The sequence below is a fragment of the Salminus brasiliensis genome, chromosome 25 (genome assembly GCF_030463535.1).
Source record: "Salminus brasiliensis chromosome 25, fSalBra1.hap2, whole genome shotgun sequence".
NCBI classification, from domain to species: Eukaryota; Metazoa; Chordata; class Actinopteri; order Characiformes; family Bryconidae; genus Salminus; species Salminus brasiliensis.
The window spans coordinates 21,852,704-21,924,792 of NC_132902.1; the positions used below are offsets into that span (position 1 = coordinate 21,852,704).

A 72,089-nucleotide genomic window follows, 5' to 3' on the forward strand; every position below is an offset into this window, starting at 1 on the left:
GTTAAGTCCAATCTAGTGAAGCACTGTTCTTCTCAGTGGACATACTAGGAAAATCTGACAGCAGCTAGAGTGAAAAGTTCTTCCCAGAGCCAACTCCATCTAACCCTGTTGGACTCTCTCACTGTCTCACTCTCTCTCTCTTTTACTCTCCCTCTCAGAGTAAAGAGAGAGAGGGAGGGAGGGTGTGTGTGTGTGTATGTGTGTGTGTGTGTGTGTGTGTGTGTGGGGGGGGGGGGGGTTGGGGGTGTAGGCAGGCAAACCCAGGCCTCGTGGGGCGGGTGGAGGTATAAAACTGCCTCTCCACTCCCAGTCCCCCCCGACTGTCCTCTGAACTCTGAGACAGCCTCCAGCAACATCACCATCATCACCAACCGCGAGCAGCACCACAACCCCATCCCTCACCCAAATGCAACGGCGCGGAGAATAAGCCAAGCCCGTAGGAGCAGCAGTCCTGAGTCCCACACTCACACTCGGTTCATACACTGTTCATGCCCAAACAGCGATGGAGGAGCAGCCAGGAGCACAGCACTCAGTCTGCAGGGCGTGCAAGCGGAGCAACAAGCAGAAAGCAACGGTACGAGTCGCGTGCAACTTTTATACGCCTTTGTTGGGGTTAGTTTGGTGAGAAACGTAATGGATTGTAATGGTTTGTAATGGTGATACTTCTGGTAGGGCTTGTCTGGATTGTTTGGTAGATTTTAATGAATGATACTAGTCTAGAGGACAAGGTTGGGTGATGCACGAGCTCTATAACTATTGTGGAAGGGCTTGTCTTTATGCAGTTACGCTTTACGTAGGCTAAAAAGGGGAACGTGCGTGCGCATATTTCTTTACTTTGCTAATGCATTTCCCTTAATTCATGCATTTGCACCGATTGCATGTGGAAATTGCTATATGGTAAAGTTAAAGTTAAATTAACGCTCATCTTTTCAGTATACAGCTTTCATGCATGCATCAGTTGCACGTTTTTTTTCTGGGAATTGGGTTTTCTTTGAGTTATACTTAGTTTTTTTTTAATGCACGTGCTTCTTTTTATCCCGTTTCTTATTCGGTTTGGAGATGACTTGCACCAGCTGCACCCGTGCACACAGTTAAGGGGTATTATAGATGGGGAATACTGGCTAAAAAGATAGATTTCTTGCTTGTATCAGTTGCACGTGGTTGTTGTAGTAAATCGTGGGTATGCAAAATCATGCATACTCCAATATGGCAACTTTGCAGAAGAAACCCATGAACTTTCAATGGAAGTCAGTGTAAAACGATAGTATCCATTCATTTTGGAGCTTTCCTATTGTCGATCAAATGTTGACTCAGACAAACTGTCAGACTCAGATTATGTCAAAAAACAGCAATATTTGATATACTGCCTTGGTTTGATTGACGTCCCGTGTCCTAAACGCCTCTGGAGCTGGTAGACTGTATACTGATCAGTGGGACCCTGTCTTCGCCTTTCTGCAGATGCCTTCGTCGGGTTGCGTTTGGCTCTTCGCGGTGGCAGTGGCACTGTGCTCATCTCAAGCCTCGGCGGAGACCCTGTGTGGAGGAGAGCTGGTGGACACCCTACAGTTTGTGTGTGAAGACAGAGGCTTTTATTTCAGTAAGTGTCAGTAGTAGTGCTGGGAGGACTGGGCATTCAAAACACAAAGCAATGGTTTCCACTGCATGAACAGGCTGAGCTTTAAAGAAGGTGTTCAGCCCAACAGCAAATGCACATGAAATGTAGTTGATTGGCCAGGACAGGTTTGGTTTTCTCAAGTTTGCCCCTTTAGTTTTGCTCTGGAGCTGTGAAGGTCAGATAGTGTTAGTCTCGGTCACCCAAAAAGATGTACTTGGTAGCCTTGAAGCTCCAGTGAGAAACTAAAGAAGCAAACTTTAGACCCCAAACAGTTCAGCATAAAATCTAATTCGCTAGGACAGGTTTGGTGTCTGAGGTTTGCCTCTTTAGTTCTGCACTGGAGCTGTGAAGCTCAGATAGTGTAAGTCTCTAAAGAAGCAAACTTTAGACTCCAGACAGTTCAGCACAAAATTATATCTAATGTAAATCATTTCTCTCATCACCTCCAGTATAGTTGATTGGCCAGGACAGGTTTGGTGTCTGAGGTTTGTTTCTTTAATTTTGCACTGGAGCCGTGAAGCTAGTGTAAGTCTGTACAAGTAACTTTCATTACTTGGTAGCCTTGAAGCTCCACTTAAAAAACTAAAGCAGAAAACTTGAGAAGAAAAGACCCCAAACAGTTCAGCCCAGAATCTAATGTACATACTTTACAAGCACTGGAGCTGTGAAGCTCATATAGTGTCTCTGTCTCTGTCACCCAAAAAGATGTACTTGGTAGCCTTGAAGCTCCAGTGAAAAACTAAAGAAGCAAACAGTCCCATCACCTCAGATACAGTGGATTAGCCAGGTCAGGTTTGCTTCTTTAATTTTGCACTGTAGCCATGAAACTAGTGTAAGTCTATGCCACCCAAATGTCCATTTCTTGGTAGCCTTGAAGCTCCAGTGAAAACTAAAAAAGCAAACTGCAGACTCCCGACAGTTCAGCACAAAATCTAATGTAAATAATTTCTCTCATCACCTCCAATATAGTTGATTGGCCAGGACAGGTTTGGTGTCTGAGGTTTGCTTCTTTAATTTTGCACTGGAGCCGTGAAACAAATGTAAGTGAAACTAGTGTCACAGAAAACGTCCATTACTTGTTAGCCTTGAAGCTCCTCTTAAAAACTAAAGAAGAAAACTTCAGACCCCAAACAGTTCAGCACAGAATCTAATCTACATACTTTATTTCTCATCGCCTGAAATGTACTTGATTGGCCAGGACAGGTTAGGTGTCTAAAGTTTGCTACTTTAGTTCTGCACTGGAGCTGTGAAGCTCAGATAGTGTAAGCCTTGATCGTCCAAAAAGATGTACTTGGTAGCCTTGAAGCTCCAGTGAGAAACTAAAGAAGCAAACCTTAGACACCAAACAGTTCAGCACAGAATCAGATTCCCCTCACCTCAGATATATTCAGTTGGCCAGGACAGGTTTGGTGCCTGAACTTAGTGCCTCTTTAGTTTTGCACTGGACCTGTGAAGCTCATATAATCAATGGCACACAATAGCACTCATATAGTCTATGGCACTCAATAGTTCCTTTGGTTGTTAGCCTTGTAGCTCCAATGAAAAAGTCCAAATCCAATCCAATGTACATAAATGTCCCCTCACCTCAAATACAGTGGATTGGCCAGGCCAGATTTGCTTCTTAAATTAGTGTAAGTGTAGTGTAAGTCTCTGTCACCCAAAACATCTATTACTCAGTAGCCTTGAAGCTCCAGTGAAAACTAAATAAGCAAAATTCGCCAAAACCTGTCATAAGGAATGTCCTTGCCAGTTGTCTATATTTGAGGTGAAGGGAAAGCATCTGTGTGCATTAGAAACAGTAAAACATTGTCTGTGTGTTATTGCACACGGTCTCTTCTGTGTAAAGTGAATTACATGGTATTTCAAGTCTAATTCTAGGTTTTTACTGTATCTCTCGCAATTCTGTGCAGCAGCAGTGGACTTCCCCCTCTGGTGCTTCTCCTGTTGTTCTTTGGCTTTTATCTCTGTTGAGCAGGCAAAGGGCAAGGTTACAAAAATCTGTTTAGTTAAGCTACATCAAATAGTTTTTCCTGTCTACCTAGACTTTCAGAAGAGTGTTTGAGGTTAATATGCATAATAATCTCGTACCTGTACTATCACAGCTGCTAACAGTGCTGTTCAGCTGCTAACAGTTCACAAAAACCAAATCTCACCAACCATCAGAGAGAGTTGGGAGAGTGAGTAAATCGAGTAGAGTGTTTGTGGTCCAGGGGAACCCCAGCGTTGATGCTTTTTCCCTCTCTCTCTCTCCCCCCCAGGCAGGCCGCCATACAGATCAAACAGCCGCCGTTCTCACAGAGGGATAGTGGATGAATGCTGCTTTCGGAGCTGTGATCTGAGTCTGCTGGAGCAGTATTGCGCAAAGCCCGCAAAGTCAGAGCGAGACGTCTCCGCCACTTCGCTGCAGGTCATTCCAGTGTTACAGACCCTTCACAAGGTGAGCACGGCAGCTTATCGCCCTCTGAACTACTGCCAGCCAGCCACTGCGATCCTACTGAAAAATAAACAGTACTCGGTAAAGGAGGAGGTTTCTAATGAGGTGGGGATACCTGATACAGTGCTAAGCTGAAGCTACAGCTGAAACAGCGGAGCAGCGTAGAAAACAACAGAGATAACCTAAAAAGAGCTGACCATTGTAAAGACAATGACAACACTGAGACAGACAGCTCCACAAACACATGGCTGTGGTAACACAACACCGGCCTATTGGACAGCTTTTGGAATGATGTCATGATTCAAAGCACCAAAACAAGTGCCGTGCCACATTCTGATGAGTGGCTACGCCATGTGGTCTTGGCATGAAAATATGTTAAGCGTTGGCAAGACAGTTGGCCAGCTGGCCAGGGCTTGAATTTCAAAACAACAAAAACAAATAACTCAACAGCAAAACAATCGGGCTACGCTCAAGAACGGTACATTCACACTGAGTAGGTGTGCGGAATCACGCTCTAGGTGCACCTACAGGTCAGTGTGGCCTGTGCACAGGAGAGCTATTCTTGCAGTTTTTCGGAGACTGTTGTTGGTCCATTATAGCCGGTAATAACTGGAATGTTGTGGCTGTACTGGTGGATGGAGCTGGGACAGAACAAAAAGCAGCTTATGTTCGAGACATGGGTCAGAACTCTGGCATCACTAAATGCTACATGCCACATTTGAGCTAGAGAGCGACTCCACTGAGTAACGGCCGGCCCGATTCTGCCGACCCTTGAAAACTTCACAGGCATGGTAGAGTAATCAGGTCTGTCAGAGGCATGTTCTCGAAAGTTCACAGAGAGGTCTTACAGTAAGTGACTTGGAACTTGGTAACTCAACCTGTTCTGTTCGTTTTGCTTTGCAGGATGGCCCAAGGAAGCCCCATAATGTGAGGTTCTCCAAATACGACGTCTGGCAACAGAAGGCCCAGAGGCTGAGGAGAGGGGTCCCGAACATCGTTAATGCCAGACAGTTCAGGAGGCAAGCTGAGAAGGCCCAAGCCCTTGAAGGAGCTGATTTCCACCGGCCCCTGATGACCGTGCCCCACAAGCCCCCCGCTATGCGTCGACGCACCAGCGAACCCACCATATTCGACTGAATGCCAAAGGCGCCCAGCCAGGCGTCAGAAAAAGGGATTATTAAGCCCCCCTGGCCTTCTTCAACAGAGGCATTCTTCATGAACCCTGCCATCCAAGCATCCTTTGCAAATACAGATATGAACGTTCTGTGTTGTCTCCCACCTAACCCAGCAGAAGAGATGTTTAGAGCCGAATGAAAGAAACGATGGATCAGGCGACTGGAGAGACGAATGACTCACAAACCGAGCGGACGTCCAGAACTGACACTTTATGAGTCGCGAAAGTCTTCATTCCACAAAATCCAACTCCCGAGACAAAGACTGACTCTGTCTCGTTTGCACCTGTGATTCAAAAGTTACATTACAGGGAACGTCTTTGTGTTATTGAAATTAGATTCCCTTATATGCACCTTTCAAACCAACCCCCTCTTTGGTGCAATAATGAAGAAAAAAAACATCGGCAGGTTGCACATTGCCACGGACAATGATAATGGCACTATTGTTGTTTTTTTCTATGAACTGCTCGATATGATAATTTAATGGTGCTACCTTTGGGAACGAACTCAAAGAAGAGATGGAAAGCAACTTACTCTTGTTGTTGTGTTAAACTTTCCGTTTTAGGAAAAACAAACAAACAAACAAGCAAACAAGACAATGTTAGAGAAGCGAATCAAGAGTAGCTTGATCGGGGATGAGCTTAAGCAACTCAAGCCGTGCTCCGCAGACCATAAAGTGGGCTCTGGGGATTGAAGTGAAGCCCTGCGGCTGTCTCGTCAGATAGCTTTTAGGTCTAGAGTGAGGAAAACATCAAGGAATACCATTGTTGAGGACATTTGCCACCAAGTCATGGTTTTTGGACTTTGAGCAAGAGCAGTTTTAAGATGCCACATACTTGTACCATAACATTCCAGTCTAAATCTTTGCCATTTTATCCATTCTATCCTGTCTTTACTACATATATACAGTACAAAATGGAACAATCATTTCAGCGGGAACAGCAATAAATGCCTTCTTGCATATCTTCAGTGTACAACAGTAGTATTCCAGTGCTTTTGCTTGAAATGAAATACTTGAATATGTATAATTAGTCTCCAGGGACATCATGTCATTGACCTTATGAGTAGTCTGTATGAGCAGTTTTCTTGCAGAATGAGCCGCCAAGCGTTTTTTCCTTGGTTCAGATACAAATAATGGCACTGTATAAAGGCATTATTTATTTTGATATAAGCATATGAAAAAAAATATATATGGTCCCAATGATGGCACACATCCATAACTGGCCGATTTGTGCTACACTATCGTTTTATTTGTACTGCTTATGTATGTAGATGCTTTGTACCAAAAACATCTTCCCTTTTTTTTTAAGTAAAGTCAATGGAAGCTTCAAAAGTGTCTTGGTCTTCTTTCTCGCAGACTCGCCTTGCAAATCCGTTCCGCCGTGTTCACGCAAACAAGAATTACCCTTGCGTTCATACTCGTAGCGGGGGGCTTTGTGCATTTTTGCTGCAATGCTGATCATTTTCAACAGGCATGGACCTGGCCTCCCTCAGGGGAGGGTAAAGGCTGAGAACAGTTGCTGTTCATCTTTTACAGACTTCATTTTCTCAAAGGGTCGAAAGGTCAGCTCAGAGGCATGCGGCATTCATATAATCTGTGTGCCTTGTGGAGGTTTGTTACTTGTACTCAAGTGCAAGTTAATGCTAAACGTGTGAAAAGCAGTTAAACGGTGAATTAACAACAGTGAAGAAGAACCAGGTCCTACAGAAAAGCTCAGTATCTTCCCATAAGTCCTAAATACAGGTGTGGAGTGAAGTGGCCTGTTCATTTTAATTTTTTACCTTGTTTAACCCCACCCCCCCCGGCTTTGGCAATTGTACGCGCCTAAACCTGCACTTACTGGTTGTCTTCATTCCTTATGAATACTTGAAAAGTCCGAATGCCAGATATTAATTTACTTGTGTTTTTGTCTCGCGGCTGTTTATACAAGACTTGGAGACGTTTTGATGTGAATTAAGGACAGGGCTGTTTTCTGAGGTTAGAAGAACTGTCAGCATTGTGGGGGGGAAAAAAAACAGAACCATACCTGAAGGCTCGGGATCAAAAGACAAGAAACAAGAAGACCTTTCTTAGTGCGGAGCATCCCTCACTGCAGGTTCTTTGGCCCTGTCTTTAATCTGCTTCGCTTTCTTCTCCTCCGCAAGTTGTTCTGTGGCGGTGACGTGTGTTCCTGTTTAAACGAGACTTATGATTTATGTCAATGTCTTAATGGCTTCTGTTTGCAGTTGCCAGAGCATGTTCTCTTCTGGTTCAAGCTTAGCTGTGCTCCTGACTGGAGAACGATGTTCTTGGTCGTGACAGCTGACCCCGGATCAGCCAGTCATTCGCTGCAGACTGCAGTTGAAACGATGGCGATTCTGAGCAGGAAGGAGTTAATAGAGAACAATTCATGCCCTGAAGTACGGATTCACACTGACACACTGTGCCTGTTAGTCGCTCTATTGTGAGAAGTGACGACTGCAACTACTGGTGCCCCACTGAGCGAGATATCTGTCACCCGATATGTGGGCAAGGACTGAAAACATGCTCATAAGCAAACAAGTAATGACTTGAATTGATACGCATGTTAGAGCTGAATGATACTGAGCAAAAGTCCCATTGCGATATTTCATCTTTTGTGATATTCGAAATGGAGCTAATTAACACTACAGTAGAAAATGGGTGGATTAAGAAGGGGGTTAAGTCAAGTAATGATTTGGCTATTTTAATACCCTAGATGTAGTTGATCAAACAAGATACTCAGGTCTGGCATCTAAATTCTGCATCGGAGCTGGAGCTAAAATGCTTCCAGGTCTTTAACATAGTGAGACAGACTTGTCGATGAGGTTTACGGAGCAGTATAACTGTATGTGAACTATAACTAGAACATTGAACATTAGATAACAGGTGTACCTCTTTCACAAATACCTCATACTGGCATATATTAGGCTTGTAATTACAGAACAACAGAACTCTCATCAATAAATTGCATCAATAATCTATACACGTCTAAATCCATATTCTACCCAACACTTCTTGCCTAAAATAGCTGCCCTAGTGTGTATCATCGTTATTGTTTTAATATAGCTCAAAGCAAGTTTCACTAAAAATCCAACAACGACCAGCTGCATTTGGCTGGTAGCTGGTTTTGAAGGTCCACCCTAGATGGCTCTTGACTGGTTGATTTGAATGATTTCATTTGAGTTTGATGGTTGATATGGTTTAGTCGTCCAGCAAAATCAACATAACCAAGCTGGTCAACCAAACTGACCAGTTTGATGACCAGCATGGTCATGTTGCAGATAAACCATCAAACCCAAACATACTGTGTCCTATGCTAGTCAAGAGCTAAGCTTGTCTAGCTCAATCAGCTTGAACAGCTTTAGTTGGCCAGGCTGGCTTTTTCAGGTAAGTCTGCATATGAAGACTGGATGCAGTTTGAGAGGGTTTAGCAAAGTTTTGGGCACATATTTATAGACAAGTATGCGTGATTACTGAGTTCGTTTTTGTTAGCATTGTTGGCCTCATTGCTCCAGCACCAAATCAAAACTAAAAAAGGCCAGATTTGGACAGCAAATTTGTTTCGGCGGGCTGACTCAATCTGAGTTAAGTTGAAAAAGTGTGTCAATTAGATTTTACACCAAACTATTTCTTTACAAATTATCCAAAAGTGTTTTTGCTTGTTTATTTTCAACAGAATTCCTAATGTTTTTATACTTTATTCACTAAAAACCCACAGTAATGTAGGTCAATTCATTGCAGTACCCATTTACGTACTGCAGGTATCCATACGGCTAAGGTGAATAACACAATACTGGTGAATAAACGATACAGACATGCACGAAAGATTGATGAAAGAGCATCAATATAGCCAGTCCAAGACTGTAGTGAGAAGTATTAGTCAGAAGAATTGGATCAGCACTCCTCACCATCTGGTGATGGGTCGTGACAAGATGTTGTCTACTAGCATCACTGTACTACTTCTTAGTGATTCAGCTCATCATGTCCAATGTGTTTATTATGTGTATGGGAAGGTGGATGATCCAGAAACTTCAGGGGATTGTAAAACAGGCATGAAGTGACAAAGTTTGGATAGTGGGAGTGATTGCAGGTGTGCCCAAATACATTCTGATGTTTTTGGGTGGTGGAAATGATGTATGGCATAGTGGCTAGTGTGGCCACAATGAGAAGCTTTATGGTGGGTGGTTGAGTTCAGAGTACATAGAGTATATTTATGATTTGACCCAATGGCAGCCTGCTTGTTTTCTTTTATCCCTGTTCCCTTATTTCTGCTCAGCTTCGACTTCTGGATCCAACATCCTATTAAATCACGTCTTGACAATGTTTGTTGTCCAGAGCTCTGTGGAAGGAAAAATAGTTCAGCCAAAAACCAACTTAACACACTTTTCCTGTTACCTCAGTTGATCAGTCAAGACAGTGAACTTGGAGCTATGAGGCTAATGCAGCTAACAAATAATGGAAGCTTACAGACATCAAGGAAGCATGTGGAGAACTGCTCGTCTAAATCTTCACACACTATCCCAGGTGGTATCACTTGGCATCAGGCCCCTGCAACTTATTCAGAATGCAGAGGCATGGGTCGTCTCCAACGTTTCTAAGCCTGCTGCGTCCCCCTTCACTGGCATCCTGTAGCTGCTGTCCACACTAGATTTAAAACCCTGACTCTGGCCTACAAAGGCAATAATGGACCAGCCTATCCATACTTGAAGGGCAATAGTCAAAAGCCGATCTGCACCACGAGCCCTTTGAGCTTCAAGTACGGCTCGGCTTGACCCGCCATCCCTTGAAATCCACAGAAGACAGGCGTCCAGGCTTTTTTCTGTCCTGCACAGAAGTAACTTCCTCTGGGTGTCCGAACGGCAGAGTCCAACGCTCGCTGTCTTCAAACCCAGACTGAAGACCCTCCTCTTCAGAGAATACTTGGGCGAAAAGTAGAGTACTATGGTCTCCATACTGACTTGTGTTTAGTAGTGTCTAAGCTTAGAGGGATCTTTGAATTATTAGTCTATTCAAACTATCTGAGGTTATTCTTGGGCAAATACCAAAGCACTTTGATCTGGATAAGAGCGTCTGCTAAATGCCTTAAATGTAAATGTAAATATTGTTCAGTAATGTAAGATACACTTGCTTACGTGGTTTCTGACTCTGTGAGACATTCTGTTACTTTATAAAGGGACAAAAGGAATGAAAATGTGTTTTGTGCTGGTGGAAGCTTTATGGTTTATGCTGGTCTGATGATGGTGTGGCGCTGGCTGACCAGCATACCAGTGTTTAAAACACAATGAATGCTGAATTATACTGGTCTAAGACTGGTGTGTTGCTGGTTGACCAGCATACCAGTGTTCTAAACACAGGAAGTGCTGGTTCCTACTGGTCTGGAGCTGGCGTTGTGGGGGTTGACCATCTTAAAAGACTTACAGCATACCAGTGTTCAAAACACAAAAAAAAGTTTGCTGTATGTGGGTGTTGTACTGGTTGACCAGCATACCAGTGTCCAAAACACAACAAATGCTGGTTTATGCTGGTCTGATGCTGGTTAACCAGTATATCAGTATGATGGTATGGTTCTTGTGTTGTGCTGGTTGACCTGCATACCAGCATTCACAAGACAACAATGCTGGTCAGATGATGGTTGATCTGAACACCAATGCTGGTCTGCTGGTCAACCAGTACAACACCCGCATACACCAAAATTTGTTGTGTTTTGAACACTGGTATGCTGGCCGACCAGCACAAACCAGCATTTATTGTGTTTTGGATACTGGTAGGCTGTGCCCATCTGTATAAACCAAAATATGTTTTGTTTTGAGCACAGATATGATGGTCAACCACCACAACGCCAGCTCCAGACCAGTAGAAACCAGCATGAACACTGGTATGCTGGTCAACCAACAGCACCCCAGCACATACCAGCATTTTTTGTATTTTGAACACTGGTATGCTGGTCAACCAGCACAACACCAGCACCATACCATCATACTGATATGCTGGTTAACCTGCACATACCAGCATTTCCTGTGTATTTTGAACATTGGTATGCTGGTCAACCAATACAACACTCACATATACCAAAATTAGTTGTGTTTTGAATATTGGTATGCTGGTCAGCCAGTACAACACCAGTACCAGACCAGCATAAACCAGCATTTCTGGTGTTTTGAACACTGCCATGCTGGTCAACCAGTACAACACCAGTACCAGACCACAGACCACACACACCAAAATTTGTTGTGTTCTGAGCACTGGTATACACCAGTATAAAATCAGCACACTGGTATGCTGGTCAACCAGCAGGATCCCGCATAACCCAGCATACCAGTGTTCAAAACACAACAGATGCTGGTTTGTGTGGGATGCTGCTGTTTGACCAGCATGCCAGTGTTCAAAACACAACCAATGCTGATTTTATACTGATCTGGACACAGAACACAACAAATTTTGGTTTACGCGGGTGTTGTACTGGTTGACCAGCATACCAGTGTTCAAAACACAAGAACAGCTGGTTTATGCTGGTCTGGTACTGGTGTTGTACTGGTTGACCAGCATGCCAGTGTTCAAAACACAAGAACTGCTGGTTTATGCTCGTCTGGTACTGGTGTTGTACTGGTTGACCAGCATGCCAGTGTTCAAAACACAAGAACTGCTGGTTTATGCTGGTCTGGTACTGGTGTTGTACTGGTTGACCAGCATGCCAGTGTTCAAAACACAAGAAATGCTGGTTTATGCTGGTCTGGTACTGGTGTTGTACTGGTTGACCAGCATGCCAGTGTTCAAAACACAAGAACTGCTGGTTTATGATGGTCTGGTACTGGTGTTGTACTGGTTGACCAGCATGCCAGTGTTCAAAACACAAGAAATGCTGGTTTATGCTGGTCTGGTACTGGTTGACCAGCATGCCAGTGTTCAAAACACACCATATGCTGGTTTTATCAGGGAATCTGTGTCACACAGTGCCAGGAACCACATGTGCAAGGCATATCTTGGGGTGAGTGTGTGGTGATTCGGGTAGCTACGCAATTTGCACAGTGTTTTGGCAGAAAAGCTGTTAGCTTGCATTTAGCGACAGCACTGCTTGACATTTGCTGAGCAGGCTAACTGGCCTCTAAATGACAGTGGGGTTACTCCAGTAGCATAAATGCCTGCACATGCTTTGATACCAAGTTACCAGCTTCGACAAAGAAGCTCTCTGTCTGTCCAGGACACAGATCTCTTCATTACCGCTCTGGGACAAGTTTATTTACCCGTCAGCAACTTGCGTAACCCTATTACGCAAACGGTCAAATTTGCTTTAGCACATGCGTTCCTGAAGTAGGACATTCGTTGTGACATCCTGAGCTACTCGAGCAGGTCGAGTGCTGTGCATGAGGCACGCTGCCCATCGTAGCTCCTGACAGAGAGAAGTGTGTCAGAGGTGAAGAGAGCAGATCGGGTTTCAGAATGGAAGGCTGTGAGAACACACACACACAGACACACAGACAAAGTATGCCTGAATGGCCTCACACACACACTGAACTACATACATACACACATACACACAATTTAATCATCACATATCCTCAGCCTACGCATTGTTACTCCCAGGACAGCGGTGAGGTCTTGATGTTGAGGTCATTTTAAGTCCTAATCTAGATCAATCAGTCTCATGCACTCTTACAACTAACAGTATATGTCCAAAAGTATTTAGACACCCCTGACATGGCTGTTCAGTTCTGCACACAGTTTGTATCATCCATAGAAACATATTCCCAATAGAACGGGGTGCTCTGAAGCAGCTGTGCAAATCTAAGAGCAACATGCCCGATGCCAGGTGTCAGCTAGAGGACATTACGCCCACCAGCACTTCCTTGTATAGTAATGTGACTATGTTCTCTGGAGTGATAGAGCTTCATCCAACATATCCAGTATCCCGAATGTCTCTGGGATGCAGCCAACATCAGTACCTGACCTCACCAATGATCTTGTGGTGAAATCCAAACAAATTGTCACAGCTATGGTCCAGCATCCAGTGCTGCGTTCCATTTAAACTGAGATGTTGGAGATTCTGAGGTTCATTTAGGAAATTTCTACTGGAACGCCCCACAAGTTGGTATTTCCTACTCGGAAAGTCAGGAGAATCTCACCAACTTCAAAATCCAAGATGGCCGCATTGTACATCAATAGTAGTAAAAGCAGTAGGATTATACTGTTTATTGGCACTTCTGTCTATTTGTGTCTCATTAACTCACATTTACACACAGTGCTAAGAGCTTTCAGATTTCAGAAGGAAGATGGATAGGAAGATGTCAACAACCTTTTAAATGAATGTCTACATTTACATTTACAGCATTTAGCAGATGCTCTTATCCAGAGCGACTTACAAAAGTGCTTTGCTATTTACCCAAGAAAAACCTCAGCTAGTTAGAATAGACTAATAGTTCAAAGATACCTCTAAGTTTAGACACTACTAAACACAAGTCAAAAAGGAGACCATAGTACTCTGCTATTTGCCCAAGTACCGTTGGAAGAGGTGGGTCTTCAGTCTGGTTTTGAAGACAGCGAGCAACTCTGCTGTTCAGACACCCAGGGGAAGTTCAGAAAGTCTGTTCAGTGGCGAGAGGATATACAGTTTCTGAATTTTACTGTTCGGATTCAAAGAGCTAAATTTCACCATACTGCTGTGTAATGGCTTTAAGGTGTGTTTCTAACTGAAACATATGTTCAAACGTATGTTTGGTGTCAACCAAAGAAAGTTGGGTTCCCCTTTTGAGCCTCGATTTCCATCAAAGTTTGTTCCTCTTCTGGAATTTTTCCTTGCCACTGTCACACTTGGCTTAGACATGGATTTCTGTAAAGCTGTGAAGCCTGTTGTAAAAATCATACAATAATATAATAAAAACAACACTAACAAGTGCAATAATGAGGACACTGATACACTGATCAGTCATAGCATTATCACAACCTACCTAGATATTGTGTAGGCCTTCGATGTACCACCACAACAGATCTGAGCATTCGAGGCATGGACTCCACAAGACCTGTGGTATCTGGCACCACCTTAAAGTCCTATAAATTGTGAGGCGGGGCCTCCATGGGTCGCATCAATGAGACAGTTCACCTGTTGTCTTTCCTTGGAGCACTTTTGGTAGGCAACACTCCACAAGACCTGCCTGATGCTTTGGAGAGGTTGTGGCCTAGTCATCTAGCTATCAAAATTTGACCCTTTTTTTCAAAGTGGCTCAGATTTTTTTTATGCTTGCTCATTTTCCTGCTTATATCCAACCATTTGACAGATGCCACTGTAGATGACGATAAGCATTGAGTGGTGTACAGGCAGGATGAGCACAGGAATGTCAGGAGTACATGGAGGAGGAAGCAGAGGGTGTACCAGCTTAAAGATAAGAAAATGAAGCGCACCATTACAAAATTTAGTTGCATTGCCCTGGACTCTCTGACAGGTTTTCTGATGCTTTCTCATTTCTTTAATGCACTTTCTCTCTTTCTCACTTTGGTGTGCACATTTTACCATATGCAGATCATCCAGAACATGCTATCCTATGTCCTCACTGGTTATTCTCCAACCCTTTCACAACAAAAGAGAAAAGTATCATTTGAACACGCAGCCTCCTCCTTACTGTACCATCATCAAGGCTGAGTCTGCGACTGAAAAGTGCAGAGCAGTACAGAATGTGAGAAGTAATGCTGCGCTCCATGTTCACACTTACTTCACACTCTTATGTCTACCACTCACAGGATCACACAGCCTCTTACACAGTGACATGACAAACACCACAAACTGGGTAGAGCTCGCATTTGAAAAAATGGCAGGCGATGTAGTCGGCAGAAGCCGTGGGAGCCTTTCAGGTTAAACTTGCAGACCTTGTTTAACCCGGGTTGTTGCCCGTTTGGCATTTTCCTCCTTATCCCTCAGCAAACAACTTCTGTGCTGTCCATGGTCCTGAAAAATGCCTCGCCGAGATCTGCTAATGAAAGATCTTTTAACTTTGTCTTGACCTTGGACTGCTGACTAATAACTACACCTTTTAAATACATGAGGGCTCAGAGTCAGCACTGTAGTAGCCATTGGTTTTAAAAGAAAAGGGACGTTATAAAATGTTGATATCACAGTGACACTATGAAACTACTCTAATAAACTTTATTTTTTCTTTTTCTTCCTTTTATTTCCTCAGTTATCCACAATTCCTACCCACTAGCTAGGCCTCCCCCACCACACAATGTCACCAGTGAGGAAACCATCTGTGTGCCATCCTATCCAATCACTATCCCCTGGACTCCAAGCCATGGATGGATTAAACTACTGATGATGGGACCGCCTAGACAGCTGAACCACTCAGGACCCCTGTGAACTCTCTTATTTGGTCAAGAAACAGTATATGAGGCATGTGGTCTTGATCAAACAGATCTTGCAGACCCTGTGGTCTACAACATTTAGAAGATTTACTGTACTTTAGTTCAACTTGTCTATTCATACTATTCATCCATCCAGAACTATGCATTGAAAAAGGTCAAAAAGTATCCAGACACTCATTGTAAAACAAGAATTGTGTCCTGAAGTATGGATGTAAGAATACAAATTGTTCAATTGTGACTACAGTGTTAGATTGTGGTTGGTGTGATAGCTTGGTGCTAACATATTGGCTAGAGCGTTGGACTGGGATGCTAATAAAACTGGAATGCTAATAAAACTCCATCCAATGGAGTTTGTGTGGATCCACAACTGACCATCCAACATCAGTAGCTGACCTCACTAAGACCTCGCTCAGACCTGGTAACTTCCTGCGTCTTGAAGTTGTGTGTGAGGATAATATCTGGATATGGTCAAACCATATAAAAATGCAGGTGTAAACACACCCAAGACTAAAACCAGATACAAATCCGATCACTCAAACCACTTCAGGAGGTGGTCCAAGTCACATTATGGCAGTGTAAACACATCCGAGACGCATTCAACAACCAAAACCCATCCCAGTACAACCCAAACTCCAGTTATTATTGCAGAGTAACAAGCACATTTGCATATTCCCCTCACCCAGGGATCATGATCATCAGATTTCAATCTGACTAAGTGGAGATGGGATCTAATGCTCTTGGGGCTGAATGTAATTACATTCTCAAAACAATGTTCCACCATTTCATGCAGCTACTTAAAGCTGAACCAGGTGAGCTCACCAAACTGTGCTGGATGCCAGCCCTCCAAAACTGGGCATGAACACCCCCTGATCTTCCCTGGACAGTAGATACAGTTTCCCTGGACAGTAGAGACAGTTACTTCAACAAAAGCAGGACAAGCTATTTCTTAATAATTGATTTAGAAAGAAACAATGAATGAGCAGCTGTCCCAATACTTTTGCCTATATTGTGTATGTTAATGTTATCAAAGAGATCACTGTGTTAAATAACAGCGGGACAGACGATCTTATTGTATTTGCAGTGGAGGGAACCCGCGAGCTATGGGTCCGCGGTAATGACCTCACAGAACAAAGAACAAAAGAAGGGAAGTAAATGAAATCCCAATCATCTGCAGAGGAGGTATGTCTGAAAAGCTCTCTGGAAATCGTTATTCGTGCTCTCTAAAAACAGCGCTGAAATATGAGTTGTCCTCCTCACAGTTTGATCTTCCCAAGTTTTGAACTATAAGCTAACAAAACAAATGCAAATATTGACCTAGACACTTTAAACATCCCAATTCTCAGGCTATTTCCCTTTCGGCTTTTTGGCAGGCATCCCGAGCAATAACCCAGCCGCTCTTTGGTTTGTCCCTCAACCCCCCTCCAGCATTAGTCAAAGTTTAACTCGGGCTAGATAGTCTGTGATTAGAGCCAAAGATAAGACACGTAATTTAAACAGCATAAGACCAATGACACTAATGGCGATACGGAACCTGATTTCATTATCTTGTGCAAGAAAGCAGTTCTTTGGGATTCTTGGGTCTGCCTTGAGTGCACACACTCCGTAACCTTCAGGAAACCAGTTCAGATCTTTCTTTTTTTTTTATCATTTTTCGACAGTTCCTTTTGAAAATGTAACTTACTGACTAATTAATTCACAAAATCTCATTTCTTTCCACATTTCAGGCCAGGGTTCATCATCTTTTCTGACATGGCTTTATATGCCTTTAGATCTTTGGTAAGGAAAATTGTATGAGGTCATGTTGATTCCAGTCAGTTCCAGCAAAGGTGATTGGCAAGTTTTTCCCACGTGGGCCGAGTGAGTATAGATTTTGGCCTGACAGACCCAAAACATTTGGAGATCTCATTCTGAGAGAGCTCATTCCTGAGAGCTAAATTTACAGCAGTTGCAAAACAGAGGAATTGATAGTACTTTAGAGTTCATACTTATCTGAACCTGCGCTAATTCATTCCCGCCAACAGCAACAGAGTCGGACAGAACTGTCACACAAAATCCACCAATTCTAATGTGCCGTAGGTTCACACTTTCCTGGAATAGCAGTCTGTGGAGTAGTTATCACAGTTTCGTTCAATTCCTGGAACACCTCCCGTGACACGTCTGTCTGTCTGTGCTCAGCATTTACACTTTTACAGATGATGATTTTTCTACTCATTTAGTTTGACTACAAATATTTGTGGACACCCTTTCAAGTTGCACCCACTGCTGACACAGATGTGCAAATGCACACTCAGGCAGCTTGTCTAGTCCCTGTAGAGAAGCATTGTCAATAGAACTAGAATGGGATGCTCTGCAGCAGATAAACATGAACCTATTGGCACCATGCCACCTAATGTCAGGCGTGGGCTAGAGGGGTATAAAGCCCCCCAGCTTTGACCTGTGGAGCAGTGGAAGAACTGTGTTCTCTGGAATGATGGGGATGGGATGAGTTGGGAAGTTGGTGGATGAGGTCGGGTGGTGATCCTGCAACATCCTGACTTCACTAAAGCTTTTGTAGCTGAATGCCATCATATCCTCACAGCAATGCTCTTCCAAAATCGATTTTTTTTTTTATACATTTGATTTCGGAAGAAACAATGAACAAGCAGGTGTCCCAATACTTTTGTCCATATAGTGTATGTTCAAGTCAATTCTAATAAATGGCTTAAGGCATTAAAAATGTATCAATGTTTTAATGGGTTTGTGTACTGATATGCTGATATCAAGGTCAAAGGAGGTTCAGTCAGCTGAGACAGGATGTAATCACAGTCTATGGGTCACGCTCTTCTTTTTAGAGAAGGCTTGACTGTGTGTCATAGAAAGTACTTTATCAGCTGTGCTTCTAGGAACAGAACTGAATTACATGCTGGGACAGTTTGAAGAGGACGGGACTGTGCTAACAGCTGATGGGGGGGGGGGTAAACTGTAGCTAGTAACTAGCACAGACATTTACATTTATGGCATTTAGCTGACGCTCTAATCCAGAGCGACTTCCAGGGTTACTCATACTCATATTACAGAGGTGGGGCACTGTAGTGTTAGGAATCTTGCCCAAGGACCCTCATTGGTGTAGTGCAGCATAGTCACCCAGAGCAGGAATCAAACCCCAGTCCCCCACATGGTGTGGTAGCTCACTGGCAGGTAGTAATCTTATCTGTTGCGCCACATCAGCCACACCCACAACCGACAGGTTCTATGCTGATAGAGGTTGGCGTACTAAGAAGCAGCACTGCAGTTCTACAAGTTACCTGAGTACTGAGTACTTAAGTACTGAGTAGTAGCTCAAATACTATGTTACTTAGTATTTGAGTAGTTGAATTGCTACTCAGTCCTTTTATTGAACTAAAACAACATTGGCAGTCAGTTATTAAAGGTAATTTGTTGGAGGCAGCAAAAATGGGCAAGACTTTGACAAGAGCCATACTTTGATGGCTGGACAACTAAGTCAGATCATTAGGTAGGTCTTGTGGGGAGTTCCCAGTATGCAGTGGTCATGGGCACCCAAGGCGCATTGATGCGCATGGGCAGTGAATGCTAGCCCATCTGGTTCAATCCCACAGAGAGAAGAGCTACTGTAGCACAAACTGCTGGCAATGTCTTATGGACTCCATATCTTGACTGGTCAGATGAACTCTGATCTGGCATGAGGGTGACATTACATTACATTTCATTACATTTAAGGCATTTAGCAGACGCTCTTATCCAGAGCGACTTACAAAAGTGCTTTGCTATTTACCCAAGAAAAACCTCAGCTAGTTAGAATACACTAATAGTTCAAAGATACCTTTAAGCTTTAGACATAACTAAGCACAAGTCAATAAGGAGACCATAGTATTCTGCTATTCGTCCAAGTACTCTCAGAAGAGGAGGGTCTTCAGTCTGGGTTTGAAGACAGCGAGCGACTCTGCTGTTCGGACACCCAGGGGAAGCTCGTTCCACCACTTTGGTCCCAGGACAGAAAAAAGTCTGGACGCTTGTCTTTCGTGGAATTTGAGGGATGGCGGGTCGAGCTGAGCCGAACTTGAAGCTCAAAGGGCTCTTGGTGCGGATCGGCTTTTGACCATTGCCATCAAGTATGGAGGGGCTGGTCGGTTCTTGGCTTTGTAGGCCAGCATCAGGGTTTTGAATCTGATGGGGACAGCAGCTACAGGAAGCCATTGAAGAGAATGCAGCAGTGGAGTGACATGGGTGACCTACAAAATTTTAGGCCGGTAGTTTTAATGTTATGGCTGACCGGTGTAAGTACTCTGTAATTTAAAGATGCCCTAGAATGTTCACATAAACCCAGTCCACTAACGAAAGCCCTGGTCAAAGATGGTAAAGCTGTAAAAGGTGATGAACACTATGGGAGAATATGGTGTTGTTGATACTCCAAACGAACCAGGCCCCTAAGAAGAAGCTCAGTAAGAGGTGTGCGACAAAGAAAAGCTGGGGACGCGAGCAAGTGCTAGGCTAAAAGTTAACCCAGCCGAACAGCTACAATTATTTAAGTCAAATTATAAGGTTTTTATTGGGCTGCTTATTTTGGCCATTTGCTGGTTTGAGGTCGGATGGTATCCATGCTCACAACTTCAGTGAATGTAACACTGCAGTGTCTGTAACTGCATGAAGGAAGCAATGAGCTTTTCCAGGTAAAATCACTGGCATACTGCTAGCACTGCAGTTTTTGCAGTCAGCTGAAAGAGCCCTGATTGATCATTCATAGGAACTTTGACACCAGACCATATTCGACAAAAAGACAAATTTCGCAATTTTAATGGGCTGAAAAATCTGGATATCTTTCTGGGAACGCTACAGTACACAGAATTCAGGAGTGATACATGGAGCAGAGTGTTTCTGAGTATAACACTGCAGCAGTCAGGCCATTTATTTTCTATGAAATTTAACAACTAAGCTCCAAATCTGAAAGACCAATGATGCAGTGCATCCTGATTTAATGTGTTTTTGTCTTCAGTCTTGTTTTCAGTTTCTGAAATTTGTACTGAGTAAAGGTTTGTTTGGCGTGACCAGTCTGAAGAATCCCACTTTTTGGTCCAGAAAAACTTGTGGGACTTTTCTTTGGTAATTGATGTCTGTAATAGCACTTTCGGCCTGTTGGTGGGCTGTTTAAGAGGTTCCTCTAAAACGGTGGAGGAACCTCTTAAGGTGCTTTGATGAAACCTTCAAATAACCTTTTTTTAAGAGGTTCCTCCACAGAAATTGAAGAACCTCCAAAAGATCTTCAAGGATACTTCTAACAGTGTCAGGTTTATCAAAGCGTATCAAGAAGGATCTCTGAGGTCAGTGTTTTTTCTCTTGGATGGGTGGGTGTGATAGAAGAAATGCATGGTGACATTACCCTGAACATGAACGTTTTTTCTTCACACTTAAACGTCCTCAAACATCACCTCATCTGTCCAGAACAGATGTTGTTCTATGACCTTTTGAGCAAACTGAAAGCTGGTCCTTTTGTTGTGGAAGCTTGTTACCAGTCTGGTGTCTTCTTCACATTAACATTTCCACTTTTAAAGATCTCTGTAAGTTGTGGTATATCATTTACTGTGTAGCTACACACACGGAGAGGTACTGAACTCAAACACCAACAACACTGTTACGTGGCAAGGAATATAAAATCTGGAAAATCCCCGAATATTTGTTGATTTTCTAAAACAATATTACTTTAATTGGACTTTATTTGTATAAGTTACTATGTTAAGCACATTAGAAAACAAGGATATACAACAGCTTCTTTCCATGTGACATCAGCTAAGCAACCTCAGTTGGTTAACTCCCTTCATTCAAACTACCCTGTAACATCATCATGCTAAAGACAGTGTGTCACATTGACAGCAATCTTTGCTCTCTAAATATCATACTTTGGTATAATACTGTGTGTCTCATAAGGGAATATATGTGATTTTATGGAAATACGACAGGTGTGTGTCTCTTGTAATGTTCTTACACCAGCTGTTTTAACCCCCAACACACACAGTGACTGATGGGTAAACTTTACTGTCAAATTCCTGTGTAGTGATAAACTGTTACTCACTACTAAAGTTCCCATTGAACGAAACACTTTCACTATCTATGGTTCGGAATCTCACTAAAAATGTAATTGCAATGCAACTTCTGCAAAACATCTACCAAATTCTATTTCAGTACTAATAGCACCCCCTTGTGGAGAATCTGCAACCTGCTAAATGTAAGTGAATGAGTAAGTAATAGGCCAGGCAAATATAAAATATCACTGCTTAATTTTAAGTAAATGCTTTTGATTAATTTCATTTAAATTAATTTAATACAAAATAAATGCTTAATTATTTTTCCCAATATGTTAAATTAAGCAAATTTACAGCAATTGCCCATCTGTGGAGAAAATCAGCAATAAAATGGCCATTTGACATTTGTACATCCTGAATAGTTTCTTAGGGTTTCATGGTGTCGTCTTTGTCATTTCTTACTGTGGTTTGTCATGATCCACCAGGGTTCTTGTGTTCTTGCTTCTTAACAACCACAAAACCTTGTACAAAAATGGTGTATTCTGTATGAAACAGACAGAAATTCACCCAGTAAACCTGTCAACACAACAAACTGGACTTTAAACTCAGTCACGGTTTAATTTGAAATCCAATATCCTGGAATATAGAACCAAAAAAGGAGAGGACAAACTATGAGGACAAACTTCTTCTATGATATTAAATTTATGTTTGCTAAACACAGCAATAGAATCGTTATATGGTACCAAAGAGTGAAGTACCACAGCTAATACCAAACAACCATGGCCTTCAAAAAAGCAAGATAAATGAATGAATGAATGAATGAATGAATGAATAAATAAATAAGTGCCATGTAGGCCTATTGCACGTAGGCCACTGGTACACACTTTTTCAGCCCTGTATCAGTGTACACAGACTATCTTTCGCTAGTCACTGAACAGAACCTGCAGTTGGGTATTTCTCCATTCATACAAATACTCACTGCATGTTCGAGACATTCATGGAAACGTGCTTCTGGGTAACATGCAGAGATCGAGTGAGAGAAAGGGGACGAGAGACCTTTGTGCTGAAACTGCCCTTGAAAAGATAAAGGCCTGTTTGATCATGTGGTGCAGGGACCTATCGGCCAGTGCTGAAACAGGAATCACGTGGGAAAACAATCCTCTGATGATGTCAGGCTCAGCGATATGGTTTATGCATTTACGTGAACTACGCTATATGGACAAAAGTATCGGGACACCTGCTCATTCATTCGTGGCCTGCATGGTAAGCTGTATGTGTTCCTGGGACAACTACAGGTTAGAAAAGGTTCAACTTGAGGTTCCAGCTGCAGGTTCACGTGAAGGCTGTACATTGAGTCACAATGGTTACATTGATTTCAGGTTCGAGTGTCACATGAAGCTGGTGTACCATAGCATTTTTGGATCCATAAAGAACCATGCTCGTGATAGAGTGTGCAACTAAGTGTGAGGAAATCTTTTAAGGGTCTAAAGAGCCTTCATTTACCAATCTAAAGGTTCTGTCTGTGTGGAACCAAAAGTGGTTCTTCTATGGCATTGCTCAGAGGACTCATTTTTTAGGAGCTTTTCTTTTTAATACTCGTCATTGTCTGAACACCAAGAGCTGCTTTCCTAGACACTGTTTAAGCCTAGTCTTGGATTAACTTGCCAACGTGTCAATCACCACTGGAAATTGTTTTACTCTCGGTTTAGCCTTAATGTCTGGGGAAACTGGCTCCACAAGCTTATTGATTTGGACACTGAAACATATTCATAGTTTTACTGCTTAACACGTCTTTTAGCTTATTTAAATAAAGAGTTAAACCTCTTAAAGTCCTCAGAGCCACTGGTGGTTCCTGGCTCCCCCCGCCGCCCACACAAACCCTTCTGCATGATCCTTAGGGTGTGAGTCACACAGCATAAGGGGTTCAAGTATTGGTAGTACTGATAATTAAGTACTTAAGTGAGTATTTAATGCAAATTAAGAAAGCGTTAATGACTTTGGGATTGGTATTTGGATTGGATTCTGGTATAAAATGTGCTTTGATATGATTTTGACCCCCATGCTTTTACACATTAACAAATGTTTCTCTGGTTAGTCTGCTTTTATTCAGTGGTACATAGCATGCAACCCAACTTCTAACACAACAACTACCTAACTTTGGTTCCACATATCTGTTTTTATTGTGTTCTTTACAAGAAATGTCAAGAAATGTTTGCCGTCGTGTAAATAGCAGTTTGACCTGCTGGCTGTTTCTTTAAACTTAAAGATCATTTGCGAAACATACAGAGCAAAGGTCACCAAAACCTCTCTCAGGAGGTATTCGGTTGGTAATTCAACCAAATTATAATGCGTTTACATGCTGGCATTGATGTGATGGCACACAGCCATGTAAATGTTGCCATTGTGATAGCACTATTGGAACAACAGCATGTGTACAGGAACATGTATGCTGGGATGACTTGTCCCCTGTCTTGGACTGCTATGGTACGCTGCCATTACCCCACAAAACAAATTCTGTCACTGCTCCTTTCAAAGCATGGACTATCATGTTTACACTGTATTAATGTATGATCTACACTGAGATGTCATGGCCCTGTGTCATAACCACTGGCACCTAGTCCAGGGGGTGTTCCTGCCTTGCGCCCAGTGACTCCAGGCAGGCTCTGGACCCACCGCCACCCTGACCAGGAAGAAGCAGATAAGTGGGTGGATAGATGGAATATACAACATCAATAATTTAGCAAAAAAATTAAACAACACACTGTGAATGTGAAGCTTGGCCTTTTAGTGTTTCTATCACAATTAAGATGTTGTGAGTTACTTGGCGCAACACATAGCAGGCCAGCAATACTGTTCAGTAGGCAATAGTTGCCCAACAACATACTAGTGAAGGATAACTCCATGAACAGCAAAACGGTTTTTAATAGCATGTCACATTAATACAGATGTTGATGTGAGTATGTGAGCCCTATGAGTGGCTGTTGAACTCATATTCTCTGTTGTGTGCATGGCTCTGTGTCAACAGGAGGGAAAGATGCAGTGGCAGGGGTAATGCGGACCGGAGGAGTTGTGTACAGTCACCTCCCTCTCAGATTGCTTGAGCTGATATGTGAAAGGGAAGTGACCGAGTGACCTAGTACTCAAATAACTGACAATGAATAAACTGGGAGACAGAACTAGAGGGAAGTGGTTATGAAAGGTCCCTTTTAATAGAGTAAAATATCAATTACCACAGACGTGCTGAGTGAGGAAAGAAATGGTGATGGTGGCACATTAAAGCCCCTGGGAACCTAAATCTGAGTTGTCTTTCTAATAAAGCTAATCTGGCTCCTCAGGGCCCCCAGTGTTATTGTATAAAGTATGTCTTATGAATATCTTCCCAAAAGTCTAATAAACGTCTGCTGTATTTCACCAGTAATAGGCCAGAACAAACCGGCTAATGAACAGTTTCTACCCACAAGCCATCAGGTTCCTGAACAAGCTGTGAACCTTTCACCAACACCACTGCACTCGGACACTTTATTATTAATACTATATATATCACTGCTATGCTTCATTTGAAGCCTGTATTAATATTAATACCATTTTGGTCACTGAATAACCTTTAGCTGTTAGGAATGTTGTTTGGTAACCGTTACCCACTGTTAACAAACAGCAATGAAGGTAGAACTGTTACAGAGATTATATGTAAATATGAATGTTTTATGATGTTGTGCTTCGCCATATAAGCAGCTCATAGGTGTGCGCAACATGGAAATTTCACAGTGACGCATGGCCTGAGTGGCTTTTTGCTTGCTTATGCAGTGAGCAGGGTGACTGTTTGACAGCCTGGTAAACCAGTCTCTCCTCCTTCTCTTGTGCGGCAGCACGAACAGGAAATTACGGCCTTACATAATATGACCTACAATTCGTGGACAGCAAATATTAGCTTTGTGTTGTAACAATACCTTACCAGGCTTTTGTCCAGGATGAATCAAATCGAACCTCTCTGCCATTCAGATGAACCTTCTGACCACAGAGACTGAGATAGAGAGAGAACGAGAGAGAAAAAGAGAAAGAGAAAGAAAGAGAGAGAGTAAACAGATCGGTTTCCCCGGGCCTCACTGTAAGCTCACAGGCAATAACAAGTCGGTCGGCCTGACCTAGTTGAGCTATTTTCTCTCTTTCCATAAAAACATCATTGGATGAGGTCAGGGAGATGCTGGGGTGGCGAGCGATAGTAGGGGATGCAGTTTGAGGTTTGTTGTCTGGATGCTTGATGGATGACATCACTGTGTTGAAAGTGTTCCCCTCTGCCTCCCTCCACGTCTCCGCAGCAGGCGAAACTGCTTTCCATTCTATTAGCATTGCCTTAAAGGGAAGTCCCACTGATTTTTCTCTGGCTTGCCCCTTTCCTTTACCTTACGAGCTCAGCTCTCTATAGATGGGAGATAAATCATACGTCACTTGCCTATGTTTGGTGCTTATTGAGTCTCAATGCGAGGTTTAGTATTCCTGGCCAAAAGAAAGAGCAGGACTTGAGCAGGGTCTGAGGCCGCAGGGCCAAAACAACCAGACTGGTTGATTAGGTGCTGATTAGCGAGACAACTTCATTCAAGACAGGACAACACGCATGATGCATGAGCCTTTAAACATGCAGAGGATGCATAACTTTGTGATAACTGCAAAATAACTTTGTAAAACTGATTTGCCTGGAAGCTGTCCAGGGGGTACACGAAACCCCTTCGCTCCTAGAACGGATCATTGGAAATGGAAGCATCCGTCCCAGAAATGTGATCTGAGTCGGGAGGAAAACAGCACTGCGCTCCAACCTCTTTCTTGGCTTAAGCCGATTGTTTGTGGCCCTGGCCCCAGTTCACGAAGAAAATATCAGCAGGATGAAATGTGGCATATGGCACAGGTTTGTTTTGAGGGGCCTTTGATGAGGTAAGAGAATATAGAGACAGGCATCCCTGAGAGACAGTCATTTGGGGAGACAGCAAGACCCTTCTAACGAGGTCCTTGTAGTTCTATGACGCAGTAAAGTTAATGAGGTGGCAGAACCATTTGTTCTCGTGTAATGGACCCTTCGGAGGTAAAAGAGTGATTGATGTTGGGGGTACAATCCAGGTTGATTCCAGGACATCTGAATGTATGATTAAATATCACCCAGTTCATCAACAATACTTTGGCTTGGGAAGTTAAAGTTAAAGGAAGAAATGCATGGCTGTACTCTTAAAGACATAAAGGTTCTTAAATTATTCTTGGCTTGGACATGCTGTCCTAGGAACAGGCCTTAGAGTCAAAAGCTTGCATTATATGGAGGTTCTTTAACCTCTTAAACTTCATAACTTTTATTACAGCCTAAGGATTATTATTCTGTTCTTACATGGAAAACAGTACAAACTGGCTGAGTTATGATAGGAGTGAAGAATGTGGCTTTGTAGAGTTTAAGAGGTTATGAGGGCTCATACAAGGACTTCAAGCACCATTATGTAGCATCTCTCCTGTAATAAGGAGAATAGTGTCTCTATCGTTGCTACTCCAGTCTCAACATGTTGGTTACTGTACTATGTAACTTACTACCATCTCAGTCCATGTCGTTGCGGTCCAGTGAAAAACATGTATCTCCAAAATTGGTGGCTTTACAGGACAAGGCAAAAATGGTCTTAGCTTTGAATGGAAGTCAACGTGGAGCAGTGGTAGCTCAGTGTGTTCGATTCCCGGGCTTGGCAAGCTGCCACTGTTGGGCCCTTGAGCAAAGCCATTTACCCTTTCTGCTCCCTGGGCGCTGGAGTTGGCTGCCCAACACGCTGGGTGTGTGTGTACTCGCTGCCCCTATTCACTGGCGTGTTTGTGTGTGTTCACTACCACAGATGGGTTAAATGCAGAGGACACATTTTGCTGTACAGTGTACAGTGACAAATACGTGCACCTTTACCTTTAGATGCTCCTTTTACTTCAGCTGACGGTTCTGTATCTCTCACCCATGTCCAGAAATGGGTGTCCTTTAGACATGGCTCAAAGCACGAATCACACTTCCCCGACCATAAGGGGAGCCCAGGAGCCGTAAATACCCATTCTTGAAGGGTTAAGGCAGCTCCTCGCACTCTTGTCTCCTGTCCAAAAGAGTTCCTAAGAACCATCTACTGCACCATTCCAAAGAACCCTTGTGGACCCTGATTTATAAGAGAGCAGCTAAGGATTTGTTAATGTTATGCAGTCAGATTAAAGGCATCAGATGGGCCATCAATCCATGACATCACTTTGCTGCAGCGGGTGCTGATCAAACAACCTTCTGACGGTTCATTTGAAAGCTTTTCATCTCTGATTCTGCTTTCTCTCAATTCTCTCTTTGTTGACTTGAATTCACATCGGCCTCCGAAGCATTTTTCGCCCGAAATGGCTGTCATTCTTCTGAAGTTAATACAGATGATCCTTTGTGAAGTGGAACCATGTGATGGATGATGACTATTAGCTGCCTGGATGTTAGCTATTACCACCTACAGGACAAAGTACGAACAAGCATTCACACATGTGCTGGAGTCTCCGGAGAATCCAGCGATGATAAATCCTCAAGTAGTCGCATGGAGTGCAGTGGCTAATAATTCATAAAAGGATTTCTGATCAACATCTGGAGTCGTGACTCAGTTCTGGAGAATCCATCAGACGGCGGAACATCCTGCTATTGCTTTGTAACGCGTGCCAACCCTCATTACTGCTACAAATCGAGCAAAGTGTAGAAAAGAACAATCCTGTTTTGAGAAGCTCTGCTGCTATTATTTATCATTAACTGGCTCAGGGTGACAAGGCCATAGCCACACGGCCTCTGGTTTATAACTTGCATCACTGGCTAATTACATTCAGTCTCGTTGCTTTCAATTTAGAGGGGGCTGTATCCGCTTCCTTGCCGGTCCGGCCGGGGCTGGACAGCCGAGTAACCACGGCAATGCAGCTCAGAAAACAACAGGACAGCTGCGCTCCACGGCATTGGCTATCGGCTTCCCCTCAGACTAAATAAAGCCTCACAACACAACAGGCCCACGGCTTTTCCCAGGAGTGCCAGCCCACTGTTTACCATAACTGCGTTAAGAAATCCAGCTGTTGAGCCTGTGCTGTGTGTGGAAGTGGGTTTATACTCAGGTTCGAGTCGCTTTCGCTCAGCGTTTGTGTGACTGGAGCGAATTCATCCTAACCTCAGGGGTATTCTGAGCTCCAGCAAGAACAGAAGCAAAACCTCAGCACTGTTGCCGTTAAACTGGTGGTATTTTCCTGCGGTGGCGAGACTTCAAAACAGATATGAGGGAAGTTTGCTTTAGAGAAGTATGATGATTTTCAAAGGGAGAGGGAGTTAGGGCAAATGTAGACTCTGGATCCTAAGAGGATGTCTCCCAGGATGTCTTAGTGAATAGTTTAGTCCTGAAAAGACAGGAAAATGGAACTGCCTCGGTGAAGCATCACAGCTGCACCTTTATTAAATGAAATAATTAACATTCATTTGCAGTCTGGTCCAGATCTTCTATGATTGACTAAAAGGGCCAAAGAAGCAATTATCTGGGACGTACTGATTTTTTTTTAATTTTGCTCTTGGTGAACACTTCATAGCCTTCATAGCTTTTTTCGCATGAACAAGCAAAAAAATAATAAAATAAAAATAAATATATATATTATATAATAGTCATCTGACCTTCTAAAACCTGATCATCAAATCCCTGTTGCAAGCCATGTGTATCACTCACTTCACTGTTAATGTACATGTCCACTAAAAGCTGGCTTCTAGAGAGGTCACTAAGCCAAGACCATTGCCTCTCTGCAAGCTTGTGGGCGGCCATTCTTGCACTGCAATCTGAGGCTTTCAGCACTGCAATTACATCCCATCAAGAAGTTTTGGCTCGTTGTCTGCCCAGCTCTGACGAACAGGGTTCACATGGAAGTGCTAGTGGACGAAAAGGGCCATTTTAGTTCTCATGTCCTCAAGTTTGCCTCAGTGTAGCATGTGCATGTGTGGAGCAGAGGATGTGGAAAACAAATGGTGATTTAATTACAGTGAAAGTCTTTTCCCGCTATTTGCATGCAAATGCTTCCCGCTGTATTTGTTGTGTCCACCGAGTGGAAGAAAGCTTTAATCAGAAAAGGACACACATATGAGCTCACAAACTCGGGAAGTATGCACTGCAACCAAACTCCTGTACCTATTTGTGTTTGTTTTGCTCTGAAGCACGGAGGCCCAGCTTACAAATTACACTCTAACCGAAACCCACAGCTTATCTTAGGGATATCTCCCAATCTTCAGTTGAACCCAGAGGGCATTGGTGTTCCCTCTCATTCCTCCCATAGTTACTAGCTGATAAGTTTGAGCAGGGTGTCCTTACAGATGTTCTCCTTGCTTTAGTACACCCGCCACAATGCAAATAGGATGTTTTTCCCCAGTTTTACTCAAATGTCTGTCTTTATTGCTTCTCAAAATCAGTGGTCTCAGGGGTATCTCCCAATCTTCAATTGAACCTGGAGGACATTAGTGTTCTCTCTGATTGTTTTCATAGGTCCTGGCTGATGAGTTGCAGCAGGGTGTCCTTACAGATGTTCTCCTTGCTTTAGTACACCCCCCACAATGCAAATAGGACGTTTTTCCCAGTTTCACTATGTTCATTGATCTTCTAGATTTTCTACTTGCTTCTAAAAAGCTTGTATCTCAAGATTAAATGATGTTGAGGCCTGGACTCAGTGATATCTCCCAATCCTGGATGGTATTACATTTACATTTGCATTTACACTGAAGGCATTTAACAGATGCTCTTCTCCAGAACGACTTTCAAAAGTGCTTCACTGTTTACTCAGATAATGCCCTTAGCTAGTTTGTGTCGACTAGGATCACCCAAGTACTCTTGGAAGAGATGATACTCCTGGATGAGATGGGTCTTCAGGTATTAGGGTTCTCTCTCATTCTTCTCATAGTTACTAGCTGATGAGTTGCAGCAGGGTGTCCTTACAGATGTTCTCCTTGCTTTAGTACACCCCCCCCCCACCCACAATGCAAATTGGTCGTTTTTCCCAGTTTCACTAAGTTCCTTGGTCTTCTAGATTTTCTGCTTGCTTCTCAAGATCAAATGATGTTGAGGCCTGGACTCAGTGATCTCTTTCAATCTATTAAATGTACATTTCCATTTACACTGAAGGCATTTAGCAGATGCTCTTCTCCAGAGCGATTTACACAAGTGCTTCACTGCTTACTCAGAAAATGCCAGCAAGTTTGTATCAACTAGGATTCAAAAGATACCTCTAAGCTTAGATACTACTAAACACAAAAGTCAGTATGGAGACCACAATACTCAACAGTACACTTTGCCCAAGTACTCTTGGTTCTCTCTCATTCTTCTCATAGGTCCTAGCTGATGAGTTGCAGCAGGTTGTCTTTACAGATGTTCTCCTTGCTTTAGTATGGCCCCCACAATGCAAATAGGATGTTTTCCCAAGTTCACTCTGTGTGTCCTCAAAATTTTCTGCTTGCTTCCCAAGATCTTCCTTCTCAAGATCCAATGATGTTAAGGCCTGGTTTCAGTGATATCTCCCAATCTTCAATTTACCCTGGAGGACATTAGTGTTCTCTCTGATGCTTCTCATAGTTACTAGCTGATGAGCTGAGAGCAGATATTCCTTACAGATGTTCTCCTTGCCTCACTGCTGCTACACAACACCAATAGGGCATTTACCATTTGGTCTTCCAGATTTTCTGCTTGCTTCTCAAGATCCAGTGATGTTGAGGTCTGGACTCTGAGGTGTCCAGTCTATTGTTCTGTGAGTGCCATCAGATTATCTGTTTGATTTGCAAATGTTTTGTCTTTGTTGCATGTATGCTTTTCTTAGTAAGGACGTCTTGATCATCTCCACATCCTTTCAGACCCACAGAGCTGAATTGTCTTCTCGCAGTGGAAGGGTGGACATGAACACCTGTGGATGTTTTGCAGCCTGATGTTTTCCTGTCTTTCTCACAGATGAAGGCTTTAAGTACTGTTTATCTGATGTGGGCAGAGTTTGTGGTCTACCAGGTCTTAGACATTTGTGAGGTGTCCCATTCTCTCTGTGTGTTCGTGTTGTTCTTTGATGATTTGACTGAAGATTGGTTTATTTTTTAGACCTTCTCTTTGGAAATGTCTCCTGAAAAATGAGTAGCCTGCATTTAAGCCACTGAATACAAGTCATTAAGCCATAAATCATTTTTAAGATGATTTGACAGTGTTCTTTTCCAAGCTATTGTTAAAAGCACATATTTTGTTGAACTCCTTTTGGCCCAAAACTTGTTTAAACACCTGAAAGGTTCGAGATCTGACATCACATCATGGGGAAACAATTCCTGGACTTGGCACTGTTCACAAGGTAGGACTTTTACAAGCATTGTTGATTTTTCCCATGTGATATTGTTTCTCCTAAATAAAATATCTGTTCTAAAAACACTGTGAAATGATAGGCGTGCCCTAACCTTTGAGTAATAACAAGCAAAGACAAAACAGCTGTAATTAGGTGGGATTCTGCTTATGTGTCTCTTTTGTTTCAGCTCTCTTCTTTTATAAATAGCTCCCTCTCTCTCTTTTTTTTTCATAATAGCTGGCCCTCTTTCCTCCAATGTGTGTGCGAGGGTGAACTCTGCTCCTGACTCTCCTGACTGGGGGTCATTTGGAGTGGTTGGTCAGGCGAAGGCCCAGCTCTGGCAAGGGCCACCATCCTCTTCCTCTGCGCCCTATTGTTCCTCCGCTCATCTGCAGGGTGAGGTCCCGCTGGCTGCACGCAAGCCACCAGCACATCCTGCCCCGATCACACGGCAGGAGGAGAAAAACAAGCGTGCCGGCTGCCCTGCTCGGCTGCCATCTCGGAGTTTTACGTTTCGCGGAATGCAGCAGAAGATCGCCAGAGCGATTAGCGGGCCGTACGTCAGGCAAGAACTCGGTAACCCACAGACACTGAGGACGCTGAGGCCTACAAGAAGAAGAAGACGAAGCAGCAGCAGCAGCAGCAGCCCTGTATTTGGTAACCATGTAACCTACGTGAGGTAAACAGAGACGACAGCCTTGGCCTAACCCAGAACGAACCCCCTCATCCATTTGATGTGCACATATTTGGCACGGCGGCTATATCGGCCGCATGGAAGGAAACTCCTCGGGAAGTGTGATGAGAGCAGGAGACCTTTTCAAGTGAGGCTATTATTCTTTGATAACCAGTGTTTTGCGTTTGGCCTCCCTAGTGCTTTTCATTAAGGAAGGAATCACCTTGGCCTTGCCAAGACTTAATCAGAAACAGCCTCCACTGATGGTTAATTGAAGCAAGCTGGACCTCCACGCTCTATACAATGCACAATATGTGGCAAATTTCACCACTGGCTGCACCGTTCGTCAAGGAAAGCCTGCTGCAACATGGGGCGCCAAGTCTAGAGATCTATAGATTATGCTGGTGATTTCTGACATGTCACCGCAAGGATGAAGATAATTGGCTCGACGACTTCTTTATCTCTCTGTGAATTTAGTGGACGCTTCGCTTTTGGAAATGTAAAATATCGAATGCCATTTCAGTCAAGACTGCACATAACTTGCGCCTGTGCTGAGGGAATATAAGGTCAAGCGGAGGTGCACGTTATGTTTTTGTCTGCATCGCATGGCAGCCGCCCAGCTAGAAAAAGAACTGCATACATTTTCTTCAGAGCTGTGTGTGTCTAGCATGCTGTTCGCCAAAACCAACATATTTCTGACATATTATCAGGATAATGGTAGCCCAGAGTGTCTTTACCTTTTAACATACCATACGAGGTATGTGCATTGCTAATGGCAATAATTCCAATGCAATATATGTTAGCCATTCACTGTATGTTTATGAACAGTCTTATGCAAAGGTTTGGGTACCATTAAACAAATGACACATTTTGATGTTGTTTTGGATAATGAGAGGTAGTAAACACAGCCTCTGTAGTTATCATGCCTAAAACACAACATTTTGGCAAATCCTAATGTACTTTTAACATAGAAAAACATTAAAATTGAAAATTATTAATGAGGCCTAGTGTTGGGCGATATGAGCGATCAATTTTACGATGAAGTGATCTAGAGATGTCCAGATCTGATCCAGTCACTCGGGAATCAGGCCAATCCAGGATCAAGGATTTGGTATTTAAGGTTCAGATTCACTTCTTTTGGTTTTCTGTCTGGGGTTCTCTAGGCGCCATTAGCAGACATGATCCTCAGCTGCTGCAGACGTATGTCAAATCCTAGATGGAGTTCATTTGTGACATTATTTTAGTGAGGAAAACAAAACTTGAGCTTTATTTCAATTTGCAATTCCTTCTCTCCAAAGTCCTGATTGATGTGGATGATGTGGACTTCTGTAGATGTTCTCTAGCAAACTTCAGACCAAAATAAGGTTTGTGATAAGGTCACAGTTAAGGTTTTCTTCATCTGACTTCCATGAAGACTATGTTTGGGTTCTTAGAAGCACAAGAGCAGGTCTCTCCAGGTGTTTTCTTGGTTCATCTTGACCTCTTCAGACCCACTGATGCCCCATTTCTCAATAACATTCTGCACTGCAGAAACCACGAGCTGAAAACACTTGGCTACCAAGTCGATTATCTTAATTTTCAGATCTTTAGACACTGGCTTAGAGGAACCCATAGTTGGTGAATTCATGTTAGTTGTAAAGAATCTGAGAATTCATTAAGTTTGGAAATTTGATTCACCTGACAGTTCTCATTACAACTGGTGACATGCCTCAGGCCTAATTAGCTATTCTTTGCTGTGGTAGGTCTAAGGCCTGGTCTACACTTTTGCATAGGCCATGTTAAAGTTGACTTTTTTATATTTTGAATGACTTTGAGTAACTGTGGGTTAGGATTCACTAATTTCACTTAGGATTTACTGTGTTTTATATGCGTTTAGCTACAGAGACTGTTTCACTGTTTACTACTACTATTATTTAGGGTGTATCTTTGGCATGTTACTCAACTGCAACCCAGGGTTTTTGATTTTCCTTCCCATCTGGCTATGTCTGTGGGGGCATTATGTCAAATATTTGGAAAGGGTAAAAGTGTCCTTTGCTGGGTCACAGTCATAATCATGCGCTGACAGTGCGTGAAGGGCGTATCACTCTTTACTCACCGTGCTTCCTCTGTGCTTCATTGTCTTCTCGTCCAAAGCGTAGACACAAACAACGCATGAATTCAGCTGCTGAGTGAGGCCTTGGAAAGGGCTTCAGCCAAGGCCATGCATATAGCATAGCACACACTTACTCAGTCTGCCCTTTGAAGACAAAAGCCGAGAATGCGTGCGTAAGAGACAGCGAGAGAAAAAGAGCGAAAGAAAAAGAGGCAGAGAGACGTAGTGGGTTTTGAAAAGGAAAAAACACAAACATTGACTCATAAACAGTGACTGTGCCAGTACTCATGCACCCATTAAAACACACAAACATTAGCATGGCACTTCATGCAAAAGGGAACAAAAAAACCCCAAAAAACTGTTCATAATCTGCACAACATGTTTCAATTAAAAGGTGTTCTACTCGGCTGCCAGTTGTTTGTTTTTCGTAAACAGGCCCTGGCGGGTGCGGGTTTAACACAATGTCAGGGGAAAAGGCCGAAAACAAGCTGTTGACTCTACCTTTAGTGAGGGAGGCACACTGACTGCAGTTTGCTGTGGTGAAAATCAAGTCCAAAATGTCAGGTTATTCAGTAACTCCCTCTTTGAGAAGAGTGGACTGGACACTCTATAGGGACAAGGTCACACCTGCTTGGAATGGTGTACTTTATAACTGTGAACACCTCTGGGGGGCCACATCACCGTCAAATAAGCCAAGAATAGACCTTGTGTCTCCAAATCCACATCATTTGTAATAAGCCACGAATTGACCTATCTATGCTCCTCTCCACTGGGCATTCTTTCTTAGCAACTGCTGCTAGTTTTCAAGAGCAAGCTTTAAAATCAGCTTTTTTTTTTATTACAGCATTGGTCCCACTATTTGAACGCTAAATCACACAAAGTGCTGTCTAAATGAATAGTGATGTGATATTCAATTGCAGATTGCTTGGCTAACGTTTTATCTGTCTGGGAGGCTTCAGAAAGTTGGGATATTGGAGGTGTTTTGTCAGAAATGGAACCAGTGGTAAGTGGTGTCCCTCAAGGCACTGTTTTGGGCCCCCTGTTGTTCTTGTTAAACAGTATATTAATGATGTTAAAGCAGAGTGCGATTGTAATTTATTTCTTTAGGCTGATGATCTCTCATTATTGGTTTCACAGTTTTTATTTGATTCGAATTCTGAGTAACACCACTGGATTGAAAGTTAAGGTAGGTGAATATGCAATTACACCTAGTACCTCTGTGAATTTAATGTGCACTGGATAATAGTTTTAAGTGGAGTAGGCATGGCGATTGCTGAGAAAAGTAAACGACAGGATGAAATGTCTTGCCAAACACGTTTAATTCCTGGACACGGAGAGTCTGCTGTTGCCGGCATCAGCCTGATTAAGTCACAATTTCATTATGCCGGTAACTCCTGGAAGGTTTATTTGAAAATCGGTTGGGGTTAAGACATTTCAGGTATTGTAAAATAAACATATTTTGCTGTTTTTTGGGTTCTTGTACATGCTAACATGCTATTTTTCACATGATGATTGATTAAAAAGAGGGTCTTTTAGATATAAAGGTGTGCATGAGTGGAGCAGCAGGCCTCTACATGATGCGGCCAAAGGTCAGAGTAATCCTGTTGGTTTGAGTACGTAAATTAAGATGTGTGTATTAATTATTTCAACTTTTATTCATTTGAATGCACGTATGACCTACTTATATATGTTGTATTTGTTCATGTACATTGAGAACCTACCATAGAAAACAGTAAGTCATGGACTTTATTGTGTTATCCTTGGCAAACAAAGCTGGGAACTACTGTATAGTCTGTTTTACTGTCAACTATACTAAACTAGAAAAAGGCTGAAGTACGATTTCCGTTAAAATATTTCCATTTCACTTCAGTGAGCTGCTGCCCAACGCAGACCTCGTGCTGTGTACAGACCAGCTGGAGGCCCTCATCCATCTTCTGCCTGGTCAGGGTCATGGTGCGTCAGGAGCCTACCTAAAATCATTGGGCACAAGCCAGGAATATCTCCTGGACAGGGCGCCAGTCCATCGCAGGGTACCACACACGACCATTCACTCATACCTAGGGGCAATTAAGCATAGCCAGTTAACCTACCACTGTGTTTTTGGGAAGAAACCGACATAGACATCTGGGAAAACACACCACACAGATAGTGACCAGAGCGAGGATCGAATCCAGGCCCCTGGAGCTATGCGACACACACACACAGGGGGGAAGTGTGTGTGTGTGGAGGGGCTCCTATAAATGAATTAAATTGTTTGTTTTTCAGGCGAAGTGTAGTGTATGTTGAGTCTTTTGTATTTGGCAGCATCTAGCTCGAGGTATCTTTTGGATTCTAGCCTATACAAACCAGCTAAGGAAACAGCGAAGCACTTTTGTAAGTCACTCTGGATTAGAGTGTCTGCCGAATGTCTTAAACGTGTTTGAACTGAATAAATGAATTAATTCCGGGTACTCCAGTTTCCTCCCACCTCCCAGAAACACACATGGGTACGCTGAATTGCCGCTAGGAATGAGCGTTTGAGTGAATGCCCCGTCCAAGGGGTATTCCTGCCTTACGTCCAATGATTTCGGGTAGGCTCCGGGCACGGTGCGTTCCTGATTAGGAAGATTAAATATAAAAATAAAAAAATAAATAAATATTTTTTCAAATAACTGGGACGATTTATATCTTTATATCTTTGCTCTCCAGTCATCCTCAAATGATATAACGGCATAATGAAATACTGCTTAAAGGATCAATTAAATGGTACCCATAAACTTGGCTGGGGGGGGTTAGGCCATGAGTTGTGTTAATTGTATACCTCCATGCCCGTCAGCTGACATATGTAGCCCTGCTTTGATGTGTCTGGATGATGTAGCATGTGGTCGTGAGCAGCGTCTGTAGACTCACTGCTGAAAGTACTGCTTTTCTTTTGCAGATTGAGCTAAGCATCAAAGATGAACAGCAAAGGCCTTACATAACAAAAACAAAAATCTCCTCCAACCTGTCCAGCTAGCGCTACAGTTACTAATCAAATCCAGATAAGGCGAGATAGAGCAGTGTTTGCATAGCTGGGTGATAGGCTTTTCGCTATCAGCACTTCGCTACCCGAAATATTGCAATCATGACTGATTCGGTGCTCCTTTTTATAGTCCAGACGGTATTGGAATGCACTGCGATTCATACTCTGGCCCAAAAATCATATGTATTGCAATAGACATGCATAACAATAATCTTAATCGTTCCTTAAAGCAACAATAAATGCTGTTTGGACTGCCAGGAAGGCCCAGCTAGATCTGCTTTTGATTATTAGGGCTCCAAGAATGTTATATGAAGCTGAAGCCGTTTTTCTAGTCAATAAAACGACAAAGTGGAAACACCAGGCTTGAGTTTCATGACTATGATTGGACCCTCTGGTACACACTAAGGGATTACACTGCAGTATTAATGATCAGGAATGCACTGGACTTGGGATCGGAGTTCAGTGCACCTTTACTGTACAGGTCAAAAATAAGTGCATTGCATCGGTGCATCGGTTTGTGAGATACTACATACATTGCAGTGCGGTTGTAGCTTGTAGTCATCACTGACTGAAAATTTCATGTTGGGGGGGGGGGGGGGGGGATAAGAAATTGTGTGTTTACAGCCCATAAATTGTGTCTTGTGCAAATATTAACAGTTAAAGCTTACCAGATAATTAGAAACACACTTTACAGCCACTGCACAGTACAAGAGAACACACACTCAGAGCTGTGGGTAGCCGACTCAGGCCCTGGGAATTTGGGGTTAGGTGCCTTGCTCAAGGTAAAAAAAAGAGCTGTTTTTTACGTGCCCCAGTCCAAGGAATCGAATCGACAACCAACAACAGAGGGTACCCGGTCCGGTGTCTTCAAGTGCATTGATCATTACTGTGGTAACGAGTGTGCTTCGGTGCACTGTAGTGTAATAAAGTATAGCTAACACTGGCTATGGCCTCATATAACATTGCTAAGGCGGTGTAAGCACAGGCCGGCTGAAGGCTAATGGCAAATTTAAAAAATAGCATAAGCGATCTAACGGGTCCGCACCAGCGTGGAACGGTACAGCGCTGCCTGAGTAACCTTTTGGCCCTGCAGTGGAAAAGAGGCCATAGTCAGCAGTGAGTTTCTGTGTAAAAGAGCATGTGTGATCATCTGAGCAGGGTGGCACGTGAGTCTGTAGGGGACTGTCAGGGGAAACGCTATAGAAAGCAGCAATAGGTTAGAGGTTACAGGCAAAAAAAAAATGTTGAAGAACAGGAAAATGACCATTCCTGTTATCTCATGACCCTTTAGACACTCGTTTCAACTGGAGACTGGAGATTTGAACCACACCACATGTATGTACAGACCGGTAAATTTCCACAGCTGAAACTGTTGGACTAGTTACTTGGTTGTCAAATCTAATCCTCCATCAAAACAAGCTTTTATTTGTTTATGTGGTAAGCGCAGCCATATCGGAGTTTGGGGATGGTGTGGATCTGTCAGTATTTCTGCTCTGTGGCTTTGCGACTGGAAGACTTTACAGCTAAATCAGAAGCATGTGATGGCAGAATGACAGCGAGTGCACATTCAGTGGCAAGCTCCTGAAATGTGACAGCGGCGTGAAACAAAACTATTCGAATAAAAACAGACAGTGACGCATGTACGCAGCCGTTGATAGGTAAAAATTTCATTCACTGTTATTAACTGAGTTTCGGTTTCCACTGGAATGCAGTTAACCCATCTGAATTTCACATTTTTAAGGCCTGAGGGGCTGAAGGAAAACCATAGGTGGTATTTTGTGTGGTTGAGTGCAGTAGTTCCACATTAACACTGAGGATTCACAGACTTCTACTATATACAACTGAATTCGATTTCATAGAAGCTGATGTTGAGCAGGCTTTATATATAAACAAGAAATTCTGTTGAAAATGGCAGTAGTAAGTAATAAGTTTTAGCGGGCAGAAACGGTCTGTTTCTGTAGTTACTGTGCACAGCTCTTTCTAATTTGCCCACAGAAGACAGGCCAGTCACCTATAACCGCATTTCTTCTTCGAAATCACACATAGTAGTCATAAATAATGTAAAATAATCCGTTTATTATATGCAAACTGATCATGCACACACATAAAATCTCCAAAACTGCAACTCTACAGGACAAGGAAAAAAGCTTTCTAATTTTCAATGGAAGCCAATATAAAATATTTTATTCCAGAAGCCTATTGGTCTGTTCATTATGAAATTCGGTCACAATGTAAAGAACAACCAGCTTTTTGCATGGAATCAATGATATCTTCACTGCAACTCTACCTCTACCTAGTGGTTAAAAAATAAGATATTAACTACCAATAAGACAGAGCTCATGATTGAAGGCTTACAGCTGTCACTCAGCTGAAGCAGTTTGGCAAGGAAGAGTGGGGCAAAATTCCTGCACAGCTTTATGAGCCACTAATAACAATTACAGAAAACATTTGCTTGCAGTTATTGCTGCTAAGTGGGGGTATAACTAACTATTGAAAGGAAGGGGGCAATCACTTTTCCACACAGAATAACTGGGCATTGAATGTATTTTCTAAATAAATACACCTTTTTTTATTTAATATTTAATATTTTAATATATTTATATTTAATATTTATGTATTATTGAGATTTGGTTTAATAAGTTATATTATTCAATCTTGTGTTTTCAGACAGAGGGCAAACACACATATATGGGTTTTAGCAAGACATTAAATTAGTTACAATCTGTGTAAAAAAAAATGTTGAATAATATGAGTCCATATTTTCAGCAGTTCAATGCAAATATATTCATATCAATTTGACTATTTCTCAAAACACATGTATTCTAAAACAAACAACAAACAAATGAATAAATGAATTATGTTTTATCTGTTTATTTTTTTAGATTTTTTAGTTATGTCTGCAGTCACAAATTGTACAAATAGTAATTTGCACATATAGTTCAAACGAGCTAGCTAGCTAAATAACCAGTGATGTTTATAGTAAGGCTTTAAAATGAAAAGGAGGCATACATACAATATATAATATTATATTCACTATATATATATATATATATATATATTATGTGTATATGTGTAAATTGTTTGAGATTTTTTACTTATGTCTGCAGTCACAAAGTATACATAAATTACCTAAAATTCCTGAAACTGAACTAAACATAGCCAGCTGCCTTATACTCTGCGTAAACATGTTAGCATATAGTTCATATAGTGCAGTGGTTGGTGTGGCGCAACCACTACCTGCCACTGAGCTATCACACCATGTGCGAGACCAGGGTTCGATTCCCGGTCTGGGTGACTATGCTGCACTACACCAATAAAAGTCCTTGGGCCAGCCTACTAACACTACATTGGCCCACCTCTGTGATATGAATAACCTTGTATGTCACTCTGGATAAGAACATCTGCTAAATGCCATCAATTTAAATAGTTAAAACAAACTAGCTAGCTAAATAACCAGTGATGTTTATAAGGTTTTAAAATATTAACTCAATGAGTCAGATATATGAGTCCTGAATGTTAACAATACATTATTTATCAGCTGCTCTTGTTTAAATGGACCTGCCATAAATAAGATGAAACTGAAAGTGAAAGTTAGAAAGTGAACTCTTAGCCTAGTTCTAACATAACACAGCAATTCTCATAGAGGCACTAGCACAAATTAGCATTACTGTAACTAACAGCCAATCGCTTGGATGAAATTCAAAGAGCTTTCAACTTAGAGAGGCATTTGCATTTTATTATTGCAAAAAAAATCTTTATAATACTGTATAATGTTTAAACAATCTGGCACATCTAGGGTGGAAATGTGTAATATGTGGAGGTGCCAGATATTAGGGACGTCTGTTGTTCGGGGACTGATCTGCACTGGTGGTCAGTGTTTTCTCAGGGAAGTCTTTTTACTAGTGCATGTTTAATATGTTAATGCTGAGGATTAATCTGCTAACTTTAACATGCTAATCTTTTTTTAACGCAGATTTATCATCTTACCAAGTTTGGCCCCAACTTCCTCCTGTAGGTCTCTCTCTTTACAGAGTCTAGAGAGGTATTAGTCCTTTTATTTAGCGACGTAAACACAGCAGCGCTTCTGTTGAGCTCAGAGGGTAGATTACACTTTATTTATGCTGAAATATGGATTTAATCTTTAATAAACTAACTTACATTTTCTTTCTCATCCCTCACCTCTCTCTCTCGCTTAATCCAGACCAATGACTGATCATCCATTTATCTCTTAAAAAGGTTTTGAAACCTTTTCTCTATTAAAGCTTCCGAGCTTCTTTACGTTTGAGGCTAAAGTTCTCAAAACTACACTGAGATACTATAACAAAAAATCCTCAGTTTATTTAGGACATTTACTTGTTCTCCTGCCCAAAACCTCAATGATGTGCTAGCTAGCATTTAATTTTATCTTATATTGTTGTTATTAACGTGATTCATTTTTTTCAGTCGCCTGACACCACCACTTTTTACATTTCGACACACCAGAGTGGTAAAAACATATGGTACAAAATAAAGGTCAAAAGATCCCACCTCATCCTGTTATAACAGAGATGAAGTTTCTAAAAATGTTCTTCCAGTGCCATTTTATCTCATTTTATCCTTAAATATGCCCCCAACAAAAATCACACAAATGTCATTAGATAACATTTTCTGTCAGAAGACTGAAACTTCTGTGTGAATACAACGAGACTTGCCAATCCAGCAGGGCATGAACATGTCCACATCATGCCCCTTACCGAAAGATAAATGTGCAGATGTCAGATCAGCAGTCTAGCAAGATCTCATGTGCACACCAAATGTAATTAGGCTCTGATGATCCACATGCCTGCATCCAAGTTTATTTAAGGACACATTTTTTATGGGTGTGGGGAAAGATAATTGGTCGGGCTAAAAAAAAATGAATCATGTGTTCAGTCATATTGCATATTTTGTTGATTTCCTTTTGCTTCTCTGGAAGGCAAGGAAGGTCACGGCAGCAGCTTGATTACATTTCTGTAAACCCACCAGATGTATTGCACTAAGATGTGTTGGTTATACTTTATACACTGTAATGAGAATTGTCTTAAAAACCCACTGTAATACACTGGCATAGCCAGAATGTGACTGTAGCAGGGGACTGGTCATGGATTGAGGGGGTCAGCTAGAGACATTTCTATAGGAATGTTGACAACCATCAACTAGCCAAATGGGCTACTTCACTGCAGCTTCCACAGTGCATATATATAGAAGTATATTAAAATGTAAATGAAGTTTAAATAAAGCACACAACTGCTGACTATACCAGCTGACTGCACACACTACAAGCCACAGGCTAAAGGCCTATTAACCAGAGTCCGACCTTTTACAGCACCAGGCGTTGATGGCTTGGGTGAATGTTTGAATACTGTGATTCTCATTTGGCAATTCTTACTGGTGCTTGGGTTGTACTGGGAGGGGTTTTGGCTGTTGAATCTTAAGTCTTGGAGTGATGGATGTGTTTACACTGCTGTAACACGTGGCTCAATTGCGTCTCACATCAGACCACCTCCTGAAGTGGTTTGAGTGACCGGATTTGTATCGGGTTTAAATCTTGAGTCTTGGGTGAGTTTACACCTGCATGTTTATGTGGTTTGGCCTTTTTCAAATATAATCCCTATACTCAAGACTCATGAAGTGACCAGGTATAAACGGGGTCTTTTCTTTTCACAATTCGGAAAGTGTTGAATATTTATCAGATACGTACACTTGGGAAATGAATTTGGCACAGAGCAGTATCCAAAAACCGCTGTGCATGTGAACATGACTAAAATGTCCAAAGCACTGCTTAAATTAGTGTAGCTTACTACTACTTTTCTCAAAGGATGAGGTGGAAAAATGCAGATATGGCAGATAAGGTGTCTCATGCTTGAGAGGATCACCCCAGGAACCCATGGAATTTGAACACTATTTGAATGTGAATTTTCTAGATCGATCAGTTCACTTAACTTCAGATAATTTACCATATTCATCATAATTAAGATCATCTCTTGCTTAGAATGTGCTCTTCGTGACAAGGCAGAAAACCTTTACCACCTTTACATCAAGCTAGTGTTAGAGGCTCAGTAAGGTCAGAGTTGTGGTTGGGGCTCTTTTTTGGGGTTTCTCACTCTTCCCCACAAGTTCTCACTCTGCCAGCTGGCTCTGATTGTTCAGGGCGCTCTAATCTGCCTTGATCGTCTCGGCCACGAGAACGCCATGGACGCCTCAGCGAGCAGAATCAAACAAGCCTACCTACGTCACAGGAAGCCATTTTGGAAGTCGATTGCATCCCTGAGGAGGGCTCATTAAAATGACGTGTGCACGCTCTGCACCACTGGCCACCACATTCTGCTTAGCCTAAGCAGAACCTCTGCGCTTTTCAAAGGTGGAGGTTCCCCACTTTGCTTGGCATTTGTTTGTTGCAATCAACTCTGCTTATGTCTCTGACAATGGCCATTTAAGCACATTCAATTAGATTTCAAAGGCAGGAGGAGGTGCCTCATGATTAAAGCCACCAATCAGAAGGAGAGGAACCCCCTCCTGCACCTCCAGGCCCGGCGAACCTCAATTACTCCAGATTCCTTGCAGAGCTGTCACACTGCGTGGACTGAAATGCTGAACAGTAGCCCCAGTGGCCTTATGTCAAGGTCTGGTGATACATGAAACCCAAACAGCACCCCCCTCTACCCAGCGTCAGCCACACGTATTATTCCACAGCATATATCAGTCAGCTGAGGTCATCCAGCAGGTCGTGAGTTTTGCCTCACTTTGCAAACTTAGGTTGAATTGTTTGTTCTTTCAGCTTCTCTGCACAGTGAGAATGCTTCTGTTGCAAATTTGTTTTCAGCACTTCCTCCAATCTGCCTGAAGTAGACCAAGATGTTATGTTCATTAAACCGCCAACCACAACATTCTCAGACGTTTAAGACTCTCCAAACATAATCTTGAACCATTTTAAAGTGTTGCAGCTCCCACTGGGCCTCTATTTAACCTGGCCTCCTGCTTTCTGACGCGCATGTCCAATTAACCTTTATATTTTCTTGCTCTCGGTTCCACCGCTCACCCTCCATGAGATTTGCGAGCACGAGACAGCGAAAAACCCCAGGTCACTGCTGGGCTTGAATTTCTGAGAAGCTTCTGCAGAAGAACGTTCTGCTGAACACCTGTACAAGGATTTGGTCGGGATATCCTCGGAGATTACGATAAATATGGCCTGTTGATGCTCCTCTCCACAAAGTTCACGGCTTAATCATCCCGTATAACTGCAGCTCACCTCGCTGCTCGCGTGTAACTCATACCGAGTATTCGTCTTTTTGATTCATGTTTTCGTCTCCTCTGCTCCTGCATGCCTTCTGTACTTTTCAGCTCCGTGCCTGACTGGAATTGCATGTCTCCATTACAGACTGCGGTGCGAAACTTTTTGGATAATGTCCTTGGTGATCCTTTGTTGACCCCACTCTCCCTCATTCGCCAGGAATGCCTCCCTACCTCACATCACCTCCTGGGGATCTATCCACCGCAAATAAACATTTTCTTCCTTTCATCCTTTCTTTCTCCTTTTTTTCTCTCTCTCCCTCCCCCCCTTCATGACCAGCAGACTTGATGCTTCCAAATAAGGCCCTCGACATTATGCTGAATTCCATCTCTCAGCAGTTGCCTATCGTCAAGCTGTAGAAGTTGGCCCTGTGTGTTGGTGTCCGGGTGATGGAGAGGCCTGATATTTGCAGTTGCGGTACATGGTAATCCCCCCCACATTCACTGCAAACCTCTCTCTTTCTTCTTAGCATGCTAATGGATGAAATGTCTTATCTTTTACTTCCCAGTTGTCCAAAGTCAGGGCCTGAAAGAGGCAAAGCATTAATGCCTGTGTTAGGCCGGCCTGACCCAGGCTGGCATTTCTCGCTCTGTGAAAAACATCTGAGGGATGAAATAAAGTGGTCTAGACGGGGGCCGGAGAGACGGCTGAAGAGATGCGAGAGCCGATATGGTCTGTAGGCCGCCTGCTGGGGTCATTTGAGGTGAAAAACCCTCTGCCGTTAACCAGAGGAGGACCCAGCTGGACCTTCTCATCGAGAACCCAACCCTTGCTGCTGATGTCACCGCAGGCTTTTCCTGGGCTTGCAAATCTCTGTTCTCCGAAGATCTCTCCTCTTCTGGAAGATTTGTCCATCACGCCCCTTTCTCGGCTTGGACTCTGTGATCTGCCCACTGCTCTCTCTTCACTTTTCGAGCCCCACCCAACTGAGAACTGGGTCACCGAGGGGAAATGTGGCCCTCGGAGCATATGCACGTTACAAAGGTAAGGAAAACAGGCTGCCGAGCACCTCTCTGATCATCCCGCCCCATCACCTAATCTCAGGCTCTTCTTTCAGAGGGGGAAAAACATCTATTATTATCTTTTGCCGTGCCGCAGTTCCACAGCGGAGGTTGTTCTTGAAAAGAAGCTGGCTGGTGAGGGATGTGGGGAGATAAACGTCCTGCTGGCCGGCTGCTCCGAGGCCGACGGGCCGCCCGGTCCACGCCCTGCTGCCTGATCCAAGCGGCCTTTCCGTACAGCAAGAGTAAGCACAGCTGCACAAGCTGGCCGTGGGCCAAACGGAGCGTGGGTACACCAGCGTTCACAGACTGCATCTGCACTTCGGTGTGAGGAGCATTTTCGCTAAGTCAGGCCAGCCGATGACATTACAGTAGAAAGCCTTTGAAAAATTAACGTTTTTTCAAAATTCAGTTACTTTTAAGACCACTGTTCTTTGATTCCCCTGCAAAAAAGCTGTATTTTGAAAATGTATTGTGGGATATTTATTAATATTTTGAAAAACACTGGCAATGTGTAACAATATACAGTCTTATGCAAAAGTTTTGAAATGATATGTAATTTTTCATTTTCTAGTTAAAATAAATAGAAACCTCTACAGAGGACTGCTTGTTTTATGAATTCAACCTATTCAAGTACAAACAGAATGTACTTTTTCAGAGGATGCACTCCTCCTCCAAGGGACAGGTTATTACAGGTTAATAACCTGTTAATAACCTGTAATAATAAAGAGTCTTGTTGATTCATTAAAAAACTCTTAATTATGGTGTAAGCTGTGATAATTTGACCTTTGGCTTGTTCACCAATCTGCCATTACATGGCTGAGACATGGACTGAATCACAAGACATAGCCAACATTAACTACAGCAGCTCTTATGTAGGACCGGATCGGATAGTTTTCGACACATTTTATGTTACGATAAAAGTTTTTAAATGTTAAAAAGTAAAATAAGCAAATAAATAGAAATTGTTATCCAGTAATGATGGAAAAGCAATTTTACTGTTTTCTATGTAGGGCAATAGTTTTACACATTACACCTTTACACATTGACTTCATATAGCCATAACGTGAGTGAGTAACATTGTAACATTGATTGGGGTGGGATCTACTAATAAGGCGGCGAGAGAACAGCCAGTTCTTGAAGGTGATGTGTTAAAAGCTGGAAAGATGGCAAAGCAAGCAGGAACTGTGATTGGTGAACCAGTGACAGGGTTCGTTTTCAGAACATATGCTATGGCTGATCGGTGGGTGTACATAGAGCAGGAACAAGCTGAAGGTCACTTTATCATAGAGTTTTTAATTACCCAATAAGATGTAATAAGGGGATGGGGGTGGTTTACACACTGACTTAGAACCAGAACAGCCATAACATTGGACCACCGACTTGAAGTGAAGTGAATAACACTGGATCTGGATACAATGGAACCTGTCAAGGAGTGGGATCTACATATTAGGCAGCAAGTGAACAGTCAGTTCCTAAAGATGATGTGTCGAAAGCAGGACAATTGGGCAAGCATGAGAAATTGTAACATCTCCAAAACATCAGGCAGGTCTTGTGGGGTGTTCCTGGCATGTTTGGTAGCAAGTACCTACCAAAAGTGGTCCAAGGAAGAGCAAATGGTGAACCGGCGATAGGGTCATGGGCGTCCAAGACTCTGTGTTGTACTTGAAGAGCGAAGGCTATCCGATCCGGTCCTACATAAGAGCTGCTGTAGTTAATGTTGGCCATGTCTTGTGATTCAGTCCATGTCTCAGCCATGTGATGGCAGATTGGTGCACAAGCTGAGGTCAATTTATCATAGCTTACACCATAATTAAGAGTTTTTAATGAATCAACAACTTTTTATTCAGTAAAATGTAAAGTTCTGTAGTTCTGTAAGTACGGACCTAAAGGGTTGGGCCCACATACAAGCCCATACAGAAGGGGTTAATATTGTTCAGCTCCATAATGATCAAAATAGTGCTACCAAAATGTCCAGAATGCTCTGACCACAACCATCCAAGAGATTTATTATGTGTCGGCTGTTTACATACTGTGGCTGCCTCGGGGAATTCTTTGTCATAGCAGTGATTCATGATTGCACCAAACCAGGCATGATGCATAAATATTTTGGACCCTTGCTGCACTGTACTGGGCTACTTTACTCCAGGGAACATCTGGTGGTTCCAGGCTTGAGGTCCTCACTCCTTCCTATGAGTTAAGATGAACTCGGCCTGTTTGCAGTGCTTAATAATAATCCTTAGGATGTGAAAAGTCAAGGTCAAGAGGTTACTTGTCCAAACTGCACTGGATACTCAGAACTGGAATTGCACTGCAATGGCCATGTAATATCGTACTCTGAACCAGGATTAGGCGAGGGAGGAGGGAGAGAGAGACAAGACTGGATCTGAGGAGGCTTAAATTAGACTGATCCCATTTTCTGCATCAGCATACAGATGCGCTCGATGTTATTGTTCCTCCTGTCCGGGACTTTTTTGTCCCCCAGACATTCGAAGAAAGCGAACAGGGAGGCAGCGCTCCTAACCCGAGGTTCACAAGGAGCCTGGGCCTCCCCGGACACGCGCTTCCAAGAAGAAAAGCAGTGGGATGCCTGCACAGAACCTGTCCCTCGGAGGAGGAGTGCATCCTTTGAAACAACAGAACAGAGCTCATCCTCCCCCGGCCCAAACCGCCTACTTCTAGGAACGCTCAAGTCTGCACTTTAAACAGAAAAGACAGCCAAGTGCCGGAACAAATATCAAAACTATTAAAGCTTGCCCAAGCAATAATTTCACACGGTCCAAGTTAAACAATGTCTTCCTGACGCTCTATCACTTGCGAGGGGAATAAAGGCGGCGTGCTGGCGTTCCGAAATTCTTCAGGCAAATGGAGACAAGTCTGAAATAAACAAATGTGAATTAGCTCGTAATGCAGCGATTCATCACAAAAAGCGGTGTCTCACCGAAGGAGAAACCAACACAGCGTTTATGCCTGTGTGACGATTCTCTTATTGTTGGCATGAGCCATGGGGCTCGGCTGCCATTAATGCGCAAAAGTGTGCGAACTCCATCCGCAGCTGTTGAGGAACTTTCCACAGTTTGATAGAATGTTGGAGTGTGGTGTTTGGACTGTATACATTACACCCGAGGAGTGTCGGAGCGCTTTCTTTCACAGGCAATCTGAGTCATAGCGCACGCCGCTGTGTGTCTGACCTTTACAGTGGAAGAACGCCTTTGTTCTCGGGACACTGAACAAAGACGTGAAGGACAGCGTCAGCGGCTACCGCCTTGCCTCAACTCCGCTACGTTTCTTGGTAAATGATCAATCTTTTCCTGGAGGGGCCTGACAAGTCTCTTAGCCGCGGCGGGTCCCATTACACGCGATGATATTTTCTTCTCAATGTGAGCGCAGAGACGGGAAAAGGGGGCAAATGTGGAACACAAATGTTGTAGTTGGACGCAGCCCAAGCCTACTCTCCCCTCATTTGGCTTATTAAAGTCAAATGCGTGGGCCTTCTGCCCCAAGGTTTTCACACTGACCTGTTCTTCTGAGAATGCTGCATGTCTGGAGGCTCATCTACTCCCCTAAAAAGAGAAAAGGGTTCCTGCAGGGTTCTTGGCCTTGCCATGAGGAGAAGCTGTTAGCTGGTATGGAAACCCTACATGGCATGGAGGTTCTTGAAACTTTGAAAGGTTCATGTAGGCACATTTTAAAGAGTTGAAAGAGTTGAAAAGTCCTATACATGACAATCAGGATACCTCATTTCCATTTGATTATAGGCTATTTTTGACTCTGGAAGTGCAGCGCAGTGTTCAAACCAGTGCCTGGAGAACTAACACTAGTATTTTTCATCTGAGAATTTTCTTCTGTCTTTTATTTTTTTAGTACTTTTCCCTCAGATGACCCCGACTGGCTCGCATGGTGGGCCAAGCGAGCATTCGACAGACTGCCAGAGGTGAACTTCAGGCCCTCTTCAGCTTATCCCATTTGTTTATTTAACTCTCAAACAATACGACTGGCCCCATGCACTAATGGGGGAAACCAGGGAAAGCTCCTCACGGTGTATATACGTGTGCGCATTTGGGTGTTTGTTAAGCAAGGCGCAGGGAAAACCTGGGTTTTCTTGGCATTTGGCAGCACATGAGACAGCCCCAGCGGCAGTAAATTAACACTATTAAACTGAATCATACATTCCACCCTGACAAGCACATCTTCACCCATGAAACCACAGCGGAGGGATACGCCGACGGCAAACTGGCAACAGCAGCCAAATATGTTCTTAAAGCCTACTTCAGGCCCACGTTGTGTAATAGCCAATGGTGGAAGCCAAGGGCGGCCATACGCTCGCCACATTGGCCACTCACCGCAGAGGAAGTGCGCACATCGTCACTTCACCGTCTTCCAGACCTCAAAAAAGAAGCTCTCGCTTCAGCTTAGCTTCAGCACTCTATTAGCGCTTTGCCCCAGCGAAGCCAAGGAAATTGAGGGACAGGCTTGTGTCCGTCACTGCCAGACACATTGGGTGGGCTCTCACATGTCCTCCCACCAGCCTCCAAACCTCCGCTGCCTATTGATATTAAAAAAACCACAGGTATTTGGCCGTCATCAAGCGCATTATATCTCTTAGGCTTTTCCACTCGCACCGTGGCAGCCGTTCGTCTCGACTGCGTGGCAGAACATCAAGCTTTTTTTCGCAAAGTATATTTCAGTGTGACTGAGATCTGATCAATCGATTCTCAAGGCTGAAACAATTAGCGCTCGCATACTCATCACTGACGCATTTAGGCTCTGCCGTGAAGAGAACAAGCAATCACAGATCCATCAACCGACAACAGTGCTTCAGTAATTGCTCGAGGCTCCAAAACCGCAGGCCAATTGCATGTTTCCTCTGTTTCCCACTGTAAGACCTCTTGCTTAGCTCATAAAAGTGAGAATAATTGATATTTAGGCCCTGCCAGAGTTTATCCACTGTTGCACGAGAGACGCTGTGAGTGTGTGTGTGTGTGTGTGAGTGAGTTCGTGTGGATCTAGTTTCTGTCACAGTATTTCATGATACCGTTTGAAAAAAAAAATGATCCCACTTAGCATTTCTATGGGAACAAATCCTTTGGCCACAACAATGATACAAGGAGAAGATAATGCAATCCAGTCCATCCATATTCCACTTTACTCCAGAAAACTAGAAGCTAGTGGATAATAGAGCTCATTATAAAAATATAAATGGCTGATCATTATACATGACTGGGACATAACTATAGCAGCAGTGGATTGATATTGAGAAGCAAACATTCAATACCTTCCTCTGAACACTTCACATGATCTTACTAATCAGCCGTAGATTCCTCATCCCACATCTTCATCTGCGTCTCCTGAGGGCCAACAGACAAAATACATTACATCAGCCATAACAATACACCTACCACCTGCCAAGTCCACCTTGTGCCACCAAAACAGCTCTGATCTGTTAAAGCATAGACTCCACTAGACCTTGGAATAGGTCCTGTGGTATCTAGCACCAAGATATTAGCAGCAGATCCTTTAAGTCCTGTAAGTTGTGAGGTGGGGCCTCCATGGAGAGCATCAATGACCCAAGGGGATCCATGACTAGGGCTGGGCAGTACGATCAAAAATATTACATATCAGTATCAGAGTGTTGTTTAAGATTTTGGCAGTTCTGTGGTATATCACTGTTTTATTTTTTTGTTTATTTCTTTTGTTATTATTTATTATCTATTATTTATTCATATATTATCCATATATTATGTATTAAAATTAACTTTAAAATTGACTAATGGCCTTTTTAAAGTTCAGTTCTGTCTCAGAATATATGTGTGTATGTATGTGTGTACTGAGGTTAAACAGAGCTCTGTTTCATAAATGACTGTATTACTGATTTTAGTTGAGGTGTCTCACACACTCTGCTGGTTGACGACCTCTCCACAAGATTGTATAGGACTTCTAACGTCTCTGCGTCTCCTCTGAAATCATAAGTTCGCCGGCAGTGGGCAGTGGGCAGTGGTGGCTCAGCAGTTAGAGCGCCGGGCTATCGATAACAAGTAGGGTTCGATTCCCGGGCTGGGCAAGCTGCCACTGTTGGGCCCTTGAGCAAGACCCTTCGCCCTCTCTGCTCCCCGGGTGCTGGAGTTGGCTTCCCACCGCTCTGAGTCTCTGAGTGTGGGTGTACTCACTGCCCCTAGCTCACTAGTGTGTGTGTGTGTGTGTGTGAGTGTGTGTTCACTACCACAGATGGGTTAAATGTGGAAGTGTACACTGTACAGTAACAAATACATGCACCTTTACCTTTAGAAGCTAGCCAGACATAAAAACAGCCTGTCAGAAGCGTTAGTGTGCTAGCTGACTGTTGCTGGCAACACAATGCTAAGCATTTGAGCTGTTTGTGATGAAGCTAAATTCCAGTCTGCACTGGTCTGTTGCGTACTGGTATTACGGTGTGTAAGAAACACGGACCGAAGGATGAATTGTCAGCTGTATACCAAATAATCTGTCATACCTTGTCATAGGTCCACTGGTTGTCCTCCTTGGAGCACTTGTGATTGGTGTTGACTTCTGCATACTGAGGACCTGTCGTGTAGGAACTTGACTCTTGTCTATTTCTAACTTTCTTATTTTCCTTGCCTCCAACATAACACAACTTTAAGAACTGACTGTTCCTGACACTTTCTGACTAACATGTTGATCCCACCCCCCCGGGGGTTCAGCCAAAATAAGGGGAAAAAAGTAGAAAATGTAGACAGGATTACATCAAACATCAAATAGCTAATCATGACTGCAAGCATGACTTTCTTCTCATTATTAGAATCATCTCTAGGTCAGCTAAACATCATTTTCTACAAAATACAAGAAGAACTAGGTCTTCACTATGCTGGGCAGTACAGTTAACCTGTTCAATTGATCTAATCAAATCTAATCTAATGTAATTAGAACATTGAGGGCAATACTGAGGACACTGAGACTATTCCTGCTCTCAAATCCACTTTTCTAAATATAAATGTCTGGTTGTAAAGCTGTCATAAAGGTTCACAAAGCTTTGTCACTCTCTCTGGGACTTCTTTTACCTTACCTCGTAGGCCTACATCCTGTTTTTCTCGATTGGGCTGCAATTGGATATCCGAGAAGCCAAAAGAGCAAGATAAAGCCATTATTATCAAATATCACATGGGTTAGGATGTCAAGAGACAGAAGAGCACAGTGACAGACACACACACACAAAGACAGAAACATACTGAATCCCCAAAACCCTGCAACGATTCCCAACGTCTGTTAACAATGCGTAAGTGTGTAAATTGTGACAGTTGAATAGTACAATGAAGCACGCTTGGGGTTATACAACCAGCAGAAAGCTGTCTCTCAGTGGTCAGGCAGCTCTGGGCCAGAGCCATGAATGAGCGCTGTATTCGGAGAGGGCACCAGAGATGTTTCCATCTCATATAGCCGAGAATAATAGGAAGATCTAATGACAAATATATTATCCCATTTCACACCAGCGGTGCCTTCCTCAACCTTCCTTCCCTCCTCTAATGTGCTGCTTTGTGAAAACCTAAAATGGTCGTAAGGCTTGTTATTGAGCAAAAGATACATTCCACATAGTTGGACATTATTATTGCTGGACAAACAAGGCAGCACCCCTCCCCCCAACCCCCTGTTCCCCGGCCCCTCTTTTGTCCCGTGACACCAAAAGGAAAGACACCAGGTGACTATGAATCAAACAGTGACAAAATAATAAAATTCCACAGTGATAAGCAGGATTTCCATTCGGGCCAAATCTGCTGACAAAGCCCTCAGCGCCCCGGGGGCGGGGAGAGATTTTGGCATTGCGCTCGGTGTCAACCTCCGAAGGGGGGAGGGAATTCAGATGATTCTTGAACCCAATGTCAGGCCCACACTAATTCCAATTCCAATTACAGCAATGCAAGAAACAACAGCAAGCAAGACATAAACAAGTCAAGAGATGTGGTCCCCGTCCAGCAGAGTATTTGCCTCTGCCTGATTGAAGCGAAGCACTTTTCCCTACCGCTACATCAAAATACGCTGCTTTGCCAGAGCGTTAGTTTGCCCCAAGTTATCACGGGTGTGCAGGGAGGAAATGATTAAAAAAAAGAGAAAGAGAGCAAGAGAGAGAGAGAGAGAGAGAGAGAGAGAGAGTGAAAAGAAAGAAAACGGCAGCATTAAGCTTTTCCAACCATCATGTTTAACTGAGTATTGTTCGCCGCTAATTGAGCTAAGCATGCCCATGACTGCAGGCACAACACCTTGATCTGATCTCTCGCAGAGCCTGTTTGCCGGTCAGGCCGATACAGAAAGAACGCTGTAAACCTACCTTGTAGTTTATGGTGAAATGACTGTGAAACCTCCCGTGTTGTACACTGAGGACCTTAAGATATTAATCCCCTAAACTGCTGGCTGTATTCTCAGCAATCTTACGATGGATTCAAGAGCTACGATAAATTACACTCTTAAAAAATAAAGGTGCCAAAAGGAGTTCGTAGCACAAGGCCGCAGAAGAACCATCAGAACCAACTGGATGGACCTTTTTGTGGTCGGAAGGTTCTTCTAGGAATGAGTGTTCAATTAATCTCTGGAGGAACAAGTCTCTTTTTCAAACATGATTCTCTAGGGACCCAAAGGTGTTCGTAGAGGGCAGTGCACATCATAGGGTAAATTATGAAGCTAATATGTAGTTGAAAGAGCAAAACGTCACTCCTCTGCTGGGTTCTCTTCACTGGCTTCCTGTAGCTGCTGCCCGCATCAGATTCAAGACCCTGACGCTGGCCTACAAAGCCAAGACTGGACCAGCCCCTCCGTACTTGATGGCAATGGTCAAAAGCCGATCTGCACCAAGAGCCCTTCCAGCTTCAAGTACGGCTCGGCTTGACCCGCCATCCCTCAAAATCCACAGAAGACAAGCATGTTAGCTGTTTAGTAGAGTCTAAGATTAGAGGTATTTTTACATTTTTAGTCTATACAAACTAGCTGAGGTTTTTCTTGAGTAAACAGTCGCTCTGGATAAGAGCATCTGCTAAATGCAGTAAATGTAAAGTGGTGTGTGCCCCATTGGATCACCAATTACCTGAGTGCAGCAACCAAGGAGGCTAACCAGCGCGCTCTGATGAAAAACGCTGTGTACCTGTGTGTACCCGGCTCTGACACATCGGCCAGCCAACGCCAGTGCCAGCCAGCACTGCACAGGAGTGATGTGGAGAGAAAGCACCATCTACCCACCCTGGAGAGAACAAGGCCAATTGTGCTTTGTTGGGGCCGCAGCATGACCAGGAATCGAAATAGCGATCCTGAAGAGGTTGGGGTCGGCACCCTTGTGTTTTCGATAATTTGTTTCAATGTCTATGTCCTGTCCACTTCTTTGTGGAAAGGGTGCCAGTCCACTGCGGGGTACCATGACATATCTATTCACGTGTAGGGGCATTTTTAGCATAGGATTGAAACATAGGGGGGGTCCTGAGTGGTGCAGCTGTATTAAGCACTGGTCCCATCATCCGGAGCAGGTACAGTTTCCTACAATGCTACATCCATCTGTGGCTGGGCATCCAAGAAAGCATTATTGCTCTCCCTCGCTCTCTCCCCCCATTTCACATGGCATTGCTAGCGCCGGTGAGCTGATCGCTGACCTAACAGAATCAGCTGTTCTCCTCCAAGCGCGTTCAGCTGTTCACTGGTGTTGCGTTAGCATCAGCTCGATAAGATGCAGCGGCACCTCAAACACCACTCAGAGGAAGTAGATGCGAGCCTTCACTCTACTAGCTCCAGAAACATGGCGTGTTAACCCCTTAAACCCTAGGTTAACGATTCAGTTATTAACCCTAACGTTTGTCGAGTCCCACAGGGTTCTATTTTAGGGCCTATGAAACTGATGGAAATTATGGGAACAATCAAGTGTGGGCTTACATACTGAGGTTAAAAGGTTTAAGGGGTTAACCTGTTATGCTCCATGACTTTTCTTACACCCTAAGGGTTACTATTTGGTAACTACATGGGAATCAATGCACTTCGTTTTTCTAACAGTAAGGAAAAAGCCAGGAACCACCTGTGGTTCTTGCAGAGTTTATAAGGTTAAGGGAATTCTTAGCTCGTGTTTAGGGATTTGCAATTAGCATTTTGAGATGGAAATTAGGGAACTAGGGGAGACAAATTAGGGGCGAGTCTTAACATGATTTCGTCACCGGTGGCGATAACTAAGGCCTGTAAGGGTTAAATGGTTCAATCAGGATTTTGTTTGTCGCGAAGTTTTACATCTTTAAATGCAGGAATGAGCAAATTCACAAACGTCCGAAAGAAATTACAGAAACTGAAGGAAATCCAACGTGTGGACTTGTGTATGAACAATGTGTCTGAGACCAAAAGTGTGCATCTGGTCGAGCTCATCAACATCGGAAGAGATGAGCAGGGTCACTGGCTCGTCTTCAAGCGTGAGGCCAGTACTCAGAAAAGGTGCTTCTCTGAGATAATACGTCAGAGACGGGGATTAACTGAAACACTCAGCATCATTGCTTCCCAGCTTTGCCCTTGTCTTCAGGTTTAAGTTGTCAAAGGCCTGACAAAGTCTTGTTCATTTACTCTCCCCTTTTCCAGACCTCCCTGTTCTGGCACGCTGCCAGCATGCCCCCAGTCACCTCCTCGCACAGCATGCGCGTGCACTAGGTACATCAGGGAAGAGAGAGAGAGCGAGCAAGCGAGCGAGCGAGCAAGTGAGCATGAGAAAGAGAGCAAGAGAGAGAGAGAGAGAGAGAGAGAGAGAGAGAAAACTGCTACAATCTCCCTTCCTTTCCAGGGTGAACTGTTTCAGGGTTCTTCTACATACTTCTTCTGTTGCATGGACCACCTTAAAGTTTAAAGAACCTTCACGTAAAAAAGGTGTCCCAGAACTGTACAATCAAGCCAAAGAACCTTCATTTTGAAGAGCATAGGAGACGTCTTTTTGGTAACACATACATAGAAAATGCGGACCACCTTACCCCAAAACTAATGGAATGGCTTTACCAAGTATAACCAGGTTCTGGAAACACTAACAAGACCAAAGTAGGAGGTTCTGTCCTACCTTTCCATTGCAGGTCCAGTGATCCACTGTTGCTGGTTTGCATGCTGGATTTCCTTCATTAATACAATATATTATGCTTTCCTAAACATTACGACATCAAGCCAACAAGTAAGAATAACTGTCTGCAGTATTTGCATACAGAAGGGCCCTATATTGTCCCAAAAAAGGTTCTCTGAGTTTGAGTTTGTATAAATGAATAAATCATTGTCTTTATTGAAGAACCCTTAAAGAGACATTTTTAGGAGCGTACTGTAGTTCTGTAGTATTATTTAAGAGAACCATATTAATAAATGATATATGCGCTACATGTCCAAATATTTGAGGACACCCCTTCTAGGGAATGACTTCAACTACTTTAAGTTGCAATTTTTATTATTATTTTTATATTATTTTAATTTATATATATATTTTTAGCCAGTAATTTGCATTGGTATTATTTATGTAATAATTAATCACAGATGTAATTAGAGGTCATTTAGAGATATATGTATATATAGGTATATAATAATAAAAATAACAATAATATATATTCTTTTTATTATTTTTTTATATTATTTTTATTTTTTATATATATTTTAGCTGGTAAATATTTGCATTGGTATTAATTATGTAGTAATTCATTACAGAGGTAATTAGAGGTCATTTAGAAGTATATATCTAAATATATGCATTGGTATTAATTATGTAATAATTCATCACAGATGTAATTAGAGGTCATTTCGAGATATATGTATATATATGTATATAATAATAAAAAAAAAAATAATATATATTCTTTTATTATTATTTTTATATTATTTTTATTTTGTATATATATTTTAGCTGGTAAATATTTGCTTTGGTGTTAATTATGTAGTAATTAATTACAGAGGTAATTAGAGGTCATTTATATATATGTATATATATAAATATATATACTATATATAAATATATATATATATATATATATATATATATATATATATATATATGCATTGGTATTAATTATGTAATAATTAATCATAGAGGTCATTAGTAATGAATTCTCCTTTTTACTACCCCAGCACTGTTGGTCACAAAGTTCTACTGCAATGATGCTGTCAAAATCAATATAGCTATAAAACTATGCAACCATAAGCATAAACCCAAATCACAAGCTGTACTCATTAATGAAAGTAGCTTCTGCACCTTATTAACATTCCTAACACCTTGAGAACTACTGCCTTGCTACAGGTTAGGGTACAATACAACCTTCAAACCAGCAGCTCTCGATCATCAGATCAGATCATTGCTCCAATATTATCATACCTGCTCTGTTCAAAACCACACTCTAAATCATGTATGTTGCTGTGTGCTACTTCCACTGACCTCACCGTAATGTCTTGGCTTTGCGGTCACTCCTCAGACTGCAAAAAAGTTCTACACGACTCAGGCAGCGAGATGCTCATAACATTAAAACCTTTTTTAAAAAAGAAAACCCATTTGAGATTCTACAGACAGCTTGAGGTGAAGACTCCCACATCTCTGCTGCAGTGTTAGCTGATGGAAGGGGCTTTGTGGGGGGAATGACTGTCCGTATCAAACCGCAGAACACCCCACCCCATCCCCTACCCCTATACACACACACATGTGGTCTCAATTAAAAAAAAAACCTTGTTTTTACCCACCACTGAATAGAAAGGAAGGCTCTCAGGGCTGTTGTTTGTTGGCCAGACCTGCCGGAGAAATGGGCAGCGGTTCAATTTTAAATAAATCGCGCCACTGTTTACTCACATTTAAACAAAGAAGACTTCAAAAGCCAGCGGCTATTATTCTAATCATCACAGTTTTATCAAGTCGTGGTTTATTCAAGTGGGTTAACTTTGAAAAAAGTGTTTTGCATATGTTTGATTGTTACTTTTTTTGTAGTTGCAAAAAAACACAAATACAACACAATTATTCAATCGTCACCTCCAGAGGGCCAGCACTTCAAACATGTAGTGTAATAAAGTCATAAAGTTTTCTACTGGTAAAAGTGCACACATTAAACTGACACATTACTATAACATAATAGACCTGTATTACTTTTCAAAAGAATAATAATAATATCCCAAATCAATATCCCAAGTATATTCACAATAGCAATAAATAAATACCAAAACAGAAATAATTAAAAATAAAACAGTGCTGTATTTATTAAAAGGGAGGGGTGTACCAGATTACAGATATTTAGAATATGTATTTAGAATATAGAAATTAAGTACCAATTAAGTACAAAAAAGTATGTTTTTAGGAGAACACTTAATAATAATGATGATGATGATGGAAATTGATAATAATTTACCCACTAAATAAAATAAATGAATATATATATATATAATATGTGTGTGTTACTGAGCTCTACTAAAGCCTGAGTAGACTGATAAATCACTGCTGATCAGTTATTTATCTCAGTGTTACTGAGCTCTACTAAAGCCTGAGTAGACTGATAAATCACTGTGCTGATCAGTTATTTATCTCAGTGTTACTGAGCTCTACTAAAGCCTGAGTAGACTGATAAATCACTGTGCTGATCAGTTATTTATCTCAGTGTTACTAAGCTCTACTAAAGCCTGAGTAGACTGATAAATCACTGCTGATCAGTTATTTATCTCAGTGTTACTGAGCTCTACTAAAGCCTGAGTAGACTGATAAATCACTGCTGATCAGTTATTTATCTCAGTGTTACTGAGCTCTACTAAAGTCTGAGTAGACTGATAAATCACTGTGCTGATCAGTTATTTATCTCAGTGTTACTGAGCTCTACTAAAGCCTGAATAGAAAATATCTGAAACATCAGAAAGGTAAAGGACCCAATACAAAACCCAGAGGAACACCATCACCAAATGCAGTTAAACCATGGATTCTCCAAGAGAATGCAATCTTTACATATGAACAGAAGTTCTATCCACTAAACAAATTTCCCATGGGCGCTACATGCTAATACATGCTAATGTACAGTACACATCCTAATAATGTGATTACTACTGTCTACAGTGGCACTCAACCACAGAAAGTCTCTCTTGTGTGCCTTACACAGCACATGCATTCCTCTCTCAGTCTATTTCTGCTTACCTCCCAACGCTGTCTGTTGAGGAATTAAGCAGGAGCTGTCGCCCCTGGCTTTCATTGGGAACCAGACTGTGTTCTCAGAAGGCCAGCACAAGTGTGTGGGAGAGACATAAGACAAACAAGCAGCACTGGGACCCAGGGGGATCACGGGGCAATAAGGTGGGGGCTTTGGATCAAAGTGTACCTGCCCCTCGGGCCTTTTGGTGGAACACAAGCTGCTGCCAGCCCTGGAAAGGCTAAAGACGAAAGCCCTGGGCTCAAACGGTCATCCAACATCATTTTCGAGGGCTTTTTTGTTTGGTTTAATAACCCAAAACTAAAAGAGGAAAAACATCCCTCGTGTGAACATGAAATTGAGACACTGTCAGAGGTTATTTAGACAGTCTGCTCCCTAAATATGCATAGTCGGCTATTAGGCAGTGTGAGAAACCCTTTCTGAGCATCACAAGCATAAAGGAAGTGCAACCTGTCCTGGAAGAGACAGGACCTCATTACAGAGCTTCTCATTCAAGATTCGAGAGTTTATTGTCATATGCACAGCAGAAACAACAGTTACACTGTACAATTAAATTCTTACTTTGCAGGTCCTCCATTTACCAACATAATCTTATAAATATCAATATATTATATATCAATATTAATATATTCTATAAGATTTCTTTACTTAGTGTTTTTGTTTTACTTAGCTTTACTTTCGTCTACTTTAGTGTATGTATGTATATATATATATATATATATAAAGTACATAAGAGTAAAGCTAAGGTAACAAAAATCACTAAGTAACGAAAGTTAAAGGGTATGGTTGCACATGCAAGTTGTGCAAGTAGAGTTGCATGTGTAAAGTGCCTGTCTGCCACTATTAATATCACCACTATTAACTTTCTGTTGTATCTGCTTTGGTAATTTTTATCATTAATGTTTAAAACAGTCTGGCCAGAGGAGGATGGGTCCCCCTTGTGAGCCTTGGTTCCTCCCAAGGTTTCTTCCTCCAGCTCTGAGGGAGTTTTTCCTTGCCACTGTCGCCGTTGGCTTGCTCACAGGGGTCTTTGACGCTTCATGTTATTCCTTCTTTCTTCTCTGTCTCTGTTCTTTATTAAGTATTAATTATGTAAAGCTGCTTTGTGACGACAACAGTTGTAAAAAGCTATACAAATAAATTTGACTTGACTTGACTTGACTAAAGTGCATTGTGCAAGTACTAAAGTAAACAGTATTGGTACAACAGAGGCAGTGATTGATGCATGTAGTGGGCTCAAATTTTTGGGTGCATGTCAGAGTTCAGCCAGTTCAGAGTGGAAGGGGGGAGGAGGTGTTCAGAAGCCTGATGGCTCGTGGATAGAAACTGTTCGTCAGTCTGGCTGTCCTGGACTTCATACTCCTGATGGTAGGAGCGTGAAGAGGCTGTGCTGAGGGTGTGTACTGTCCCTGGTAGTGCTGTGGGCCCTCCTGATGACCCTGGTCCAGTCAATGTCCTTCAGTGAGGGGAAGACTGCTCCGGAGTAGACTGTGCAGTCTTGATCACACGCTGGAGAGCCTTCCTGTCCTAAACGGTGCAGTTTCCATACCAGATCTCATTCATTTCACATTTTAAAAGCTTCTAGTTAACCAGGGAGAACCTTGGAGTTTCATCGTTCTCCAAAAAGCAACTGGTTCTTTGGAAAAAGGCCATAGAAGAACCAGCTTTTTAATGTATGGACCCATTACTCCAAACTCCAGCTTTTGAAGTTCCACCAACATCTATACCTCTTAGTTCTTGCATATCATAGATGCAAGTCCAGATCTATTTAGGAACCTTTTATTTTAAGATTGTTCTAGACCAGTTAGATGTCTAGGTTTTATACCAGTTTTTTAAGGCTCTATATCAGTTCAGAACCTTTTTTTTGGAGATTGGTGGCCCTGTCATCTTTGATCAAACTGCAAGCACTTCAGTTGTAACTGATGCATATAATTATAAGACACGTTTGTATACATTACATGTGACACCCCCACAGCCCAACACAGTCCCCCCACACACCAACCCAAATAGCCTTTGGGCCTGTGCTGGACACCCTAAAACAAATAAATACAACTGCTTTCAAAAGCTACTGCTTCATCATTTCCGATAATTGCTGACCTTTTCAATAGTCTTTTCATACTCAATAAAAAAGTGAGAAGCATTCCCGCCCACTGAGTCACTGCAGTTCTCATGTGCTGCTAATGCAGTAATCACCTGTAAACACTGAGGGGAAACCCTTTACAGAGTCATTAAACTGAGCCCCCTCTTTTTCTCCACGGAGGCCTCAACAGGGGTTCGAGTGTTTGGGAAACTCTTTCCGCATTTGTTGACGCTACAATACACTGTAGATTTAGTGTATTATTAACAGGGTCATATTTCCACGTCTGTGGAAACAACCCGGTGTTCTCTGTCATGGGTGAAAGAGAGGAGAGGAAGCGTGGCTCATGGAAAGGTGCTCGCACTCACAATCCTCTGTTGTTCATGAAGCCCACCATTCACACACACAGTGGGGTTAGTCATAGTCTTTAGGTTTGACCTGCAGAACGCTTTGGAATTGAGCCCACTTCGGCTTTTGCTGTAAGGAAAGAACGACTGCTGCGGGATCGAGTATTTAAACAAGCTGACTTTCTCTCCTTCGGAACCGGTGTCATACGGAGGGACACCATATTAGCATGTCATTAACACAGCTAGGATTGAGCTCAATGAAAGTCTTGCGTATCTCAAATGAGAAATGTGCACAAAAGGACCATAAATAGAGCAGAAATGGTCTAAACTTACTTGGATGTGACGTTTATTACATTAACAAACAGCATTGTTCAGAAATTGCCCATCATGTTTTTACACTTTCCAGTTACAACAGCTAATAAGTACATATTGATCAAATTCCAGCCAGGAAAAAGTGAAAGAGCATATATTCAAGAGAATGACACTGAAACCCCAACAGCTAAATCTAACCTCAGATGTTTCACTACTTAGTGAGTCCACCCTTTGCTTTTACTACAGCTTCCATTGTTCTCAGAAGACTCATATTCAGTGTTTCTGCAGAAATTTCCAGGGGGATTTTTCCACACCTCTAAAGTTCAGTCTTAGAAGTCAGTGGATTTTCTGCTTCCCAATTATTAAGTCCTCCCAAAGACATCGAGTAATGTTGAGGTCTGGGTTCTGGAAAGATTAGCCCATGCTTCTGAGAATACCAGTAGCTTCTGTGTCTTATTGAACAGAAGTTCTTTTCTTTTCTCAGTAAGAAGTTCTTTTCTCATCCTTTCAGTTGAATCCTCTTCTCACAGTGGAAGGACGGACAGATGTGGGATGTGGTCAGGTTTGGTGGTCAACCATTTTCCTGAACCTTTTAATCAATTTGGAACTCCAGTTTTGGAAACTTCTTTTTTCCACGTACTCTTCTTTATGACCTTTATGACCTTCTTTATTCATTCAGCATACACAATATGAACTATAAGTATTGGGACACCGGCTCATTTATTGTTTCTTCCTAATTGAAAAAACATTTGTTGGAGTAACTGTCTCTACTGCCCAGAGATGGCTTTCTGCTAGATTTTGGAGGAGTGCTGCTATAAGGATGTGATTGCATTTAGTGTCAAGAGCGTTAGTGAGGTCAGGATGTTGGATGATGATTACCACCTCACTTCATCTCCAACTCTCCAACCCATCCCAAAAGTATTGGATGGAGCACCACCACCATCATTCCAGAGAAAACAGTTCTTCCACTGCCCCACAGCTCAATGCTGGGGGGGTGTTATACCGCCTCTAGTTCACACCTGGCATGCCATGCTGATGCTAATCTGGGACAACTCAAACAATGCTAACTTAGGACATTAAAAAGGGACATAATTGGGTTAGATTCACCATAAATCACTGGTAAAGGATTGTCAACCCAGTTGTGGTAAACAGCGAACTGGTTTTGGAAATGTTTTGAAATGTAGAAATATCAGAAAGTTGATTGCAGTCAACTCAGGTGTGACGTAATTTCCAGCTCCGACATCCAACTTCCAAGGTAAATAAAATGCAGCATTATTTCCAGTAACATAACATTTCCAGTCGACCAAAATACTGGAAACTCAAGGTTCTCATATTACTGTTTATATTTAAGTCACTGATAAAACCTCGACATTGAGGGGGAGTTCATCAAATGTGTCATCTGTCTCAGGGTTCTAGCAAATGAGGCCATGATTGGCATATATTGGCAAACCAAACCAGGAGGAAGATGTGAAAGCTGTTTATTGATCAATCCTGTAGTTTTTTTAGTAGATTACTCACTAATGAAGTCTGAACAGCTAGACTAAATGATCTCTGGCTCTTTGTGGGCTCCATAGGGTCCACTATTATGGTTCGAATCCCGGGTCATCCTGCCTGCCATCAGCAGCCATGCCCGAGAGAGCACAATGTTCAAGGCCGTGCTCTCTGGTTGATAGCTTTCTTTCCCTACATCACTTCAGTTTGATGCTAGCTAATGTATCAGAGCTGGGTACACGGTGCTCTAATCTGAGTTTGTTGGTTGCCCGGTGACGGCATCGACAGTAGTTCGAAAAGAGGCGGTGGCTGGTTGCACAAGTGGCGGAGGAGGAGACCATGTGCCAGTCCTCACCCTCCCAGTGTCCGGAGCATTACATGTGATGGGGGAGAGTACTGACATTAACTAAAAAATGGGGAGCAAAATTGGGTAAAAACTTTGACCCTTGCTTTAAAGAACCATTTTATGAGCTGTGTGGATGTGAAGAACCTCTGTCAGGGATCTTCACCAATAATGTTTTTGTCCAGGCCAAGAACCATTTAGGAACCTTTATTTTCACAAGTGTAGAGCATCCCGTAAGCTCTGTCAGATATCGATGATGCAAATCTTGTCCAGCCCATCTATTACTGAGGCAATAACTGGGTAAGACACAGATCCTTTGTCCTATTTACGTAAGAGGGTGGCTTGGTTACGGACTGACACAAAGTCTAGCACTCTCAGACGAGGCAGTTCAGAAGATGTGAAGCGTTAACAGTTGAGCCGTTCCTTCCAAAACACCATCCTATTTTAAACACATCTCAAATGTTCCTCCAAAACAGCTGCTGCACACAAAGTGTAGGGGCGCCTATGGTTCCTGCAAACAGTCACTCTATGGGTGAAAACCCATGACGCAGGCAATACGACTTTCCCTAACGCAAAACAGTGTCCCCTCCCCACCGTCCCTGCGCTTTCCATCTGGTTTTCTGCCTCCCTGTAGGACTTGTTTAATTAAAGTCTGAACACAGGTGTATACTCAAGGAAAATGGCCTGACTGTTAGCTTGTAGGTCGCTAGGTAATTTCGGTTGCAACACGAGCTCCTCTTCATAGCCAACGTTTCTGACGAATTCCAAAGTAAATGGAAGAAATTCGGTGAACCTTCTGGAATACAATCCGTTTCTCTGTAACTGAATATATCATTTGCAATTCATTAGCAGTTTATTTTGGGCCCGGCGTGAAGGTTACACCAATTTTCGAATACAACTGAACTCATGGAAACTTGTGGCGAGTTATGCCATGAAACCTTGAAAATTATAATTTATCCAATTTTCAGTTCTGGATAAACAGAGTCCCGTCTGATTCCGAACACTGTTATTGTAGTATATACGTATACATTTGAAATAAACGCGGCAAATTGCTTCCATGGAGACTCCAAAAACAAGTTTCATTTCATTAGCATCGCACAGTGACCCAGAGAGACTTTCCTAGAGAGCACATAATCAGTGCTAATTCAGTGCGAAATGATTTCCAGGCCATTGGAATGGAGAAACTAATTACCGTTGGAGGCACAAACAGCCGCCTCAGTCCTTTCGCCTCGCTGGAAACTTGTTCCCAGTGACACACTCTCTTTCATGACCTTGTAATTTCGCTGCCCCAGTCGTGTTTTCTGACCCCTCTCTGCCCACCTACATGGCCAGATCGGCCGAGCCGCCTGCTGTTGTTTGTGGTCTTTAGTCTTGCACCACCTGGCAAAGAGGAAAAGGAAATTGGGGGCTCAGGTCAGGAATGACAGCCTAGCTCCTCATTCATTCCAACTGGGCCTTCCTCAATTAACCAAGAGCCAGGCCAGCGATGAGGAAATGCCCTGGAACCCAATCTGTCCACACAGCTCGAATGAGAAAACAAGAAAAAGACCCGAGTGTGTTGAGGAACCTTGCTTCTCACAATCCCAAGGCAGAGGACCCTCGGCAGAACCCCAGAGGAGAGCAGGATTATGGAGGGCTTAAAGGTGGCCTGCACTGTGACATTTTAAAACAACTATGGACATTCATACTAGAGCTAAATACAAGCTCCCTTTTTAGTGGTTAATACCAGCAGAGGTTTGAAGGCAGGGTAGGTTGTAATACGAGACCTTTGAACTTGTGATTTAGGCTTGTGTTGATAGTACTGCCGACTCAATAGCAGACTTACTGTCTTAAGTTTCAAAAGTCTTCATTGTTTTATGTTCTAACTTTGCTTCTGTCTACTCTGGAGTCCTTATAATGGATCCCATGTCCCCTTACAGAGTTTGGTCCTTTTACTGCACTTTTAAACTTACATTCTTGTGTACAGTGTTTTTAAAGCACAGGAAAGGATCAAATACATCGAAGCAAACGTGCAGTATTACAAAGAGGCCATCTCAATATGTGTTATTTAGGACCGAACCTATCCGAAAATGAAGTTAGCTTAGCCAGCGCCACTACCCTATTGGTAGAGGGGTCATTAAGCGGCAGCTAATTGACATTTATGGTATTTGGCAGCTGCTCTCATCCAGAGCACTTACAGTTTTAATCATATTACAGAGGTCTAAAAACATACAGGTGTGGTCAAAAGTTTACACCCACTCATCATGGACATGAACGTCATGGCAATATTAAGCTTTTAATGGAGGGGTGGTCTGAAATCAACACAATCATACATACCGGGTCAAAAATATACATTCACCCACTGCCGAAAGTTCAACATGTCTGTAACTTGCCCTGCCTCTTAACTTCCTGTTAGTGATCATGATTGACTACAGATGGAAGCTCCTCCATGCCCACATTAAAAAGGCTTTATTTGACAGCACTGATTGGATTGACACAAACAGTACCATGAGAAGTCGAAGGAGCTTGGAGTGATTTAGGTTAAGGTTAAGGTTAGGGTTAGGGTTAGGGTTTAGGATGTATGATTCAGGGTTTAGGGCTTATGTTAAGGTTAAGGTTAGGGTTAAGGTTAGAATTTAGGGTTGATTAAAGGGTAAGGTTAAGGACCCTGACCTTGACACGTTAGGGTTAGGGTTAGGGTTAGGGTTAGGATTTAGGGTTTAGGGTTTAGGGTTTATGTTAAGGTTAGGATTTAGGGTTGATTCAAGGGTATGGTTAAGGTTAAGGTCAGGGTTAGGGTTAGGGTTAGGATTTAGGGTTTAGGGTTTATGTTAAGGTTAGGGTTAGGATTTAGCATTGATTCATGGGCAAGGTTAAGGTTAGGGTTAGGGCTAGGGTTTAGGGTTTAGGTTAGGGCTAGGGTTAGGATTAGGTGTAGGGTTACACCCAATTCAACTTAGCATTTAATACATCAAGTCAGGTAAGCTATAATGGAAAATCCAAATAAAGTAATTCTGAAGACCCAAATGAGCACCCTCAGCCGAGATGAAATTGGTTCAGATGGCCAGGAAAAACAAAGGAACCGCTAAGGCTAAGAACCAATCTGCCCTGAAATGGAAGTGTTTTACTGTTCAATCTGTTCTCTAATTGAACCAAAACTAAACCTCTTAGACAACGCTGACAGTTTCCAGCAGGAGGCCAGAAGGGATTTATCTTTTTGATAATGTGGTCGAACATGTTTGGTCACACAGGCAGGTCTACTTAAACTGCAGCTTAGATGAACCTGGCTTTCTTGGGAAGGATTTTACAGCTTGTGGTGCAGAAGGATTTAAAAGTGTATCTTCAAACTGGTACCAATCAAATAAAAAAATATACATATTGAGGAGAAATTCTTGCTGAGCTGTTATGGTTTAAAGGAACAATGAAAATGATCAGTTTGGGAGGAAACTGAGATCCGATTTTACCTTCTAGTGTAAAAAGCACATCAACACGTACATTATTTACTTCCTGTAAACAACACTTCCTTATCAAAACCGTCTTGCTCCGGGAGATTCTGGGAAACAGTTTAGAGGAACGGTGGGGGTTCAACAACAATTGATGCTTCTCGCATTCCCGTAATGGCTCTATCAGAAAATGTGCCGGCCTATTTAAACCGCTTGGCAACAAACTCTGTAATACTGCTCTTATCTACCGGTAAATATGGAGATATGGACCAAGCAGGAGAGAGAAGCCAAGATCCACAGTAATAATTACTCACTTGCCTGACTGAGTCCGATCACAGAAGACGCAGTGCATTTACATGTGTATTAAACGTGGGCGAGAGGGAGCACAGAGTGGTCCAGTGGACTAAGGTGCTGCCACTATGATCTGAGCATCGTGCTGCTTGTCATCAGCAGCCAGAGTCAAAGAGAGCACAATTGGCCTTGCCCTCTCAGGTGCGGGTTTATGGCATTTCCTCCCCACATCACTGCTAGTGTGATGCTGGTCAGGACAGGCGTCTGTTAGCTGTTAGCTGTTTCAGCGGCAGCTCGAAAAGAGGCAGTGGCTTTACATGTGTTGGATGAGGCTAGTCTAGTCTTCACCCTTCACTTAGTGTTGGGGCATTGCTGATAGAGGGAGTTCACATGAACGGAGATAATTGGGTACTTGGCCTGTCAAACTGGGTGGAAAAGAAGGTACAATTACAAATAAACGATCAAATAAATGTGGATAAGATCTGATCCGATCATAATCCGATCACAGTGCGTCTTGGGGGTGTATACACCAGGCTTTTCATGCAGACAAGTGAAACCTGAATGTGATCTGATGACCAAAATGCACATCAACGGCAGGTGTAAACAGGCTTATGGACCCAGTGGCAAGAAGCACTACATCTGATTTATTTTTTTTGACACTCTCAAATAAATACAATCATTGTTACATTTGGTGCCACAAGGATTATCCACGTTTGCCAAATTTTTGTGTTTATATATTTAGTTATTTCCATTGTTTAAAAGTTGCTGTATTAGACCAAACCGTAAAAATGTCTTTGACTTTAGATTAAAGCCATAGAGAAGCAAACTTAGGGTCAAAAGGTCCCAGGATTGGTCCACAACTTAGGTGCCCCCCCAAAAAGAAAATCCTTCCCAGGATTTGAGGTGGCTGCCCACAATTCTGGGTGTGCAGTTCTCACTGCCCCAATCACTGATATAAGTGTTGTCTTGGACCGAATTCGGCTGCACTTCTGTGCATTGACGGTAAAGTGTGCTTATTCTTGATCTCGTAATAAAAATTTTTAGTGTTGTGAACCGAGACCATGTGCTCTCAGCGTTTGTCTGTCGGTGGCGAGAAAGGGATGTTGAAAATAGTCCGGTCTGCTGTTATAAGAGGTTACAGTCGACATACTGGGAAGAGGCAATTACAACCAGCAATTACAAGCCGATGGTTTGATCTCCTCCCCGTTCTTTGCTTTTCTCTGCTGCTGTTCTCTTTTATCTTCCCAACTGAGGCCTGCTTTTGTGCCAAATCAAACAGCACACACCATCCTCCCATAGCTGTGGAGCACCTGTGCTGGCATCTACACTCAAGTTGCACACAAAGTCTTGGATTGCATCAATGCCCATCACACAATAAGCGAAGGTCATAAAGCTTCCACGCAGTGGCCGGGGAGAGGGGTCCGCTTAACCCTGCTGAATCAGGTTACGCTGCCTGGGGCCTGTTCCGTGACTGTGTGGAGTATGTAGGGCTCTTCTCACCTTCTCTCGGCACAAAAGCACCAACTTCCTCGTATCACTGCACCCCCCAATGTCCACACCCCTTCTCACAACCACACCAACCACTAAAGAAAAGCTCTTCATTATAACTGGGGAGTTCAATCAACAATCAACAGGGAACTGATACGCTTCGAGTCACATGACACCCCCCCTTCCCCCCTTCTTTTAGAGCACAAAGAATTAAAAGATTTCCATTGATTTCAAACATCCTATGCAAGGCGCACATAATTACACACCAGAGACCAGCTTCTCTGAATAACCAATATCCATAAATATGTCATAAAATATGTATTTATGGACATGACCTGATTGAACACGTGAGAGCTAGCACGTCTCCACACCACCATGGAGTGTCTAATACGTAGAGATAACGTACTCTGAAGATGAACCTCTTTGAACTGATGGTGTAGGTGTGTGTGTGTGTGTGTGTGTTTTAGGACCAGCTGCTTTTATTGTGTTTTCATGAAGTTTGCTGGAACACAGGAGGCGCTGTTCTACACTTGTAACAAAGAGATAAGAAAGAAAGAGTGGATCTGAAGGGATATATATAGATATATATAGATATATAGGGAGACAGAAATATAGGGAGGAGCGGAAGGACAGAGGCTAAGGAAAGAAAGAGAAATGGAGAGAGAGCCTGAGAAAGTGATAGATATGCAGAGAGAGAGAGACAGAGAGAGAGAGAGAGAGAGAGAGAGAGAGAGAGAGAGAGAAAGAGAGAGAGAGCGAGAGAGAGAGAGAGAGAGAGGGATGGAGAGAGTGTGGTGGAGAAAGATGTAGCAAGACAGAGAGAGAGACAGAGAGAGAGAGAGAGAGAGAGAGAGACAGAGGGATGGAGAGAGTGTGGTGGAGAAAGATGTAGCAAGACAGAGAGAGAGACAGAGAGAGAGAGAGAGAGAGAGAGAGAGAGAGGGATGGAGAGAGTGTGGTGGAGAAAGATGTACCCTTCTGAATGCACACAGTATTTGCATTTCCTTTTTTTTTCGATGGTCACTTCGACGGTGACTTGACCAGTACTGTTTCTCTGATGGTCTCATACAGTAATTAAGCTTCACAGACCACACAGCGATCATACGGCTGACGTCCTCTCGTATTAACACTGTACTGTGATATCTCCGAAGTAATATCCGGTTTATGACCACTGGCATGAAGCATCTCTCCAGGCTTGCTGATTTCCATGTCGTTCGTGTGATTGTATGACGGATGTGTTTTGACAGGTCAGCTCAGGTAACGTGTTGTTATTTTTTGATCTTCCTGGAAGTTTTTTTTTTTTTTTTTTGATCTTGAATAAATGCAAGGTAATCAGTTACACAGAACTAGGCAAAGGAACAAAGGGAAAGGCGTAGCCTCTGCTCCTGACCAGAGACAGCAAATCCCCTCAGAAAAATAGACTTATATAACCCACCGTGCACCTGCAGCGAGCAAAGAAAAGAAAACTTAAAAGCAACACCGTTTCAATGGGTGGATTTGAAAGATCTCCCAGACCAACTATCATAATACCAAGCGCAACGTAGTCATGATGCAGCTTCCCTTTCATCTGCAATTACTCAACACTGAACTTTGCCACCGATTCCACCAGAGTGACACATCCCTTAATGACTGTGGAATCAACCATTGTAAACTATTGCGCCGCCTGAGACGGTATCGCTCACATTTGCTCGAGGCAGAGCCAGTATAAACACAACTCGAGGAAAACACCTAGTGAACACTCTAGGCCGGCCTCACTGGGGCCCTCTTCCAGACACTGGTAGAGGGTAGGTGCCTCAAGCTTCTCCAAAGAACTTCAGAGAGAGTAATAGTCATTGCTTTGATTGGGGTTCCCCCTTGTGGTGACCTACTGTGAAAACTTTGCAGAACTGTTCCCTTAACACGGCACCTGGCTTCAACAGTGTCTACAGTGTTCAACAACTGGTATTAGTCATTTACTAGAACTAGAATTAAGCAGGGTTTTTAATACTACACCTTGTTCTTTGGTGCCTCTCTTCACTGGCTTCCTGTAGATTCAAAACCCTGACGCTGGCCTACAAAGCCAAGAACGGACCAGCCCCTCCATACTTGATGGCAATGGTTAAAAGCCGATCCGCACCAAGAGCCCTTCCAGCTTCAAGTTCGGCTCGGCTCAACCCGCCATCCCTCAAAATCCACGGAAG

At 42.7% G+C, this 72,089-nt stretch overlaps 1 protein-coding gene and 1 long non-coding RNA gene across 2 annotated transcripts; one reads left to right on the forward strand and one right to left on the reverse strand.

Moving 5' to 3' along the window:
* The first annotated feature begins 295 nt into the window (after positions 1–295).
* Positions 296–6,554, forward strand: igf2a (insulin-like growth factor 2a). Its single transcript, XM_072671050.1, has 4 exons — positions 296–574; positions 1,459–1,597; positions 3,874–4,052; positions 4,953–6,554. The coding sequence occupies exons 1-4, from the start codon at positions 503–505 to the stop codon at positions 5,184–5,186; spliced, it is 624 nt and encodes a 207-aa protein (XP_072527151.1). The 5' UTR covers positions 296–502; the 3' UTR covers positions 5,187–6,554.
* Positions 6,555–8,908: 2,354 nt separating this feature from the next.
* On the reverse strand, positions 8,909–34,833 carry LOC140548158 (uncharacterized). Its single transcript, XR_011978540.1, has 3 exons — positions 34,696–34,833; positions 25,536–25,604; positions 8,909–9,561 (listed from the first exon to the last, which is right to left on the reverse strand). It is a non-coding gene; the product is annotated as an uncharacterized lncRNA (long non-coding RNA).
* Between the last annotated feature and the right edge of the window lie 37,256 nt (positions 34,834–72,089).

What these genes read in the sequence shown, in the direction of transcription:
- igf2a (XM_072671050.1), top strand. Translation starts at nt 503, where the DNA reads ATGGAGGAGCAGCCAGGAGCACAGCACTCAGTCTGCAGGGCGTGCAAG. An exon ending in GCAACAAGCAGAAAGCAACG is followed by an intron (nt 575 to 1,458) that starts GTACGAGTCGCG and finishes GCCTTTCTGCAG; the next exon opens with ATGCCTTCGTCGGGTTGCGT. An exon ending in TGTTACAGACCCTTCACAAG is followed by an intron (nt 4,053 to 4,952) that starts GTGAGCACGGCA and finishes TTTGCTTTGCAG; the next exon opens with GATGGCCCAAGGAAGCCCCA.